The following is a 68271-nucleotide window of genomic DNA, read 5'->3' on the forward strand; positions in this document are numbered from 1 at the left end:
CTGTGAGTGCTGTGGGAGAACTTCCATCGCTACAGCTACTTCTGACCAGTAAGGGCCAAGCATCCAAGAACAGGAGCGACCGGCCTTTGGGGGTGCCTTTCACACGGACAGATTTCCTGAGGAGTCATGTCTGTAGATGAAGCAGCCAAGCATATGTACGGTAGACAGCTGTCCTCAGTCAGAACCGTGACCCTAACATGAAACAAGAGGGCCTCCATGGCCGCCACACCACCTCTGTGGGATTCCTACTTTTAAAAATCACTGCCTTTCAACAATAAAGATTTAAAATAAAATTAAAAAGTCATTTCCTGCCCTAACCGGTTTGGCTCAGTGGGTAGAGTGTCGGCCTGCGGACTGAAAGGTTCCAGGTTCGATTCCGGTCAAGGGCATGTACCTTGGTTGCAGGCACATCCCCAGTAGGAGGTGTGCAGGAGGCAGCTGATCGATGTTTCTCTCTCATCGATGTTTCTAACTCTCTATCCCTCTCCCTTCCTCTCTGTAAAAAATCAATAAAATATATATATATTTTTTAAAGTCATTTCCTGAGAGAGAAACCAAGATGGCAGCATAGGTAAACACCTGAACTTGCTGCCTCGAACAACCACTTCAAAACTACAACTAAAAGACAAAATGGACATCATTCAGAACCACAGGAAGGCTGAGTGGAAATTCTACAACTAAAAGGGAAGAGAAAAGCACACTGAGACTCAGAGGAGCTGCGGAAGTAAAATGCAGAGGTCCAGAGGCGTACACGCGCAGAAAGGGCTGGCAAATGAGTACGTGGCTGGCTTTTTCAATCCACAGGGATACACAAGCTCCCGACTGCTCTGAACTCCAGTTCTGGGCAAGACTCTGGGGACTCAGACTCATACGGGGAGAAACTGGACTGTCTGGCAGTGGGCAGAATGCGAGGACGGCTTTCTCTCAGAGGTGCTTGCAGCAATTACTGAGGGACACTGAGACCCAGGGGCCTCTTAGGGCAGGGCTGAAGGTCAGCCATTGCTGTTTGCTCCGCCCTGTTGATTCCCTGAGACCCTGCCCCACCCAATTTACAACCCCACCCCAGCTGTGCGCAGAGGCTTTTGCATATGAATGGCCTGGCCCTTTGCAATCTAAAATTACCTAACAAACAGCAGCTGGGTCAGAGAGCCCCAGATCTTCCAAAATAAGGCCCAAGGCTCCAAAGCAGCTTGCATTGCTTCACAGATGGGCCTCATCTGGGCACCTCCAAATCCCAAACAAAGAAGAGGAATCTGCAGATCTCTCCATAGTTCCTGCTGGGTGGCCTCAGGCAGAGCTAAATTTGCACCTGCTTGGAGATCCAAGAGCCAGTGTACCCAGTGGTCAGAGTGGGACCATCCAGATTACAACTCCTCAGATCCATAAGGGACACACTCAGGGGCAGACTCAGTGAGCACCAAAGCCCCACTGAAGCAAGTCCTGCCCCATTAGGGTGTCTCCAGCACAGAAGTTCTCCCATCATAGACACAACTGATCCTCACAGCCAATTGGCCTGGAGGTCAATTCCTCCCAGTGATACCAACAACAATCAAGGCTTAACTACAACAAGACAGTGTACACAGCCCACAAAGGGGTGCACCAAGAGTGTCCACCTCAGGTAACTGGGGAGGCTGAGCCACTGGGCCCTATAGGACACCTAGCACACAAAGCCACTCTATCAACACAGGGAAGCAGCCAAAATGCAGAGACAAAAAAACAGGTCACAAATGACAGAAATGGAGGAAAGCAAACTACTGGATATAGAGTTCAAAACCACGGTTATAAGGTTACTCAAGAATCTTCTAGAAATTGCTGATAAATTTAGTGAGTCCCTCGAGGGTATGAAAAAGGAACAACTAGAAATTAAGCATACACTGACTGAAATAAAGAATAATATACAGAGATCCAACAGCAGACTAGGGGATCGTAAGAATCAAGTCAAAGATTTGAAATACAAAGAAGCAAAAAACACCCAACCGGAAAAGCAAAAAGCAAAAAGAATCCAAAAATATGAAGATAGTGTAAGGAGCCTCTGGGACAACTTCAAGCGTACCAACATCCGCATTATGGGGGTGCCAGAAGAAGAGAGAGCGCAAGATATTGAAAACCTATTTGAAGAAATAATGACAGAAAACTTCCCCTACCTGGTGAAAGAAATAGACTTAACAAATCCAGGAAGTGCAGAGAACCCCAAACAAAAGGAATCCAAAGAGGACCACACCAAGACACATCATAATTAAAATGCAAGAGCAAAAGACAAAGAGAGAATATTAAAAGCAGCAAGAGAAAAACAGTTAATTACCTACAAGGGAGCACCCATACGATTATCAGCTGATTTCTCAACAGAAACTATGCAAGCCAGAAGGGAGTGGAAAGAAATATTCAAAGTGATGAATAGCAAGAACCTACAACCAAGATTACTCTACCCAGCAAAGCTATCATTCAGAATTGAAGGTCAGATAAAGAGCTTCACAGATAAGAAAAAGCTAAAGGAGTTCATCACCGCCAAACCAGTATTATATGAAATGCTGAAAGGTATTCTTTAAGAAGAGGAAAAAGAAGAAAAAGGTAAAGATAAAAAATATGAACAACAAATACATATCTATCAACAAGTGAATCTAAAAATCAGGTAAATAAAAAATCTGATGAACAGAATAAACTGGTGAATATAATAGAATCAGGGACATAGAAAGGGAGTGGACTGACAATTATCGGGGGGAAGGGAATGCGGGGGGTGCGAGAAGAGACTGAATAAAAATCGTACACCTATGGATGAGGACAGTGGGGTGGGGGATAAGGGCAGAGGGTGGGGTGGGAACCGAGTGGAGGGGAGCTATGGGGGGAAAAAAGAGGAACAACTGTAATAATCTGAACAATAAAGATTTATTTTTTTAAAAAAAAGTCATTTCCTGCCCTGGCAGAAGTGGCTCAGTTGGTTGAGCATCGTCCTGGGCATGGAAAGGTTGCTGGTTCTATTCCTGGTCAGGGCACATGCCTGGGTTGAGGGCTGGATCCCCAATAGGAGGCGTACAAGAGGTAGCTGATGGATGTTTCACTCTCACATTGATGTTTCTCTCTCCCTTCCCTTTGTTCTCTCTAAAAATAAATAAATAAGTCATTTCTTTTGTGTGTGATTGAATTTTCATTAGAACCAAATTATCCCTAGTAGAGTGGAAAATAATTCTGTATGTAGAGTTTTTTAAAGGTTTTTTTTTAATGTTTTGTAGCTAAAAATTGGTCTGCTTTGTTTTCTACCAAATTTAAGAGCTAGGAAAGAAAACACAAATTGAACTATATAACATTTTATAATTTCTATATCTCTAAAAGAACAGTAAACAGAATTCAGAGCAAGTAACCAAGCTGGGGAAATAAATATGACAGGCAAGTTAACAGTCTTTTAGCTGGAAAGAAATCATACAACTTGATTAAAAGAAAGAAAGAAAAAAAAGACATTTGGACCCCGACAAATAGGTAAAAGATATAATTAGATAAGTCTCAAAAAAGAAAGTCTAAAACAAATAGATTGGAATATTTTCAGCCTCACCAGTAATTAAAAATAAGTAAATAAGTAATGTTAAATAAGATTATTTTTAACCTAAGAAAGTTACAGAGGTTTAAACACTTATATTACTCAATACTTGTAAGAGTATGATGAAGTAAGTTATTCTTATACATTTCTGGAGATGTGTAAATTGGTGATAATTATGGAGCTCTTATTTTCCCTTAAGAATACATGCTAAGGAAATAATTTAAAATAGAAAAAGGCCTTTAGGCACAAAAATGTTATTTCAGTCAGGACTCTTGATTAGGAGAAACTCTGCTCAAGCGGCTTAAGCCAAAAAGGGTAAATTACATGTTCATATAAATAAACCATCAAACCCTGGAAGGCAGGGTTTAGAGCAGGGCTGGGCAGATTAGATGCAAGAACTCACAGCCTCTCTCTCTCTCTCTCTTTCTCTCTCTCTCTCTCTCTCTCACACACACACACACACACACCATACCCCTCAGCATATGATGTGTGTTGGCCTTGTTCTTGTAGCTCTGGGGAAAAAACTAAACAAAAACAATGGTGTATAAATAAATTCTTTTTTAATATATATATATTTTTATTGATTTCAGAGAGAAAAAGGGAAAATGAGAGAGAGAAACATCGATGAGAGGGAATCATGGATCGGCTGCTTCCTGCACGCCCCACACTGGGGATCGAGCCCACAACCCAGGCCTGTGCCCTGACCGGGAATGGAACCGTGACCTCCTGGTTCATAGGTTGATACTCAACCCCTGAGCCACGCCAGCCGAGCTACACATGAATTCTTAAGTATTGAAGGACTGTGTACCCCAACAATAACCAGAGCTCAGGGACCATCTCCAACATGGTGACATGGTGGAGAGCGAGGCAGCAAGTGTCTTTGGGGTCACCTCCTTACAGCTGTGCTCCCAAGGGAATGGACTCTGCTCCCCTCTGCCTGGGTCCTGAGCCCGTCACAGAACCAATCCAGGGCCAGCCTCTCCCTGGCCATCTCTCAGCAAACCGCTACCTGCAGTCTTATTTCAGGTCCTCACGGTCCCTCACCTGGACAGCCTGCATTGGCTCCTAACAGGCCTCACAGATCCCATGATAACCCCCACCCAGCCCCACAGGCCACCCACCCCCATTAGTCCACCCTGCACACTGTCACCAGTGCGGCTAGCATTCTTTTCTAAAACACAAATCTGAGGGGGTCCCTCTTGCACCAGCTTTTCGCATTGCTTGCTTTCGAGATGAAGTCCGCGTCCTTGGGCTCGGCCCACGAGCTGGAGGCTGGCTCACCATGCCCTCTCCCTCTGCTGGAGGCTGGCTCACCATGCCCTCTCCCTCTGCTGGAGGCTGGTTCACCATGCCCTCTCCCTCTGCTGGAGGCTGGCTCACCATGCCCTGTCCCTCTGCTGGAGGCTGGCTCACCATGCCCTCTCCCTCTGCTGGAGGCTGGCTCACCATGCCCTGTCCCTCTGCTGGAGGCTGGCTCACCATGCCCTCTCCCTCTGCTGGAGGCTGGCTCACCATGCCCTGTCCCTCTGCTGGAGGCTGGCTCACCATGCCCTCTCCCTCTGCTGGAGGCTGGTTCACCATGCCCTCTCCCTCTGCTGGAGGCTGGCTCACCATGCCCTGTCCCTCTGCTGGAGGCTGGCTCACCATGCCCTCTCCCTCTGCTGGAGGCTGGCTCACCATGCCCTCTCCCTCTGCTGGAGGCTGGCTCACCATGCCCTCTCCCTCTGCTCCGACGCGCAGTCAGCAGACACGGCCTGTCCGAGACTCTGTCCTCGCACACGCTGCTCTCCACGCCTCGGCTGGGCAACCCGTCCGGGCAAGTCCCGCCAGGCTCCTCGTCGGGGTTCCACCAGGGCCTTTGCTTCTGCCTGGGGCGTCTCTAATCTCCGAAAGCAGATGCCCAGGGAGCCCGCTCTGAGGGGCTCACACAGGACGCCTCTGACAGATGGCTCTAAGGGCACGGGGCCTGCTAAGCAAACCAAAGTCTAAGCCTGTTCGCCCTCAAGGTTTCAAAATCAACACCTAGACCGTCCATCTCAGTCAACGAGGCTCTAGGCCAGGCGTCCTCAAACTACGGCCCGCGGGCCACATGCGGGTGTTTTTGACGTTTTGTTTTTTTACTTCAAAATAAGCTATGTGCAGTGTGCATAGGAATGTGTTCATAGTTTTTTTTAAACTATAGTCCGGCCCTCCAACGGTCTGAGGGCCAGTGAACTGGCTCCCTGTTTAAAAAGTGTGAGGACCCCTGTTCTAAATGATCGCCAATCAAATAATGTCCTTGCTTTGCTCCTGCATCTTCTCTATAAATCTCTCTCCCAGCTCCTGCTGGCAAAGCGCTCCTAACCACTTCCGGTTTGGCACTGCCAGATTCCAATCAGTCTTTGCGCAAATAAACTCACCGTGTTTAATGTGCCTCAGTTTATCTTTTCACACGGCTCAGCTCTCACGCAGGCACCCACCAGCCAAAAGCCTCAGAGGCCGCCCGGACCAGGAGACCGGAGGGAACGAGCTTTCAGGAACATTCCCCGAGGCTCCTAGAAGGTCCCCCAGGATCAGCAGCCACCGCCCACACCAGGGCCACAGCCGGGCTGTGGTTGCCTCGCCCCTGTTTCGCTTCCCCTGGCAGGGCACCCACAAAGAGCCTGCCTGAACGCCAATCCCTGCCTCGGGATCTCCTTGGGGAAAACCCAGGCTAAGACGCCCAGCTGTGTTCAGGCCGACAATTTCCTGCAAGGCCATAATCTGACCAAAGCAGGTCCCAAGACCCAAAGCCTGAGGAAGGATGAGCGGCTGTTCAGGGAGCAAATAGCCTGTTCCAATATCCCCCTCCCCACCCCCAGGTCTTCACTACCCTATTGTCCAATATCTAATTCTGTTAGGGGCAAAAATAGAATATTGGGGACTAGCTATGGGTACGGGAAATATTAATCACGCTCTGTTAACCGTGATTGCCTTGTTCTGGTTAAAGAAAGGACATTCTAACCTGGCAGGGAGTTGTAACCCCACCCGCCCCATCCTGGGACCTGGGAGTCAACCTTGGCCCTGGGAGTCAACTTAGAACTGCCTATTATCATGGAAAGATTAACAAACAATGGAGTCTCACCCCAGCCTGCACAGCCTACTTCCCCGTGTAATCTTTGTCCTACCCCAGTGGTCGGCAAACTGCGGCTCTCGAGCCACATGCGGCTCTTTGGCCCCTTGAGTTTTTAGCAAAGGCCAACTTAGGAGTACCCTAATTAAGTTAATAACAATGTACCTACCTATATAGTTTAAGTTTAAAAAATTTGGCTCTCCAAAGAAATTTCAATCGTTGTACTGTTGATATTTGGCTCTGCTGGCTAATGAGTTTGCCGACCACTGTCCTACCCTATATAAGCAACTGGCTTATGGGGGGCTGCAGAGCAGATTGGATGACCGGCTGCTCTCCCATACTCCCCGCAGGATTGGAATAAACTCCCAAATAATTCAACCCTGTCCCTGCTGAATTGGCTCAAGTAGTGACAGGCAGCCCGGAGCCCTTGGTTGTCTGGTTACATATTCTAACTCAGCTAGAACCGGCTTCTCAGGAAGCTGGACCTCAGCGCAGCGTGGCGGTCAAAGCAACACTCAGTCCAGTGTGGACAAAAAAGGGGCCGCCTGCTGACCTGGCAAGCTCAGGGGAGGCCTGCGTGGCAGCCTCACAAGCTCAGAGACCTAGGTAACCGCATCGGAGGGTCACTTCCTACCTTAAACAGGCCATGGCAGGTGGTCATGTCCTAGGCCGGTCTCTTTCCTGACAAAGGCCGGTCTTTATGTTAACTGTCTACTGTCTTTTTGCATCTAAGATTACATATAGTTGGAATGCCAAGGTAATTTCCTTTTTTATTTTTGACTGTTAAGTACCCTATACCCACCTACGTAAAAGAAGTATGTGGCTTTTCCCTTTCCTTTTTATCCAGTCCCAGGGATTTCCCCGTTTTGCTTTCCCCCACCAATGGATTTCATGTAACCCCCTCCCCCTTCCTCCTTTGACTGTAATGTATAAAATAAGGAGCAAGCCCATAGGTGTGGCTCCCTGGTTGAGGGTCAACCCATAAACCAAGAGGTTGAGGTTCAATTCCTGGTCAGGGCACATGCAGGAGGCAGCCGATCGATGATTCTCTCTCATCACTGATGTTTCTCCCTCTCTCCCTTCCTCTCTGAAATCAATAAAAACATATTTTTAAAAATAAAATAAAATAAAATAAAAATAAGGTGCAAAACTGCCATTCCTGGGAGCATCTTCCCAATCCATTGAGATTTTGCTTCCTGGTAATTGTCAACAGTTTGGCTCAAATTCATAAAAATTCTCTCAGGTTTGGACATTTCTTACGTTTACACCAGCAACCTAACTAATGCAGATGAAATCGTTACTATCATTTCTCTCCATTAGTGTGGGAATACGTTAACATTCAGGGAATCACTGCAGCCACACTGGTGTTGACGAGTTGAATATCAGCCCTGGGACAACTCTTTGTTCTGTCTCCTGTTCTCTGCACAAAGCAGAGACCGTGTAACGTGGAAAGTAAGAGCCAGGCTGTGGGGTCTGCCATCGGCCTGCGTCCCTGCTGGGTGACCTTGAGGAAGCCACTAACTTCTCACAGTCTCAACTCTTTCAAGTATAGAATGGAGAGCACTCGATTCTATAGGTGTCTTTTTTGTTTTAAATATATTTTTATTGATTTCAGAGAGGAAGGGAGAGGGAGAGAGAGATAGAAACATCAATGATGAGAGAACCCATTGATCAGCTGCTTCCAGCACTGCCCTCTCCCCCACCTCCCACCCCCACAAGGGGAGCCCGCAACCTGGGCATGTGCCCAGATGGAGAATCCAACCATGACCTCCTGGATTCATAGGTGGGCACTCAACCACTGAGCCACGCAGACCGGGCAGTTTCTTAGGATTAAGTGATCAGTGAGAGAAGGTGGAGAGAGTGCGTAAGCATGGGGCCCAACGCATAGCACATTCTCTCCAGACCGAAGCGACTAGTGTAGGATAGTGATCTCTTTCTCCTGCACAAAGGCACCAGGTACCGTCCGTTCTCCAGACAGGAGTGGATGCTTCGCTGCAGCCGGGCCCTGCTGAAGACCTGGGCTTTCGGATTTGACTGCCCATAGCCATTAAAATACAACCAACCACATGAGAACATCTGGTTTCCATTGAAATGATCGTCCCTGTGTCCTTCGAATCAGTGTAGGGTTTTTTTTTTTTTCTCCTCTCCAAAACAAGTGAGAGCTTTGTGCTAAATTTGCCATTGCTAAGTGGGTTGAAAACGTTCTTTATTAAAAAGCAAATCGGCCCAGGACGGCCTGGAGGAGAGCGGTCTACCTTGGCAGGTTGCCTTCACGTTAAGTGCATATTTCACAGTCAACTCACCGTGGTAGAGCAGCGGAGACATTTCTCCTGGCCCTTCTGGCCCCCATGATCTAATGCCGAGCCACGCTTCTATGGAAAATATCGCCGTTTACCATTGATGAGTGAGCACTGTCTTTAAAATGAGTCGCCTCTCCCTATCAACGCTCACTGAGTCCTATTTGTCGCTATCAGACGTGCTGTTACAGTAAACACGCTGCAGCTACATCTTTGCACCTTGTCTAATTATTGCCTTAATAATTCTTAGAAATAGGACGCCTAGCCTATATGGTATACATACTTCTTAAGTGAACATATATTGCCCTCCAGAAAATTCTCCCCCACCTATACTTTCAGCAACAGGGTACAGAAGTATCTTTCCTCCTACTCTCATCAACATGTGCATCTTGACCAGTTTGGTAGGTGCAAATGTCATCTTACTGTTTGACTACAGGCCCAGTGCATGGATTCGTGCACCGGTGGGGTCCCTCGGCCTGGCCTGTGCCCTCTCGCAATCTGGGACCCCACCAGTGCACATTCGGGGCCAGGGAAAGACCGAAGGAGGTTGGCCAGCTGGGGAGGGACCTCAGGAGGACTCCAGGGCATGTCTAGCCTGTCTCACCCAGTCCCAATCGGCTGGACCCCAGCAGCAAGCTAACCTACCGGTTGGAGCGTCTGCCCCTTGGTGGTCAGTGCATGTCATAGCTACCGGTCAACGATCAAATGGTCACTTAGGCTTTTATATATATAGATTTGCATTTCTTTAGTTACTCATTAGTTAAGCATCTTTATGTTTGCTTATTAACCACATAGATCCATTAATCTACTTGAATCTTTTGCTCATTTTTCTATAGACTGCTGGCATTGTTATTGACTTATATGCATTCTTTTGTTGTTGTTGTTAATCCTACCCCACTAATGGGATTTATGTTCATTCTAAATCAATGAAGGCCCAAATAATGGGATTCTACTTTATTTCAGAATCGGAGAGTCCTACAATAGGAAGGGAACTTCAGCCCAGCTGGCATGGCTCAGTGGTTGAGCATTGACTTATGAACCAGGAGGTCACGGTTCAATTCCTGGTCAGGGCACTTACCCAGGTTGTGGGCTCCATCCCCAGTGTGGGGTGTGCAGGAGGCAGCCAATCAATGATTCTCTCTCATCATTGATGTTTCTATCTCTCTTTCCCTCTCCCTTCCTCTCTGAAATCAATACAAAAATGTTTTTTAAAAAAAGAACTATTTAATTCAACACATCAATTCAACAGCCAGATCCCCTCCAGCAGCTCCACCACAGAGCTTAGAACTTCACAGTAAACATACAGTGACAAAAAAAGAAAGAAGGAGAGAGAGAGAGAGAGAGAGAGAGAGAGAGAGAGAGAGAGAGAGAGAGAGAGAGAAAGGAAGGAAGGAAGGAAGGAAGGAAGGAAGGAAGGAAGGAAGGAAGGAAGGAAGGAAGGACTATACAGTGACAGGGGAGCCACTCCTGAAGGCAGCTCCGTCCAAAAGGCTTCCTTGTGCTGATATAAAACCCACTGCCCCGCAGCTGCCTCCCAGGCGTCCTAGCACTCCCCTGGGGACGAAGCAGAACGTCTACTCTCCCACTTGGCAGCGCCCTGGTGTTTGGAGACAGCTATGAGGGCCTCTCCCATCCTGCCCGGCCCCACCTTCTCCACACTAAACCTCCAAATTCCTCATCTGGTGGCCATTGTTGCTGTTCCCTTGGGTGGTTTTTGTTTTTGTTTTTTTATGTTCAAGAATGTTTATTCATTGTCTGCAACAGCAAAAAAGTGGAAGCAACACAAATTTCTCTCAATAGAGAACTATTTAAATAAACAGAATATTCATAAATAAAACTCAATTGCTGTGTTGTTTTTTCCTAATATGATCCAGTTTTTTCACACTCCTCAAGGGGTGAGCCCACAGATTCAGATACTTCCCCGGACCAGACCTTAACTAAAGGTAAGCGTGTGGCTATGGCCCAGTGCAAGCGCATAAGGAGTGGCGGAGGCTGGACGTAAGCCCTGAGTTACAGCTTTTATATTAAAAACTTCCAACCTACAGGCAATGGCGAAATAACATTGGGGTGTGTGAGCCAGATTTGCCCTCTGAGCCACCAGTTATCTGACTGAGGGAAAGCTAACTGTCACCTCCCTGATACTAAAGGGGCATTATATTATACTAGTATGTTTGTGTACATAAAATATGCATAATATGTATGTCATATATTATATATGTTCTATATAATACATATTTATAAATAATATATTTATATTATAATACATTTATAATTTATACATATCCACACTAATAAAATAGAAATATGCAAATTGACCTCCACAACGCCCACCAGCCAATCAGGCGTGAGTATGCAAACTAACCCAACAAAGATTGTGGGTTAATTTGCATACGCAGGCACAGAGCAAAGACTGAAAACTGAAGACTGAAGTCTGAAGATGACTGAAGACTGAAAAGGCTTGGCTTCTCCGCTTCGGCCAGAGCAGTGGTCCGCAAACTGCGGCTCACGAGCGCAGTTTGCTGCTCTGTTGACTAATGAGTTTGCCAACCACTGGGCCAGAGCGAAGGCCTGGGTCCCAGGTGCCAGAGGAAAACCGGTGCCGGCAGCCAGGAGAAGGAAAGGCTATTGCATGAATCTTCATGCAACGGGCCTCTAGTGTATTATATAAATGTTGAATTTTACCTATGATCCTAGAAACACAATGAAGGTTAAGAAACATACAAATGGCCAACAGACATATGAAAAGATGTTCAAGGTCACTAATCACCAGATAAATTCAAATTACAATTACAAAGAGATATCACCTCACACATGTCAGGATGACTATCATCAATAATCAATAAACAACAAGTGTTGGAGAGGGAACCCTTGTGCACTGTTGGTGGGAATACAGATTGGTGCAGCCACTATGGAAAACAGTATGGAGTTTCCTCAAAAAATTAAATGTGGAACTGCCTTTTGACCCAGCAATTCCACTTCTGGGAATATATAACCGAAGAAACTCAAAACACTAATTTTAAAGAATATATGCACCCCTATGCTCATCGCAGCATTATTCACAATAGCCAAGGTCTGGCAACAGCCCAAGTGCCCACCAGTAGATGAGTGGACAAAAAAGCTGTGGTACATCCACACAATGGAATACTACTTTGCCGTAAAGAAGAAGGAAATCTTACCTTTCACAATAGCATGGATGAACCTGGAGAATAGTATGCTAAGTGAAATAAGCCAGTCAGAGAAAGACACATATCATATGACCTCACTTATATGTGGAACCTAATGAACAATGTAAGTTAACAAACAAAATAGAAACAGAAGCATAGATACAGAGAACAGACTGACAGTTGTCAGCAGGGAGAGGGGGCTGGGTGAAAAAGGTAAAGGGATTAAGCAAAAATATATATATACACACATATACACACAGACAAGTGTGGTGATAGCCAGAGAGAAAGGGGGGTGAGGGAAGGGGGAGGTGAGCAAAGGGGGAAATGGCGATGGAACGAGACTTGGCTTGGGCCTGTGGGCGCACAATGCAGTGTGTGGATGATGTTTTACTGAGTTGTACACTTGAAACCCGTATGGTTTTGTTAACCCATGTCACCCAGTGAATTCAACTTTTTAAAAAAAGAAAGACAGACACCTTCCCTCTTGGTGTTCTGGAGAAAGTTTACTGCAAAGAACCACCTTTCCCCTGTGACTTCGATGGCTCACAGGGGTCCCCCTGTTTACACGCAGGGCCGGAAAGCCGTTGTAAGGACGTGGGATTCGGTCACAGCATGAGGAGTAGGGCTGGGAACCGGCCCGACACAATCTCCATTTTGTTTGGAAGGATCGCTTTGGCTGTGGTGTGGGGAATCCACTGACTGAGCGGAGAGGGGCCGGGGGAGGCATGGTTTCCTGTGTGTGCCTTTCTTGTCTCTCTTTTACAACTCGGGTAAGAACCTTTTGAGAGTTTTTAAAAATTTCAGCACCGGTGAAATGGACGGGATTAGTCAAGTGTCCAATCAAAGATGCATGAGCTTTAGAATACTTGCTTCAAAAGTTATTGTAAAGTTCACTCACCCGTGAAATGTGAAACGCGTAGGTTGGAAATTACTTCCAGCTGCTCGTGAAGATATATATACACCAGGAGACGGACGAACGGAGTTCTGCGCATGTCGGAGCCCTGGAGGCCAGCAGCTGGGTTCGTCTTCACCGTGCTGCCTTTAAGAAAGTAGGAGTCAGTGACCTTCCCCAAGAAAACCTTATGGAAACTACAAGGCTATCAAGACAGAGGGAAAGAAGCAAGGGTAAATACCGTGGTGAAATGTCTGCCTTTTAGGAATACTTGGTGTGCTCTTAGCAGTAAAAATTACACTTGCACATGTATTACATTGGAACTCCACCGTCTGATACATACTGCTGGCGATTACACAAAATCCACCACTTCCGGCCTCCTTGGTTCAGAGAAGCAATATACCCCGTCTCAGTTGGACCAAACTTGGTCTAAAGTAATCATAACCATCCTTCTCACTTTCCGCCCTCCTACCCAAATGGAGGTGGCATGTGACCCGCTTCTGGCCAGCGAGGCCTCAGTAGGCATCTGCTTGAGAAAGGTTCGGCTTTCCTGAACGACAGGGCTGCACGCAGCTGGGCTCCCCGTCCCCACTGCTTTCTGCTTTGTACTGGGGCGTGCTGGTACTCCATGTACTACAGCTATGTACTCCATGTACTACAGCTATGTACGCCATGTACTACAGCTATGTACTCCATGTACTACAGCTATGTACTCCATGTACTACAGCTATATACTCCATGTACTACAGCTATGTACGCCATGTACTACAGCTATGTACTTCATGTACTACAACTATGTACGCCATGTACTACAGCTATGTACTCCATGTACTACAGCTATGTTCTCCATGTACTACAGCTATGTACTCCATGTACTACAGCTATGTACTCCATGTACTACAGCTATGTTCTCCGTGTACTACAGCTATGTTCTCCATGTACTACAGCTATGTATTCCATGTACTACAGCTATGTACGCCATGTACGCCATGTACTACAACTATGTACTCCATGTACTACAACTATGTACGCCATGTACTCCATGTACTACCGCTATGTACTCCATGTACTACAGCTATGTACTCCATGTACTACAGCTATGTACGCCATGTACTACAGCTATGTACTCCATGTACTACAGCTATGTACTCCATGTACTACAGCTATGTTCTCCGTGTACTACAGCTATGTACTCCATGTACTACAGCTATGTACTCCATGTACTACAGCTATGTTCTCCATGTACTACAGCTATGTACTCCATGTACTACAGCTATGTTCTCCATGTACTACAGCTATGGAAAGCCTGGGCTTACCAGGAGGCTGGTCATCCTCGTGAGCCACCAAACCAACATCATCAGACTCCTACCTCCAGACTTTTTAAGTAAGAAATTGAAACTCATATGTTTAAGTCTCTGCAAACTGAGTTTTCTATTACTTGCAGTCAAACACATTTAAAAAAATTTTTTTTTCTTGATTTCAGAGAGGAAAGGAGAGGGAGAGAGAGACAGAAACATCAATGATGGGAGAGAATCATTGATCCTGCACGCCTCCTACTGGAGATCAAGCCGGCAACCCAGGCATGTGCTCTGACCAGGAATCGAACAGGTGACCTCCTGGTTCGCAGGTCAATGCTCAACCACTGAGCCATACCGGCCAGGTGTCAAATACATTTTTAATTGAGACCCTTCCAATGACCAATATTCTAGGGAAACAAAATACCCATCATTATAACTTACAACCTAAAGTGAGTGAAATGTACCTGCCCGTGTTCAGCAGCAACTGGAAAAGCTCACTCCTCCTAACTAACTCCCTTCCGATTATCATCCAGGAGCGTCCCTCCGGACCCTCCCGGCTTCTCTTGGATTGGCCCTGGCTCTTTGTCTTGGTTTGTGTCTAGTGTCTACTGGGAAAGGTAGCTGACGATGGTGGGAGTTCACGGCCAGGCTGAGTAGGGAGTGAGAACCTGGAGCAACGAGATGGACAAACCCAAGAGTACATGTCTGCTCTCTCCAGGTGGGCAAGTTCAAGGGCGCGTACTCGGCCAGCAGCCAGTCCCGTGCCAGCCCCTCCCTGTGCGTGGATTCCAAGTCTGATTCTGGGTTTGTGAAGAGAGAGCCTGCAGGACGAGAGCGTCCACCTTGATTAGCTCAGCACCAGGGTGAAGAAGCGCAGAAAACTTCTGAATACAAGCACGTGTTACACGTGCCCCGCGGTCTCCGTGCCACGTGACTGACACTGAAGAGGGATTCAGGGACATATTACCTATTAGCCTCCGATTTCTTTTACCTGGCTGGTGTGGAAGGTAAAGAGGTACACCTGGCTTGAGACTCTTTTCCTCTGTGTTTTCTTCTCCTTCCTTCCTTCCCTCCTTCCTTCCTTCCTTCCTTCCCTCTTTCCTTCCTTCCTTCCTTCCTTCCTTCCTTCCTTCCTACCTTCCTTCCTTTCTTCCTTCCTTCCCTCCTTCCCTCTTTCCTTCCTTCCTTCCCTCCTTCCTTCCCTCCTTCCTTCCCTCCTTCCCTCTTTCCTTCCTTCCTTCCCTCCTTCCTTCCTTCCCTCCTTCCTTCCCTCCTTCCTTCCCTCCTTCCCTCTTTCCTTCCTTCCTTCCCTCCTTCCTTCCTTCCTTTTCCTTCCTTCCCTCCTTCCTTCCTTCCTTCCCTCCTTCCTTCCCTCCTTCCCTCCTTCCTTTCTTCCTTCCTTCCTTCCCTTCTTCCCTCCTTCCTTCCTTCCTTCCCTCCTTCCTTCCCTCCTTCCCTCCTTCCTTTCTTCCTTCCTTCCTTCCCTTCTTCCCTCCTTCCCTCCTTCCTTCCTTCCCTCCTTCCCTCCTTCCTTCCTTCCTTCCTTCCTTCCTTCCTTCCCTCCTTCCTTCCTACCTTCCTTCCTTTCTTCCTTCCTTCCCTCCTTCCCTCTTTCCTTCCTTCCTTCCCTCCTTCCTTCCCTCCTTCCTTCCCTCCTTCCCTCTTTCCTTCCTTCCTTCCCTCCTTCCTTCCCTCCTTCCTTCCTTCCCTCCTTCCTTCCTTCCTTCCTTCCTTCCCTCCTTCCTTCCCTCCTTCCTTCCTTCCCTCCTTCCTTCCCTCCTTCCTTCCTTCCCTCCTTCCTTCCCTCCTTCCTTCCTTCCCTCCTTCCTTCCCTCCTTCCTTCCTTCCCTCCTTCCCTCTTTCCTTCCTTCCTTCCCTCCTTCCTTCCTTCCTTCCTTCCTTCCTTCCCTCCTTCCTTCCTTCCTTCCCTCCTTCCTTCCCTCCTTCCTTCCTTCCTTCCCTCCTTCCTTCCTTCCTTCCCTCCTTCCTTCCCTCCTTCCTTCCTTCCCTCCTTCCTTCCCTCCTTCCTTCCTTCCCTCCTTCCTTCCTTCCTTCCTTCCTTCCCTCCTTCCTTCCCTCCTTCCTTCCTTCCCTCCTTCCCTCTTTCCTTCCTTCCTTCCCTCCTTCCTTCCTTCCCTCCTTCCTTCCTTCCTTCCTTCCTTCCCTCCTTCCTTCCCTCCTTCCTTCCTTCCCTCCTTCCTTCCCTCCTTCCTTCCTTCCCTCCTTCCCTCTTTCCTTCCTTCCTTCCCTCCTTCCTTCCTTCCCTCCTTCCTTCCTTCCTTCCTTCCTTCCCTCCTTCCTTCCCTCCTTCCTTCCTTCCCTCCTTCCTTCCCTCCTTCCTTCCTTCCCTCCTTCCTTCCTTCCTTCCTTCCTTCCCTCCTTCCTTCCCTCCTTCCTTCCTTCCCTCCTTCCTTCCCTCCTTCCTTCCTTCCCTCCTTCCCTCTTTCCTTCCTTCCTTCCCTCCTTCCTTCCTTCCCTCCTTCCTTCCTTCCTTCCTTCCTTCCCTCCTTCCTTCCCTCCTTCCTTCCTTCCCTCCTTCCCTCTTTCCTTCCTTCCTTCCCTCCTTCCTTCCTTCCTTCCTTCCTTCCTTCCCTCCTTCCTTCCTTCCTTCCCTCCTTCCTTCCTTCCTACCTTCCTTCCTTCCCTCCTTCCTTCCTTCCCTTCTTCCCTCCTTCCCTCCTTCCTTCCTTCCCTCCTTCCCTCCTTCCCTCCTTCCCCCCTTCCCCTCTCCCCTCCTTCTGGTGGCATCTGTAAAGCATTTCGCTTTCTAATTGTGGATCACACAGGGCTTTCATGGCTCATGTTACTGTCTTTCAACTTCCAGCCCCTCTTTCCACCCCCACTCTTAAGTGAAAAATAAAACAAAGAGAAAAAAGGAGGCCAGTTGGAATTTATTTTCCTCTCTCTGTAGCAGATGTTAAATTGAAACTTTTTAAATGAGGGAATATTAAAAGAGCTTCTCTTTATCACAGAGCAATAACTCCTGCATCTGAAGTACCAGCCTCACGGGGGAGGGGGGGGGAACCTCCTGATTTTTTTACTCCGGGTGTGGACGGAGGACTGTGGAACGGGGGACTGTGGGATGGGGGACTGGGGGACAAGGAACTGTGGGTCAGGGGACTGTGGGATGGGGGACTGGGGGACGGGGGACTGGGGGACGCAGGACTGTGGGATGGGGGACTGGGGGACAAGGGACTGTGGGACGCAGCTAGCTCAGCATTTTCCCTGTCTCGGGCCTCAGGCAACACTGCACCTCTGGGGGTCTTGGCTTACTCACCTGAGGGGGTTCAGAGAAAGAATCCTTGAAGTTGTTCCATCTCCAAGTCACTTTCCCCCTTTTTTTTCAGTTCCTTTTCTCAATAATCAGGGATTAGCTCATTCATCTGGTTTTACGAGGGGTTTATTGCCAATCTCAGTCAGTTGGGTGAAATCTATTAAAGTAGATGATTGAGAAGCTGCCCCTTTAATTCGGATGTGGCTTTAATCTGCTTAGAGAGCTGCACCTGACAATGCTCTCTGCTTCTCTGCGTTCTCCCCCCCTGGCCCACCTTTCTCCCTCTCTCCCTCTTCCCTCCCTTCTCCCTCCCTCCCATGTACACCCACACATTTATGATCCTTTTAACTAATTCAGTTTTCCAAACTGAGGGCAAGAATCCTTAGACTCGCCTCCTGCCCAGCAGCTCCTCCGATTCACAAATGCCCCCACCCCCACCCCACCCCACCCCACACACCCCCACCCCCCACCCCAGTCTCCAGTCACACCCTGACTAACGGCATTGCCCACCCCCTCAGGCTACCGATCCTTGTGGCCGGAACTTGAGTTCCAAGCAGGTGCCTTTCTGGACAACCCAGCTAGACCCTTCCTGCAACCAACAGTGAAGGCTCTGGGAGAGCAAGTGAAGGGTTAAAAGAATTTCTTTGCGCTTTCTCCTCAAAGACTGGCAAGAGCCCTTTGCACCCTGGTCCCCCCCGCCCTCCCCCCCCCCCCACTCCGAGAACAGAGAGAAAAATCGAGATCCAAGGTCACACCTCCTCTGTTTAACTCCAGAAAACGCCTGGGGCCACCTATTGAAGACTTCTTTACATTTTACAGCGTCCTGAGCTGATCCTCCCCAGGCCTGTCATATTTCAACAAGTGACAGGGACCTTGCTGTTGGGCTGTCTAACGAACGGAAACATGTGCCGGGAGAAACCAGGCAGCCAGGCACCCAGCTTGGTTCCTGGTTCTCCCCGTCAGCCCCCAACGTCTAGCACACTTTCCTCTCCTTCCCTGTGGGCAGCTCGAAGCTTTAAGGAGCCACCTGGCTTTCATTTCCGGGCCTCCCCCTCGCCCCCAGACACCCCCACACAGGCCTCTCGGCTGTGCAGACACACGCGGTCCCGGGCACATTCTTTCAGGAAGCCCATGAGGCAGCGCTGCCCAGCATGTGAGCTCACAGCGGCCGCCCGCTGCCCGGCGCCCGGGCCGCACTCGCCTTCCGCTGTGCTCGCCCTGCGCAGCCACAGAGCTGCCAACGGGGACTTTGGAGGCCGCACCCCAGCCAGGACACAGCGTGCGCGGCGGACCCAGGACCCAAACTCAGGTCTCCGACTCGAAGTCCAGTTTATTTTCTCTCCAGAGCTAGAACCGGTGCCAGGCGCTATCTCTCTCTCTCTCTCTCTCTCTCTCTCTCTCTCTCTCTCTCTCTCTCTCTCTTAATATGTCTCTCTCTTAATATGTCTCTCTCTTAATATGTCTTCATTGATTTTTGAGCGAGAGAGAAGGAGAGATAGAAACATGGATGAGAGAGAAATATTAGCATGGATTGGCTGCCTCCTGCACACCCCCCACCAGGCATCAAGCCCACAACCTGGGCACATGGCCTGTCCGGGAATCGAACTGGTGACCCCTTGGTGCATGGTCCACACTCAACCACTGAGCCCCACCGGCCGGGCAAGGCTCTCTTGCGAGATTGGAGACAGGCTTGGATCCGGGCCTGGCTGGGCGATGCCCTTCCAGCGAAGGCTGTCTGGGAAGATGCACTGTGACGGGTGCTGAGAGCCAGGCCGGGGGCCAGGCAGCCTTGTCAGTCTGGGCCCAGCCTCCCAGCAGCCTGTGCTGTGGCATTATCACTGGGGTTGCTCTCCCACGGTGCTTCACGGAGCCACGCCCCGGTGTAAATGTCCTGCAAGGTCTTCAGTGCAGCCGTGCTGGGAATTACTTGACCGCATTGTGACTCAGTAGTGCCATCTGAGAAATGGGCATAATGGCACCCACTTCCAAGGCTGCGGTGGCGCCTGGATAAAACCAAGTCTGTAAAGAGCAGAGAAAGCCTGGCCAAGGCCCCAAACGGCTGTCCCTTTTGAAGCATATCCCCCTCATCCCCATCTCCTTGGCTCTGTCTCCACCCAATCTCCTCCTGTGGAAACGTGTGCCTCTAACGAAAATCTTCCCCTCAAGTCCTCCCCATTATCTGCCACTCTCTGGCCAAGCCCCCGTAACCCGCACCATGGCAGTCTGCCATTAACAGTGCAGGTGACCAGCAGGCCCAGGCCACCCCTCTCTGAGCCTCATCTGACTCATCTGCCAGGAAAGGTTTCCTGTCTGTCCTTTAGGACCGTGGTCGGCAAACCGCGGCTCGCGAGCCACATGTGGCTCGTTGGCCCCTTGAGCGTGGCTCTTCCACAAAATACCACGGCCTGGGCGAGTCTATTTTGAAGAAGTGGCGTTAGAAGAAGGTTAAGTTAAAAAATTTGGCTCTCCAAAGAAATTTCAATCGTTGTCCTGTTGATGTTTGGCTCTGTTGGCTAATGAGTTTGCCGACCACGGCCTTAGGAGACTTGCGATCTCTACCCACAGGTGAATCATATGAAGCGGCCACTATGCAAATGAGTAAAAAAAGGTGAAGTCGATGTAAGAGGCCCAAGTTATTATTAAAAGAAATGGCCAGGCCGAAACCGGTTTGGCTCAGTGGATAGAGCGTCGGCCTGCGGACTCAAGGGTCCCAGGTTCGATTCCGATCAAGGGCATGTACCTTGGTTGCGGGCACATCCCCAGTAGGGGGTGTGCAAGAGGCAGCTGATCGATGTTTCTCTCTCATCGATGTTTCTAACTCTCTATCCCTCTCTCTTCCTCTCTGTAAAAAATCAATAAAATATTAAAAAAAAAAAAAAAAGAAATGGCCAGGCTCTGATTAATGCCAAGAGCCCATGGGGTTTGTTGTTGTTGTTGTTTTTAAATCCTCACCTGAGGATATTTTTCCATTGGTTTTTAGAGAGAGTGGGAGGAGGGAGGAGGGGGAAGAGAGAGACATGGATTGGTTGCCTCCCACATGCACCCTGACTGAGACTGGGGATCGAGCCTGCAACCGAGGTACATGCCCTTGACTGGAATCGAACCCACAACCCTTCGGTCCGAGGGCTGACACTCTAACCACTGAGAAGAACCGGCCAGGGCAAGAACCAGCTTTAAATCTGCCTCTGAGAAGGGCAAACCAAATCTAGCCGACAGGGATGGGGAAGAGACCTACACTCCGACTCATGGAGCCTCCACAAAAGTCCCAGATGCATGGGCTCGGAGCTCCCCAGGTGGTGACGGGGGCAGGGGGCTGGGGCGGGGGGGGGGGGGAATGCTGAGTGGTGCGCCACCCCCCTGCCCGCATTCCTCGCCTCTGCTCCTCTTCCTTGTGGCTGTTCATCTATGTCCTTCATCGCGTCCTTCTATAATAAACTGGGAAGAGTGTGTCCCTGAGTTCTGTGAGCTAGTCTAGCAAGCTGTCAACCCCAACGAGGGGGTTGCGGGAGTCTCAATTTATAGCCAGTTGGTCAAAAGCACAGATGACAACACGGGACTTGAATTATCTGCAGCTGGTGTCACAGAGAACTGCTTGGCGGGGGAACAGCACACACATTTGGTGACCAGAAGTATCACCAGCGAAGAAGAGTAAAGGAGAAACACAGCAGAGGAAAAGGAGTTTTTCCTCCTCAGGAATGAAGTGAGGGAGAGGACTATTTGCATTTAAAAATACTATTGTGGTGCCTTCAAAGAATATTACATTAATAAAAGCCAATAAATAAATAAATAAATAATAAAATTTTAAAAAGAAAAAATTAATTAATTAATTAATTAATTAATTAATTTAAAAAAATAAAAGCCGGCCTTTACCTCTTACAGCCTTTAGTCCACGGTGAGTTTGCCAGACCTCAGGGCTGGTTTCTGCGGAAAGGTCAGTCTGGGTCCGAAGGCTGGCCAGCCACCAGCCCCGGCCCGGCCGCTGTTCTCCTGGGCTCTGCTGCCCCCTGCCAGAAGCTAAGCCTGTTACAGAAACAGAATTTTTTTTTTTTAACAAAGCCGCGGTTTGTATGATTTCCTCAATCACAGGATGAAATAGGATGTCCTTCCGCCTTGTGAAAAAGAGCAAAGAATTACTGGCTGTAAAATGTGCCTGCTTGCTTTGCTGCCTGGAGGTTCCTGCACCACAGTCGTCCGAGTCGCAGCGGCAATAATCTGTCTGCAGTCATTCAGGGCGGCGACCCCTCCCGAGTCCCTCCAGCTGAGCGGCAGGCGGGGCTGGGCCCTGGGCCGCCGCCGTCCACAGCCCTCCGGGCCAACGGCGACTCCACCTGGAGCAGGGGGGCACGTGGGGCAGGTGCTGGCAGCACACCCATGCAGCACCTCAGCCAGGTGGTTCCAAATGGCGTAAAAGGAGCTCATTCTTTTTTTAAAAAAATATGTTTTTATTGATTTCAAAGAGGAAGGGAGAGGGAGAGAGAAACATCAACAATGAGAATCACTGATCGGCTGCCTCCTGCACACCCCCAACTGGGGATGGAGCCCACAACCCAGGCATGTGCCCTTGACCAGAATCAAACCTGGGACCCCCCAGTCCGAAGGCCAACGCTCTATCCACTGAGCCAGATCAGCCAGGGCAGGAGCTCATTCTTGAAGAAAGAGCAGGCGCCAGCCAAGTGAAGAAGGAAGCAAAAGGCTTTTTTATTTTTTTTAACCAATCTTCATTCCCTCTAATTTCAGCAGTGACGGCAGAGGGCGTCTCCCTCATAATAATAAAAACAACAACAAGCCGAAACCGGTTTGGCTCAGCGGACTGAAAGGTCCCAGGTTCGATTCTGGTCAAGGGCATGTACCTTGGTTGCGGGCACATCCCCAGTGGGGTGTGTGCAGGAAGCAGCTGGTTGATGTTTCTCTTTCATCGATGTTTCTAGCTCTCTATCCCTCTCCCTTCCTCTCTTTAAAAAATCAATAAAATATATTTTTTAAAAAAACAACAACAGCAAGCTATATCAATAGCAACAGCTATTACATTTACTGGGCACTATGCCTGGACCTTTTACGTTATAAGCATTATCTCAGCTCATCTTTGCAAGGACCACCACTTACGAAAGGAGATACAATTGTTATCCAAATTCTGTAAGTGAGGAAACACGCATAGAGAGGTCAGGTAACTTGCTCAAGGTCACAAAGCCTCTAAGTGGCACATCCAGGTTATAATCCAGAACTTGAACTTACAACCAACCTGGTTTTGACAAACTCCAGAGCCAACCGGTAAGCCCATACTATATTGACCCCTGTGCTCTCCCCTCGGCACAGGAAAAGCAGGGAGAGGATTCTCAGCAGGCGTCTGGCTCCAGCTCCCATCCGTAGCACACTGGCCTCAGAAGAGTGAGTCTCCCTCCCTTAGTCCAAGGCTCTACAACCAACGTCAGGTAAGTAGAAGGAGACGCAATATGGATATATGCCTTCGAGGTTTATGAACCGCATTGACCTAACCAGCCTGTTCAGTTCAGGCTGCCAGAACAGAGTACCAGACTGGGTGGCCTCAACAACAAAATTATTCCTCAGTCTGGAGGCTGGGAAGTCCAAGATCAAGGTGCCAGCAAGGTCCATTGTCTGGTGAGGGCCTGCTGCTTCCTGGTTTACAGATGACCATCTTCTCATTGAATCCTGACAAGGCAGAGAGCAGAAAGAGACGACCAGCTCTCACATCTCTTCTTCAGAAGGGCACTAATCCCATTCGTAAGGGCTCCACCCTCATGACCTCATGACCTCCCAAAGGCCTCATCTCCTCATAGCCATCACATAAGGGATTGGTTACAACATATGAATTTTGGAGGACACAAACATTCAGTCTCTTCCATAGCCTTATTGGAAAAATCAATTGATTTTCTGCAATAAACTTCATCCTTCTCTTGTTCCTTCATTCTTCATCCTCCCTTTTGGTCTCACCCAGGTTTCAGCGAAGTACCATCCTAGCGGTACTGACCACCTCTTGGCTATCTGTATTTATGCTTAAATAGGTACCTCCATGTGAAGGTATGTTATTATTGATTTGAGTAAAAGAGGGAAGGGAGAAGGGAGGGAGGTAGGGAAGGAGGGAAGAAGGCAGGGAGGGAGGAAAACATCAATTGGTTGCCTCCTATACATGCCTCGATTGGGGATCGAACCCATAACCTTTTTGGTGTAGAGGACGACACTCCAACAGAGCCACCCAGCTGGAGTGGTACTCCTGTACCTTTTATTATTATTTTCAATATGTTTTTATTGATTTTAGAGAGAAAGGGAGAGGGAAGAAACATCAATATGAGAAACATTAATCGGTTGCCACCACATGTGCCTCAACTGGGGATCGAACCTGCAGCCTAGGTATGTGCCCTGACTGGGAATTGAACTGTGACCTTCCTGTGCGTGGGACAACACTCAACCAGGCACACCAGCCAGGGCTCCATGCCTTTTATGCCTGTGTCACTGCACACTGCAATGGATGGAGTTGCACCCTAGACTATCACTTCTCAGACTTCCATGTACTTCCGAACCTGAGCATTTACTGAAAGGCAGATCCTTCTTCGGTAGGCCTGGAACACTACCCAAGAGTCTATTTCTAAAAAGCTCCAAGGACTTTGCTGCTGCCGATGGCCAGACCACCTTTGAGTAGCAATGACCTAGACAGACACTGGCACGTGAGCAGTTCTTCCTTGATCATGCTGTGCTGAGAGATTATCTTCCCAAATGGGCCAAGTATATTCTGCGCTTTGTGACAAAACTGTGCAAAGCATCCAGCCGCACAGTACACATTACACACATTACATCCTGTAGACACCAGCTGTCACACTCTACCAGATTTTCACTGTTCGAATTTTCTGAACATGTCTGATTCATTTAGGTCTACTTGTTTCTAAAGTAGCAGTAAAACTATATTTTTATATTCTTTGACATATTCATAGGCAAAATTTTCATGCCTACATTCCACATTATCTTCTTTACGGACTCGGGAAAAGGTATTTCTCTGTCAAAAATAAAATAAAAAATCCCTCCATATTCGTCCTGACTCCCACACCTCTACCTCATCAAAAACTCACTCAAGCTACTATCTACTTTTGCTCATCAGCCTCCTTCTGTCAAATCCCAAATTCCTAGTCTACAGTAATAGTGATAAATTGTTTTATGAAATTACACTATTTAAAAACAGCAAATTTAGCCAAATTGGAGGGGGAGTTAGACATAGAAATAATTAACAACTTAACCTATTTATATATTCCTAGCACAAATTTCAGGATAACATTTCAGACCAAATTGCAAAGCCTCACTCACTAACATGTTAAAAATCTCCTAAAAAATTGTAATAGGCCAGTGGTCGGCAAACTCTGGCTCGCGAGCCACATGCGGCTCGCAAGCCGCAGTTTGCCGCTCTGTTGACTGAGTTTGCCGACCACTGTACTAGGCCATTAAAAAGTCTATTTGTCCATATGACATGAAAACATGTCCTTTATAATCTTTTTAGATTGTAAAATAACTACTAAAAATAAATTTTTAGCCCTAGCTGGTTTGGCTCAGTGGATAGAACGTTGGCCTGCAGATTGAAGGGTCCCGGGTTCAATTCCGGTCAAGGGCACATGCCTGGGTTGCGGGATCGATCCCCAGTAGGGAGCATGCAGGAGGCAGCCGATCAATGATTGTCTCTCATCATTTATGTTTCTATCTTTCCCTTCCTCTCTCAAATCAATAAACTTAAAAATAATTTTTAAAACTTAGTTTTTCCAGCATGAACACTAGAAATGTCGCTGGCCTATGCTGGAAGCTAATTCCAGCATGTCGTAAATGCAAGAAGTTTCATCAAAAGGTTGATGGAACCTTGAGAATTGCCTGCTGGAAATGGCTAAGGGCATTTCCCCACACCTAAAAATTTGTATAGATGATTGCTTGCTGCCAGAGAGCTGAGGGCATTTTAATCTACATGTTATTGCCTCCTACTGGCCAAACACCTGAACAGCCATAGGCAGTTCCCCCAATCTGACAATGGATTCTGTATACTAAACCTTGGCCTTCAATCTGTATATCTACTTTGCCTTAGGACAATTTGTGTTAACAAAAAGCAAGGGGTCCAGAGAGACAGGAGGACTTGGTTTCTTTAGCTATGTCTTCTCTGGCTCCCCAAAATGCCTTCCAAAATTATGTTTCGTCTCTGGACTCTAAGAATTTACAGCAGCCTTCTCCAGATTCCTGAGCCCTTTCTAGATGCTGGAACAAGACCCCCGTCAGGCCTACACTTGTTACTTACTCCCTCCTGCCTATAAATCCCCTTGACTGCCCTGCTAATCATTCCATTTTGTGGCTTCCTAACCACACTCTTTTAAGGAGAAAGGGTCTCTGCCCTGCCTGTCCTCCTCCTCCAGCCATACCACACCCCCTCCCAGAGGAGAACCCAGCCACCCACTGCTGCTGCTGCCGCCCCCACACTGGCTTCTGCAGAGGACCAACAGCGATGAACACATTTTCAGCTTGCTTTCCCTGGGACTGATGCAGAGCTTTACCCGAGGTGTGTCTTAAGTATTTGTGAAATAGTACTTCTAGTTACTTCCTAGGCAAATGATATGCTCCCATTTTACCCATCCTATGAGTCCTGCTTAAACAATCATCTCAATTAAGGCTGTTAGAGATTTTGCCCTCCAGACAGGATCTGGAGCCATGTTTGGTAGTCACAGCTGGTGTGGGGATGCTACTGGCATCTAGTATGTAAAGATCAGTGATGCTGCTCAACACCCTGCAAAGCCCAAGATAGCACCACCCCCAATGAGGATTTATCTGGCCCAAATGACGATAATGCCAAGGTTGAAAAGCCCTGTAATAATTGTAGTTTCTGTTCCTTTTAACCTTTTGGGATTTAAAAGGCATTAGAAACCTATATGGCTGCAATTTTTTCAGTTTCTTATTTGGTTTTTCAACATTAAGTTCCCTTGTTTGGAAAAACAACCCAGAGGTATTATTATTAAAATGGCACAACCACAACAGAGTGTAATACGACAGTAACAGAGTCAACTACAATAAAAAACTGGTCTAAAGACTTTAGATATAATAAGTTTATTCATTTGGTGGTACGTGATGCTCACATGGCACCATACAACAAATTTTAAAAATACAATATGAAAAAAATTGAACAGCCAAAGAGACCAATTCCATTAGAGGGCCTACAGAAAAACCAACAAAAGCCCACAGAAAGACCCACCCACGGTTCCCTTAAGAACATTAATTTCTTCCTGTTTAAGTTTGGCTTTAAGAAACACCAAAAGAAAGTGCAAAAGGAAGTTTCTGAAAGATAGTTAAACTTCACATAGCGTCTTTCACGTATCACAAAATGCTTTCGTTATTCAACAAGCATATAAAATAATGCAAATATCTGTGAGCCTCTATTTGGTCCCAACTATGAAGGTCGTAGCCTTCAGTATTTCCTTCATCTCTGTCCTCAAACTATTTGCATCAGTAAAAAGTCACTTAAGGTGGCTAGTAGTCTCTCTTGCTCCACAGTGCCTCTGTCTGCAAAGCATTGATGTTTTCCATAAAAACATGGGCCCAAGCAAACTGAAGTTATAGAAGTACTTGACGTGAAAATATAACTAAATTCCCCCAAGACTGATTTAAAATCAAAGTTTGGCTTGGAAATCTAATTGTGTTCTTTCATTTTCATGATTACTAATTCCTGAAGGCCATCTGTCAGAAACTATAGAGAATAGCAAGATTTCAAGTTGCAAAAACTTCTTAGAAAAATGATTTTGGAAATTGTGGTTTAGTACATATTTTCTACAAGGAACATAAGAAGTTACAAATTCTTCATGGAGAGTCAACTAACGCTCAATGTTGATTTGGTAAGTCAGCCAATTACCAACTGTTTCTCATGGAAGCCTTCAAAGCGGGGGTCCTGGGCGTTAGCAGGTCAAGGAACAAACCTCCTAGTCCCGGTGCGATTCTACTTACAGTGGCAGTCTCCTACGCATGTGCTGAGCAGAACCTGAGTTCCCCTTCAGAGTTCACAGAAGGGCTATCATAGGGAGACAAAACAGAACAGCCATGGGTAGAAAAGGACTAAAGCCAGGAAATTAGGAAAAACTAAAAATATACTTAAAATACTTGCCAAAAAAACACTAATTATTGCCTAAATGTTTGGTTCCTCTAGACCTTCATGGCATTTCAGTTTATGCTTGACCTCTATACATCAATTTATCTGAATTACTAAATGCAAAACTAAGCAGACATTTCAGCGGCTGCAATTGTGTATCACAGCACGGAATACGTAACATGTACCTAGATATCTCTCCCCTTCCCCATTAGACTGCATCCAGGGCCAGGGGCAGGTCAAAGGCACCTTTGCATCCCCTACACTAAGCACAGTGGCTGGTACACAGTAGGTGCTCAGCAGGTATTAACTGAACACATTGTTGAGCAGTGGCTTATGACATGGAAAAGAGCCCAAAGACTGGCTTATTCCAGTAGCATTCCTTAGGTAGCCTCACTCCAAATAGGTAGAAAGCAGTTTTAAAAGATACCTTCTCCACTTCCTAAACACAGACTCCTCAACAGCTGGACATGACTTGAATCACTTTCCTTAAACGTGTTCATAAAGCATTTTGAGAATTCAAGAGATGAAAGGCGCTATGTAAGTGCAAAATAATAATATTCAAGACAGTTCAGCAAAGGTGATATATTTTCTATGGTGATGGAACAGTTGTGCTAATTTGAGATGAACACCCCAATAGCTACTCTTCTCATTGTCATTACCAACAGAACAATAACATTTGACAAAGACACCATATCACTTTATATAGTTTATATTCTGCTACTTTCTATAAACCAGGTGACAGAAAATGAAATTAAGCCATTTATGCTACACAAACCAATACTTTATCAAAGTTCCCGCATTTTACAAGTCATGTTCAAAAAACACACACAAGTTAGCATTTTGTACACAAATGTTTTATTTCTCAATTAAACATTCCCTTTAAACACAAGGAATGAATTCTAAATCTTCATAAAGATGAATTAAAAATGAAATCCCTCCAGAATAGTGTGTGTAGTCCCTGTGTTCTTGGTCACTACTGGCATTTACTGTTTAACATCAACAACAAAGACAGGTTATTTAAAAATCATGCTACTGGATGTCTAGCTCTTCCTCTATGACCAGTTTTATGCTCATCTGCAATGTTTACAAGTGTACATCACCAAGTCAAAGCAAGTATAAGGTGTGAAATAGCTGTGCATTAAACACAAAATAAACAACAAAATTATAAGATATAGTCAAGTTCATAACGAATATAGGTGTTCTTATCATCATTGTAGATTCTTGGGTAATGTGCTATGAGAGCATCCTGTGAGCCAATGTAGATGGAGTTGTAAATTTTCCAATACACATCTCTGACCTTCCGAGCTGGGTGAAACAAACCCTAAATAATTAAAAGATTCATTATTTCAATTTTCAAAGAACATACACAACCTCAACACAACAAACCATAAATACATGATTCCAAACATTTCCCTTTAAGACAGAACAACTGCACAAAACTGCAGTGAGCAAAAACAAAAATCTAATCCCCCCTTCCCCACAACTGTCGTCCCATTTGGCACAATGTACCCTATTAAAAATTAGGAACAGAGACTTAATTCAAATAAATTACTTTTCTCATTGAGTAATCTTTTCAAAATCTTGAACCTACCTGTAAACAATACTGCAACATTCTACATGGTCCAATAGCAACTCTCAAGCCCTCCAGGGCTCCCATAACTGCCTGAATCACATGGGGAGATGTCTCAAACACATTGGGCCATACATAGTTCAACAAGTGATTCAGCGAATCTTCACAGCCAAATCCATAAACCCCCAGGGACATGTGTTGCACCACCGCACTAGCCGTCTGTCTGTGTACAAGATCTCTGCGATGGAAAAAAGCTCTTTGTTAGATACAGTCTTCGTTTTACTGGAAGTATTCACCAGCCCATTAGAAACTAACTGAAGTCCAGTGCATGGAGGAGAGTCCTCTTCACACCTGACATCTGATATGGAAAGCTTTTAGAGTGACTAATGGTTCTACTTGAGAACTTTTAATAAATCAAATCTCACCAAAGCTAAAAATAAAAAATAAGCCATTATTTTCTAACAGACCGCTGGAAAGAGTAAGACTGTGAGAGCCTTGTGCAGCGTACATTTTAGTGGGCTACTGAATGAATAACAGTAATATCTCATCTTAAACTCTATAAAAGGAAAATCTTTAAAAGTAATTCAATACTGGGATAAAATAGGTAACAAAATTAAAATAATATCCCTGACCTCATATGTTTTAAGTTTCATTCAAGAACGCAATTTGGTGCCCTAGCTGTTTGGCCCAGTGAATCAAGTGTGGGCCTGCAGACTGAAGGGTCCCTGGTTCGATTCCAGTCAAGGGCACATATCTCAGTTGCAGACTCCTCCCCAGACTGGGCCCTGGTCAGGGTGCGTGCAGGAGGCAACCAATTGATGTTTCTCTCACATCAATATTTCTGTCTTTCCCTCTCTCTCAAAAATCAATGGAAAAAGTATCTTCAGGTAAAGATTTAAAATCCTATATAAAAGCCTAATATGCAAATCTACTGAACGGCAGAATGACTGGGACATAAAAATGAGTTCATGCTCTTTGCCCTCAAAGGTAGTAAGAGTATCTTAAAGATAGGAAAGAAAAAAAAAATACTTGAACTTTGCTAGTATCCTTATTTCTTTTATCTTCTATAATAATAAAAGCATAATATGCTAATTAGACCGGACATCCTTCTGGACAACCTTCAAAACGAAGATAGGGCTGTGAGGGCTGAGGCAAGCCTCTGTGGCTGGAACCGACTGGCAGGCTGTGGCAGGTGAGCGGGGCCTCCCTCTGGGAGGGAAGCCCGGGTCCGGGTGCCAGAGGAAGCTTGTGCTGGCAGCCGGGGAAAGGAAGGCCTACTCTTGCACAAATTTTGTGCAATCGGGCCTCTAGTCTACTATAATAATCTTACTAAAAAGCCTAGGCCCTAACCTGTTTGGCTCAGTGGATAGAACGTCGGCCTGCGGACTGAAGGGTCCCAGGTTCGATTCCGGTCAAGGCCATGTACCTTGGTTGCAGGCACATCCCCAGTAGGGGGAATGCAGGAGGCAGCTGATTAATGTTTCTCTCATCGATGTTTCTAACTCTCTATCCCTCTCACTTCCTCTCTGTAAAAAAAAAAAAAAAAATCAATAAAATATATATGTATATATTTTTAAAAAGCCTAGGTGGGCCCTAACTGGTTTGGCTCAGTGGATGGAGCGACGGCCTGCGGACACAAAGGTCCCAGGTTTGATTCTGGTCAAGGGCATGTACATTGGTTGTGGGCACATACCCAGTAGGGAGTGTGCAGGAGGCAGCTGATCGATGGTTCTCTCTCATCGATGTTTCTAACTCTCTGTCCCTCTCCCTTTCTCTCTGTAAAAAATCAATAAAATAAAAATAAAAATAAAAAAAGCCTAGGTGGTCCTCATGCCATAATACCCTCACACCATCACAAGATGGCTGCACACACAGTGGAGGCAGGGCATGGCAGCCACTCCAGTGCACAGCCTCCGCCAGGGTTCCCGTTCCAGGGTTCCCGGCTGCGGCCTACCTCTTTGGGGCAATCCATCGAGGAGCTCCGGATGGGTCAGCGGGGCCTACCTCTTTGGGCGATCGATTGCGGGGCTCCCACACTGTGAGAGGGCACCAGCCAGGCTGGAGACCCCCCTCCCCCAGTGTATGAATCTCATGCACCGGGCCTTTAGTGTTTAATATAGTAAGCTTCATACATAGCAAGGCAGTATTCCTCATTAATAGATTTCCCAACTAAAATATTTTTCCTCTTCACTTAATTTTCTACACCTTTATCACCCCTCCACATGATTTTTAACCTCAGTCACACATCAGTGACTGCACTCTGATGCGCAGACACTTCTTACTGAAGAATATGGAGTATGATTTACTCCTACTTTACTAGCTCCAGCTGGGCAGGCTTATAAAGAACATGATTCTTATTCTGTCCCCAGGCCTTACAAGTTACTTGTGGTAACTTATTGAGTCTGTTAAGTCTCCCTTTTGTAAGATCATTAATGAGTAACTTGAATTTGTAAACAAGTAACTAAATGAATGCGCTCTAATTTGAGTAACTTATTTTTCCTGAAAAATACTGGCAATGAAACAGTCCCTTACTACTTAAGACCTTAAACTTTCCCTTACATGTCATTTTTGAGTTTAAAAACTATGTTAGTCCTCGATAGTTAAAGGTATCAGGAATCTACTGTCAAATACCTCAAGCAGTAGTATATCAGTGGTCAGCATCTGAATAATTTGGGGCATACAATGGGAACGGTGTGGCTCTGGCCAGCTATGTTCAGTAGTTCAAAAGCCTGACAGAAATCTTTGCTTCATCTGCAGTAACAAAAGCTAAAAAGATCAGGTCTCTGCCACAGCAATAAGATCATGCTCCTCCTTCTCTAATTATTATGACTAGTTAATTTTTAGAATGAAAGTTGATCAATTGCTGATTTTCAAAATGTATTTAGTCTAACATATGAAAGGGAAGGGGGCCCTTGTAGCATTTATATTATTTGAAGATAACAATAGTCATATTTATAGTTTCATTCAGGGGAGCATTCCCCTTTAACTACATCATAACAAACAGGTCACATAATAATTATTTCCATAAATTCTAAAATAAAGCCAAGAATTATAACTATTTTCTTGCACTTCATTCAAGTCACTTACCTATCCATTAAAGCATCTTCAAGTAATGGTGTTACAGCATAAATGTAGTCCTTCCCCATTTCACCGATATATTCGAACAAGAAGGAGAGTGACTTTAACACTCCGTTTTGAACATTGAGTTCAGGAACTCTGTATTCATTCATTAAGGCAGGGAGCACTGTGAAGGGTGAACACGTTTCAGCGACAATAGCTATTGCTACAGTGGTACAAACTCTGTTCTGCCTTTCCTGAACTTTGAGGTTGTTTAAAAGTGTAGCCAACACATCATGAGGGCTGAAAAAAATAAATGTCAGCAAATGTTAGATCACAGGTCAAAACTTTTTTTTTAGAGGGAGAAGAAAAATGCAAAGAAATGAAACTACGGTAAGTAATCACTGGGAACTTAGTAATTTTATGATAAAATACAATACTTTAAAGTCACTGGCATTGTTTCTACTTAAGAACTTCATTTAAATTAAAATGTCCCGTTTTAAAGAAAAATTCAAATGTATTCACTTTCGAATGTAATTTTGAGTCTTTAGTAAATTTCTTAAAATATAAAAAAATTTAATTAAATGTTCAGATTGATTGAGTGTTCAAACCATGGCCACTAGAGCAAGGCAACCTTACAGTAATACCCAAACTGAGGTCTCCTATGCCACAACACACACAAAATCTTTTCCTTTTCTATCTTCCCTCCCAAATACATTTACTATAAATATTCTCCTTCTTTAAGCATTATTTTACCACAAACTTAACATGTAAAGCACCCAGCCTGTTTTATCTTCCGGATGAAAAGTATAGTGTGTTAAAGAGACACAGGGGCTAAACATTAGCACAACAGGTATTCATTGCGAATTTCTTGACTACATTAACGCTAAATAAATATACTGATGCCAAAAGGGGGGTGGTGTAAGACTTCATCTAATTAATATGACTTTAGCTATGTTTTATTGCTTGAAAATATTTTCTGTTACTAACAAGCCACATGGTACATGTAGTACCTCATTTTTTCCCAATGACTGTAGTTTGGTTCTGACAAAAATGGAAGCAAATAACCTTAGATTTATTAATAAAATAGCTATAATTCAGTTGTCTGTGGATTAATTTTTTAAAAATATTTTAAAAACACCAACATGAGCCCTGAATTATGCTGATTTTTACATTAAGAACGGGCCTTAATATTTCAAGCATTATCCAAAAAAGCATCAACAAAAATTTGAAATTATTTTGCGAGTTGTAGTTTCCCTCTCTGAAAATAACTGATTAAATTAAATTCAAAAACCTCCCATCTGTTTTAACTCAATTGAAAATTTCAATAACTGAAGGTTAGTGGTTAAATGAGGTACTTTCACAACTGCATTACTCACATTATGCCTTAAAAGAAATTTCTGCAGAAACAGAAGCATTTTTTCAACATCACAAGAGGTTTACCACAAAATACATACGTACATACATACATACATACATGGATGCCCTGGCTGGTTTTGCTCAATGGTTAGAGCGTTGGCCCACAAACCGAAGGGTCAAGGGTTCGATTCCGGGCCCTGAGTCAGGGGTGTGCGGGAGGCAACCAATTGATGTGTCCCTCTCACATTGATGTTTCTCTTTCTCTATCTCCCCACTCCTCCTTCCCTTTAACTCTCTCTAAAAACAAATAGAAAAATATCCTTGGGTAAGGATTAAAAAAATATATATATATATACATATATGGAAATAAATAGTACTCACCCGATGGCCTTCGCAATATAACCAAATGTGTTGACTGTGGCTCTACGAATAGCTTTTTTGTGAGCTTTTAAGAGCTCCAAAAGCTCAAAGCAAATCCTCATCCACTCCCTTGCTGACACATATTCAGCTCCCCTAAAAAAATATATATATATTAAATTTTTGTGACAGTAAGCCTTAAAAGGTAATTTACAAATCCAGTTCTCAAAACACAATTACCAACTCACTTTAAGCATTAAATAAAAAAATTATTACTCTTCAGAGAGTATAATTTAGTCTTAAAACTATATTGCTAACCGCCCAGTACCATCTAAATTGAAATTTCACTGAAAATATTAATACTGATAACCTAACCATATATACTTACATTAGCAATGTTATGCAAAGTGCATAAAGTGTTTAAATATGAAAACCAATAATGCCTATAAAAATGTTTAATCTCTTACCTGTCAGCAATACGCCCAACAAGATCAATACAATTCTCTTGTACTTTTTCATGCCTGTTCTTTAAGATGGGAGTGAGTCTAGGCAGCAGATCTTTAATTGGTGGAGTCATCTTATGCATACCTATTTAATAGAGCCAACGCACTGTCAATTAACATTTGAACCGCAATCTCTGTTCATTTTACCTTTTATTTAGCAATATAATATATGTGACCAGGCATAAATATAAACTTACAGCTGCCTATGAAAAGAGAAAGGCCCAGATTCTGACCAGACTTAGAATTGTCATTAACTCTTTATTAACAATTTCTGATTATGCATAGAAATGAAAGAAATTAGTGAAGTGATTTAATGAATGATGGATATTCAACAACAAAAAAAGTCTTATTTGGTTCTGAAATGTATTTTGTGCACTGACATTTAAATACGGGGACAGCTTATGTTCCGGCCATACACAATGTAAGCCAGAGGTAGACATATAAATTAAAGCAAAGTTTTCCAGAAAGGGCCCCCTTACCCTTTAACTGCAAAACAAACAGATCTCCAGTCTCCCTGCAATGCAGGGCATACTTGGATGGCATTTACACCTACGAAGAGAGAAAAAGGAGGCAGCTGGCAGGGGCTCCTGCTCTAACTAAAACTGCTTGCTCTGATTCTCTCTCCATTGCCTTCCCCATATTTCCCTTTCCCACAATATGGTTTACAACCCCCCTGCAAACTAGAGCCCCACAAGTGGCCAAGTGACTGATTTTTGGCCAAGTAGCTACCTTAAGTATAGAGGACAGGACTGAATTGGGGATTGTACATAAGTGCTATAGTTGAAAGATGTCCTATACTGCATAAAAACCCCTTCCTAAGAGCAAACAGTGGCTGTCACAGCCAGCACTTTTAACTTCCTGCTAGGTTATTTATGCCCTACAGAAGTTACTTTTGCAACAGTCATATTCAATTACAGTGAAGGATTAAACACAAAAGACCATTTATTTCATCATACTAAACTTAAAAAATAAAAAAAAGTAGCCGAAACCGGTTTGGCTCAGTGGATAGAGCGTCGGTCTGTGGACTGAAAGGTCCCAGGTTCGATTCCGGTCAAGGGCATGTACATTGGTTGCGGGCACATCCCCGGTGGGGGGTGTGCAGGAGGCAGCTGGTCGATGTTTCTCTCTCATCGATGTTTCTAGCTCTCTATCCCTCTCCCTTCCTCTCTGTGGAAAATCAATAAAATATATTTTAAAAAAAAAAAAGTAAATGTAATATACTTGTTTTTAGTTTGGATTAGAAAACTGAATAGTTTTAAAGAATTTGGATATAAATAAAAATAAGATAAACAACTTGAACGATTCACTTTTCTCCCTGGTTATATTCCTAACACTTGAAAGAAAGCAGAAAAACCTGCCATCAGCACTTATTAATTTAAGGTTGAATAGATGTATACTTCATCCAAAAATTAAATTAAAACTTCAGCGTTGTCCTCCTGTTCCCAAATATATTTCAGGCAAGACACTTTTTGAGCTGTGACTACTCCCACCTCTCCTGCAGGTCCTAACTTGCCCTCTTTTCTCTTTTAAAGTAAAATATAAATGGGTTTGGGAGATAAGACTATTATGACATCACCCCCTGACGTAACTATAATTTTGAAGTACTTTAAAAAAAAAGGTACCGGAAATCATTACTCAACCCCCAAGTATGATTCTATAATTTACTTAAAAAATAAATAAAAGAAAGTTAAAAACCAAAACAAGAAAATTCTTACATGATCAGCAAATTCCATACCTATTACATTTACAATGGCCTTCAGTGCTCCAAGAATGCTGCCCAATACTTCAGGGTACTCTTCACCCAAATACTCATACAAAACAACACCCAAGTGCCCCATCAATTTTTCCTGTAATAAAGAAAATAATGTTAAAAGGTTACTATTCACATTAAAATATATGGTGAAGAAATAAGAATCTGACATAAAAGTTTACCTCTTGGCAAGTCTTCATAACAACAGCAGTTCGAGAGATCAAGTCAGCTGCCTGTTGCCTAACTTTTGCGGATTTGTTATTCAAACGCCACAAAACTGTACCACAGATCTGAGGCAAGTAAGGTTTCACCCGTTTGCCAAGAGCATTGACCACTGTGCCAAACCCGTTCAACATTACTGAGTCCTAAAAAAAAACACGAGAACAAAAAAATAAACAAAGTGAAATCTAAAACTTTGAGGTAGAATGTTTCCACATAGCTAACTGAAAGAGAACATGAACATTTAAAAATTATTTCAAATTCAATTGCTCTTTAGTTATGTGCTGGTAAATAACATGATTTTTTATAGTATGAAAGTCAGTGGCAACTTATCCTAATTAGTATCATTACCTCTGTAGTCTGTTCTTGAAAAGCATAAAGAATGCCATCAATCAGCTGTTCTTCAAGTTTGTGATCAATATCTGCTGCTCCCAAGTTGCCCATAATCTTCTCAATTGTTTCCATTACCATTTTTCTGTACTGTTCAGCTTCATCTTTCAGATCATCCACGATCCTGGATATAATTTCTGCTGCTCCTACTTTGTTAGCCAACTCCACAGTAGTATCAACTAACTAAAAGGGGGTTGGGGGGGAAACATTGAATTTATCGTTCTTCAAAGGAAATAGACAACATGAAAAGCAAAAATTCTAAAAATACTATTCAGCTAGTGAGCATGCTGAGAACGATCAACTTCTATTTCTAAAACTTTAAGAGAAAGATAACCAAAGTAATTTACACTTGAATCTAAGTCAAGACGATTTAAGGTAAGATTACATTAATGTTTCCCTAGCCAGACCAATCATTTCGTTAACTAGACAAAGACATCAATTCATAGTTGGGTTATATACACTAGAACACAAAATCAATATGGAAGTTAACCTGACTAAAACCCATCTCCTTTCACAATCAAGCACATACAAACTATGAGGTAATCAGGGCAAAAAATAGTATGTAACATGCATTCAAACTAAAACATTTAGTTGAAAGGATTTTAATAATCAAAGCTTACCTGTCGATAATTTCTTCTATCTAAAGCCATTCTGTGTTGCCAGAAGTGTTTAAAAAAGGGAGGAAGAATCTCTGTTTTAATGTAGTTTGCTTCTACACCATCTGTTCCACAGCACTGCTTTACCACCTAAAAGGTTAAAAAACAATAATTGTAAACACAGTCCTGGTTTAATATTAAGTTTTTTTAAAAATGCTTTAAAACTCTCTTTGAACCATAAAACACACCCAACTTAGATAAACAAATCTGGAACAACAACAATTTGGGACAATTACCTTCAGCACAATTTTCTTCATTTCTTCATCAGGAGACTGGAATTCTCGAATAAGGATTAACATCACTTCTCTAGTATAGTAGTTGGCATATTCTGCATCCATGAGAGGAATAAGGTACCCAATAGCCTTTAAGAAGGCAGCCAGACCCTATTTTAAAATAAACATGTACGTACTTAGTAAATTGGATTTAAGCTGCCTTAGCTTCAATGAGAAGGAAAAAGAAATCTAATTGGTGGATCTACCTTTCCTCTGTGCTGGCGGATACCCTTCCATAGAGGCTTTAACACAGAATCAAAAGATTCGATACCGTAAGGAGTTGCTGCTTCAGCCAAGGCAGCAATGGCCAAAGCACTAATGGTCCGAACTTTCTGCTGCTCATCCACAAGACCTATGAAATCAAATACACGTTTTAACTAAGCAACAATATTAATTTCCATATAATCTAACTGCAGAATCTGTTCACATTAGATAAAATTAGGCAAAAGCCATAATAAACTGCAGCCTATTAGCAGATAATATTATAAATCCCATTATAAACTTTATGGTGCTGATGCAGTTAAAGCCCTTCCATTTATCACTCCAAATCAGGAATCCAAATTTAGGACACCTGTCTTATAGACAAATTTATATAACCACTTACCATGTTCAATGATTTCAACCAAACTTCTCAGATGTGGTAAGATGGCACAGCCCATAAGAATAGCTATCTGCTGTACAATCTTAATACCAGTGTGTCTCGCTTGCCAGGACTTCTTGCTTTTGCACACAGCTTTTAAGAAGGGCAACAGTGAAGGAATGCCCAGGGCAGAAGCTACAACAGCAAAAGCTCTAGCTGTTGTGTTACGAACATATTCATCCATATTATCTATATCGGGTCTCATGGTAGAGATCATAGTAGCCAGACCAGCAGCCTAAAAGGTATAAAAAAAAAAAAAAAAGGATAGTCATCAGTTGATAACATTAACCCTCAACCATTTCTTTGCAAATCAAATAATCCCATCAACAGATACAAAACTTTCTTCTCTAGAAATATAATGCAAATACCTTTGCCAAATTAGAAATAATCTCTCGGCCTTCCACTCTAGCATAGTAATCTTCATCAATCAGCAATGGTTCAATGACCACAAGGATCTGAAAAAGAGAAGCAGCTAAATTACCACACCAATTACCGATGCCACCCTTGTAATAGAATTAAATACATTTAGGAAAATTTATTAAAGCACGTCATTTATGTAATCTAAAAACACAAGTATATAAAACTCATTTTACTAGAAAATTTATTTTGTTTTTTAAAAAAACCATACATCTGCACTTTTTAATTCTACTGGTTTCAGAGAGAGGAAGGGAGAAGGAGAGATAGAAACATCAATGATGAGAGAATCGTGGATCGGCTGCATGCCCCCTACAGGGAGAGATGATCGTGACCTCCTGGTTCATGGGTCAATGCTCAATCACTGAGCACATGGGCAATTTAGAATTCTAATCCATAACTGCCACAAGCAAAAACAAATGGTTAACACTAAAAGCCATGCTATAGAAACAAATTTCCTCATCCTAGTCTAATATCAATCAAGCAAATGAAAAAAATGAGTAGTAATATGAACCCATTTTAGTAAAGAGGGCAAAATGTTACATCTATCTATACACATATTTTTATGTGTGTAATGCATGCTTATGAAAAGAAAAATGTCTGGGAAGACATGTAAATTGAACATTGATAACTCTCTCTTACAAGCCAGTAATATTTCCCTTTTTATTGTGAATGTACAGCATTAGCTATTGCTTTCTAAAGAAATTTTAAATTGCACAAATACATGTAAGTTGGTAAAAAAAAAATTCATTAATTCCTTTCATATTAAAAAAATCAAACCACTAGAAACACTACTTGAGAATAACAAACCTTATGCACATATGGTCGAACTAAGTCATCAAGTTTGTATAATATTCTATCAATAACTTTGACAAGTAAATGACGTTCTTGATCCTCAAGTGTAGGAGACATCAGTAGAGGAAGAATCTGATTAAACAAAGGACCAGCTCCAAACTCACGAGCTTTATCAGTAATCTGACGCAATGCAGCCTGGGGGAGAAAAAGAATAAAAGGTGTTTCTTTGTAATTAAACATTTTGAACAAACCAATTAATCCATAATTGTCTGTAACTTAATCTTTACAGGCATTTTACACAGAGTTGCTTAAGTTCATTCCCATCAAAATTACTCTGAAGTGTGAATTCATATGACAGAAGTTCAATGTTTCAGTTAATAAAGGGTAACAGAACAATGGAGCCACTGGAGTTATAAAATTCCTTAATCTCCCTGTAAAAGATTGCCCATCTTCAAGCCATATAGGATACTATTACAATTCCTCACATAATCTCACTAATTTCCTTGAGTCTTCAGCATGTTTTAAATGCCTTGAGGATAAAAAAAAGAGAATCTCCTTTTTCAATATCTCTATTAGCATAAAATTTCTTGATTAAAAAGCTAGGTCCTTCTTATTACATACCTTTATTTCACTCATACTATGCCCTTTGTAAAGCTGAAGAGGTTAATACATTTCTAAACATAAACTTATAATTAAGATGATGACTTAATGAATTGGCACTTACCTTTCTCATTGGAGGTGTACCATTCTTAATTTTTAAAAGCAGTTTCATTATTTTTCTCTCTTTTTGCTCTTCTGGACTAAGTGTTGATTCATCAACATCAACCTAATACAGTAAAAAGAAAATAATTTAAAGGTGGACTGAGACATTATGATATGAAATCCCTAAATAAAGGTATTATTTTATTTCTACTATTATCACTTACCAAAAGTTTATCAAAGTACTGAATATCATCAGGTTTTAAAAAGGGAAGATTTCCAGATGGTTGGTCGTTGACACTTTTCATAGTTCTATCTTCAGTTTGCATGTGGAAACCAGTCATGCCACCCAAAGGTGTTGGAGTGGCTGTGAGCTTTCGAGCTGGAGTTCGAATAGGAACATAACCAGCTGGAGGAGGAAGTACCTAAGATAGTTAAAAAGACAGTTTAAGATTTTCTTGACAAACTAAAGATGAATGTAATAAGCTTTTTGCTTGGAGAAAGGAATTACTACTATCGACCCCATTTTTCTATCTTGATTATAAGTTTAAAATATATATGACAAATATTCATATTTCTCATCTGTTAACAAAACTTAAGTATATTAGGACTGTGGGAAATTTAGGAAAATGAAGCATATTATAAAATTCTGATCACTTTCAAACATTAACATATATAAACATGTTGGTTTTAATAATAAAATAAAAATCATCACACCAAAAATCAAGTCTTAAATATTTAACTCGCTTTAGAGAAATCAATGCATGCAAACTAAAAACATTTACCAAAGCCTTGTAAAATACACACCATTTGAATAAGTCAAAGAAATTTCACTGAAGATTCACTAAAGAGAATTTTTTTCCCCTCCTGTTTCTATAAAGGAAATCAATGACTGCAATTGACAACACAGGCAGTCAACACAGGTGCAGAATATGTTTACACCCACTTTATGTGGAGACTATAAAACGTTATAAAGCAGAAATTCATAATACTTAAACACCTTAAAATAAACCTAATAAGGGGAAAAATACATACAAACTGTTAAAAAGCAATGAACATTGGCAGAAAAGGCTCTGAAAAGGCCATAAATGATGTAGGTTTCAGCCCTGGTTATGACACCATCTACATGCCCAGACTGCCTTCAGACTAGCAAATGGTGATCTTTGAGCCCCAGGGACCTAGAACTTCAAATTCTATGGTAAAGAGAGAATATTCTGTGTTCACTGGCAATCCATGAACTTGTTAAGTTAAATACACAAAATCTTGTGAGGCACCAAGTTAAATAATCCTAACCCAATGTGAGCTTAATCCTGGGATCACTAATAAACTGAAGCAGCAAGCTATTCCATACCCCCAAAGCAGCACTTCTCAAAGTATATGGTCCTAGAAGTCCATGAGATTTCTCACCTTCCAAAAGTAATAAAAAGTTCCATGTAATTTATTTTCACTCCTATTACTTTTTGGAACTGTAATATACTTGGAAACAGCTATAAGAATGTAATGGTACTAATAAGTTTAGACAAGGCCAGTGCAAACTTGACTTGTCAATTTCTTGAAAGAATACTTAAAATAAAATTCCTATTTTATATCCTAAAAACCATCACATTCATATTCCATGTTATTTACCTTATATCCTTCTGGAAACATAGCATCTAATTCTTCATCAGAAAGTGGGCGATTTCTCTCGTCAATTTCTCTCTCCCAACGCCAAGCCTGAAGCTGTTCAGGAGTCATACTCATTATGTGACCTACCGGAAAAGCAAACTTCTGTAACAATGCATAGTACAAATATTTATCACTCCATGGGTCCCTGGGATACGAGACAGCTAAGAGTTTTTACCTGGAGTAGGGGTAGCCATGTTCATGGCTGGTGTGCCAATTGGTGTTTTCCCAGGGGTCAGAACAGGAGTGCTTCCACCCATCTGACTAGCTGGTGTTTCATCCCAACGTGACTTTCTTTTACTGGCTCCAGGAGTGGGTGTTTCACCAATTGAATCTCCACCTCGATCTGTTCGAGGCGTCTCAGCCCATCCACTTCCATGCCCAGGAGTATCTTTAAAAAAAAAAAAAGTGTTTATGTCTTAAGTTTTAACCACTGTCAAAAATTTACTTTTTATTCTCAAACAGCTAACATACTCAAACTGATCAATTTCAAAAGCTGGATATTCCTAAACTGCAGGCCCATTTTAGGTTTAAATGTTTCATATTTATCCTCCCCCTTCACTACTTTTTGTTCCTTTTCCACTGACTACAGAAACAATACCTAGCAAACATTAAGGAATGGGAAAACAAAGGATTTTTTTAACCACCCTTAATATCACAACCAGAGACAGCCACTCTGTCTCAAGTCACTTTTCATTTCCCCATAAAGCTGAGATATACAGCTGAGCTTGTTCTGTATGTACAATTTTATACTGCTTCTTTCATCCATTACATGGCAAGTTCTCTCCCGTATCATTAAATATTCTACAAATAAATTTTTTAAAAATATTTTTATTGATTTCAGAGAGGAAAAGAGAGGGAGAGTGATAGAAACATCAATGATGAGAATCATTATTTGCTGCCTCCTGCACGCCCCCAACTGGGGATCAAGTCTGCAACCTGGGCATGTGCTCTTGACCGGAATCTAACCCAGGACCCTTCAGTCCGCAGGCCAACGCTCTATCCATTGAGCCAAACTGGCCAGGGCTGTAAATAAATTTTAATACAGCAGATATACTACAAAATCTTAACTTGCCACAGCTCTCATAAACAGCTTTAAATGGTTAATATAAAAAAATAAGATTTAGGCAAATTTATAAAGACAGAAAGTAGAATAGAGTTTAAGGAGACAAAAATGGGGAGTTATTATTTCATGGATAGAGAATTTCTGTTTGGGATGATGAAAAAGTTCTAGAAATGAATACTGGTGATGGTTGCACAACACTGTGAATGTACTTAATGCCACTTAATTGTACACTTAAAATGATAAGTTTCATGTTATATATACTTTACCACAAAAAAAAAAGGTTATGATCTACAAACTTTACTTCTTCCTAATGTTTTTCTTAAATTTTAATATCCTCAAGAAAGGAAAACAATTAGGCATGTGATCTGCTCAGTTTTTTTTTTAAATATTTATTGTTGAAAGTATTACGTATGTCCCTTTATCCCTCCATTGACCCCTTCTAGCCTACCCCTGCCACCCGCCCACTGCTCAGTCATTCATCTATCTCTAAAGCAGCAGGTTATTTGCTTGTCTAACCAGAATTAGAAAGAACAGATTTGGAGCTATAAATATACCATCATCAAGTCAACATTTCACCCAAATAATGCCCAGACTCCAGAAGAAGTACCTCTTTCTGTCTTGGGGGTCTCATCCCATCTGTTTTTACGAGCACTGGAAGTTGCGCCTCCATGGCCTGGTGTCGCATGGCCTGGTGTATCACCTCGTCCAGGAGTAGCAGCTCCCGCTGGTGTGTGACTTGGTGTAGGATCCCATATTTTTGAGCCTGGGGTTGCTCCAGGAGTCTCACTTCCCTTTGCACGACCTGGTGTCTCATCCCATCTTAAGGAAGGGGTATGTCCAGGGGTCTGAACAGAGCAAAAACATTTTATTTCACACACCTACACACCCTCATAAAACTAAAAAATTCCTAAATTTTAAATGTGATCTCACTTATATGTGGAATCTAATGAACAAAATAAACAAACAAAATAGAAACAGACTCATAGATACTGAGAACAGACTGACAGCTGTCAGGGGAGGGAAGTGGGGGGGGGGGGGGCTGGGTCAACGGTATGATGATTACCAGAGGGAAAGGGGGCTAAGGAAGGTAAGAAGAGGGTAAAGAGACAAATGATGATAATGAAAGGAGACTTGATTTGCGGTGGTAAACACAATACAATATATAAGATGTTGTATTACAGAATTGTACACTTGAAACCTATATAACTTTATTAACCAATGTAACCCCAATACACACTAAAAAAAATTTTAACAAATGTTTTAATTCCATTCTCTATAATTTTTTAAGTTTGTTTATTTTTATTTGTTTTTTGTTAATCCTCACCAGAGGATATTTTTCCACTGATCTTTTATTTATGTATTATTTTTGTTAAGCCTCACCTGAGGACACTTTTCCATTGATTTTTAGGGAGAGTGGAAGACAGAGGGAAAGACAGAGAGAAACATCTATGTGAAACTCATCGATTGGCCGCCTCTGACCAGGGCCAGGGCCTGAGGAGCCTGCAACCAAAGTACATGCCGCCGGGATCGAACCCGGGACACTTGGGGCCAAACCGGCCAGGGACTCACCATCTTTTAGAGAGTGAAGGAGAGAGGAACATCGATGTGAGAGAAACACATCCATTGGTTGCTTCCGGCACGGCCCAGAATAAGACCCGGGGCCAGGGAGAAGCCTGCAACGAGGTGTGCGCCCCTGACCGGAACTGAACCCGGACCTTTGGTCTGCCGGCCGTCGCTCTATCCCAAGTATGACAAACATGTGGACCACAACGAATATTTCTGTGGCTCAGCCAATATAACGGTATGTAAGAAACGTTTTAATAAATATTTCGTAACTTAATTTTTTACAATATCCTGTTAGGCATAATTATCACAATGTTCGCTAATGACTGATTACTATAATCATGTTGCATTCATTTCCCTTATGCACAGGCGCACCGTCTCTCTCCAATAATACTAGCAGCAAATATTTTAGCAGCCACGTCATTAGTCTTGGCCTGACTTGTTTGGTGTGCACAACAGAAAATATTTCACTTTCGGAAAACAAGAAAAATAGGTTTTTATTTGTGTTATGCTTATTAATTTGTGCGGTTATTCAGTGCCTGATAATTTAATGTTCAAGAAAAAATATTAATTTTTATTAAAATGTTCTATTACTTTGTTAACGATGACTAATTTATTTCAGCCCCTTGTATTCAGCATGTCTTTATCAAAATAAACCTACGTTCCTATGAAAATTGAAGCTTTTGAGTTTTTTTTTTTTGCAGCCCACATAAACTTAAACCTTGTTTATTTGGCCCATGTTAGCCTTTGAGCTTGACATGCTTGCTCTATCCACTGAACCAAACTAGCTAGGGCTATTCTCTATAATTAAAAGTTCAAGTAGATTATCGTTCTGTTTAAAAGATACGTACTTTCAAAAAAGAAAAATAAATAATACGTACTTTCTAGCAAATATGTTTACGACTAAACATAATTTAAAGTTTTAATTTGGAGCAGTGAATAAAGCCCTAGTTTTAAAAACATTGCATTCTAAGTATGAATCTTAGTTTTGTCATTACTAGCTCTGTGACTTTGGGAAAGGCACAAAGGTTTCTCTGTCTAGATCTGCAACCAAAGAATTTCAGTATTCTATAAATAGTCCTCAAAGCCATTGAATTCTCACTAAGAAATACTACTTTTGTGTTTTCCTTCATTCTGTGTTTATATATTTAATTAATATAAGGCATTTTGGATCATGTGGGTAATTATAACTAAATATTGCAACACGATTTCAATCCTTAATTTATAGCCCTAGCTGGTTTGGTCACTGGAGAGAGCATTGGCCTGCAGACTGAAGGGTCCCGGGTTCAATTCCAGTCAAGGGCACATGTCTGGGATGCAGGCTCAATCCTCAGTAGGGGGCATGCAGAAGGCAGCCAATCAATGATTCTCTCTCATCATTGATGTTTCTCTCTCTCCCTCTCCCTTCCTCTCTGAAATCAATAAAAATATATATATAAATAGATTAATTTATATTTACAATCACATTTGCATTGCTCCTCTGATGCTGGCAAGATCATTGAAAAAAAAATTAGAAGTGGATTTAAGTAATCAAAGGTTCCATGGCAACTTACATAGAGACTAAGTAGTAGGTAAGGGAGGATAGAAGATAAGCAAGTGATAGCAAAAGAGCCTGCACAGTACAGATAATACCCTATGGAGCAACACATTAGGTGATTCAGTGTGATTTGTATTTAAATAATGACATTAATATTCTATAGGTTTTGTACTATACTTTTATGTAGTTGTTTTAAAATTAGATGCTCTATCCAACATTAAGAGTTCTAGCTAGCTTTGTTTGCAAACTTGCATAAATACCATAATAAATTTAAAACTCATTATTTTTCCCTTTAAAAAGATTCTATATCTTACTTAGAGTTGGGAAATTTTCCATTAGGTGAGTAAAGCACATAATTTGTTCAAAATCTCAGTTGGCACCTTGATCTTCCAGAACTATAAGAAAATATATGTCTGTTTTTTAAGCCACCCAGTCTGTTAGGGCATGAGAGCAGACAATACATTTCATGTGAGAAAAAAAAATTACAATAGTATTAAAAAATACAATGTAACCACCTCTGCTTGATCCCAACTTGACAGCTTTTTGGGAGTGGCACCAGGAGTCTGATCAGCTGTTTGATCCCAACGCCGTTTTCGTTTTGAGGGAGGCTGGGACGCTGCTGCTCCATTGACGACTTTCAGTTCTCCAGCTTTAGCTTTTTCTGCTAGTTGTTGCCTAATTTCTCTCTGAAAATATTTGAATAATCACTGAGTATCTTTAAAATGTTTTCAACATATTTTTATATCATCAGTACAAACATTTCCTATTTAAGGTCATGTTATTCTTCACTCACTCTCCTTCCTAGGCTAGTGGTAGTCCTGCTCCTTATTTCCCCTCTCTTCTCTGTATTTCCAGTTGCATACAATATCTTTCTGCACAACAGATGAGCACGTACAGAATTTGTAACAGAGCACCCTACTCTATATAGTGAAATAAATCTTCAGCCAATGGTAGAGAACTAAAATGCTTCCACTGAAAAATAGTTTTATTTAAAACTCATAAACAGCAATTCAGAATATGTAACAAAATAGAAAAGTGGTAAAAAGTGAAAATTTTTAAATTATGATAATTATGTAAATATTATCTATAACATCCCAACAAATGCATTTAATTTATCCTATGATTTTCAAGTGAAGTTCCATCACCCCCACTTAATTTAGACAATTTATTATATATTCATAATAAAGTTATGAAGGCTAACTACTGAAACAAAATGAAGCGATTTCTGTAAGCTAGCAGGAATTCTTCAGAATTCTCCAACCATATCCAAACTAAATTTTATAGAATTAGAGGTTTTTCAATGAATGATTTAACTACTTGGCTTTTTCCTTATATGCTGGCTTCAGGTACACACTATCAATCCTCCCCACGGACATATTCACTAGAGTCTAGACGAAACATATGTATGTATATGGCCAAGAGGCCAGGGACTAGGAAAAAAAGGTAAGGTTCTTTCTCAACTTTACCTTTATTAATACTACTGAATTACTTGTTCAGCACATAAGTCTCTCAATCTCAGATTTATTTCTAGTCTTTCACAACCATTAAAATAAAGAGCAGGTTCATACCTCTTCTTTAGTCAAATGCTGCTCTCGCATTACATCCATGTAAGTTCTAGCATTCATTTTAGGATCAGGGGTCTTCCCTCCTGCAGAAAAGAACAGCAACAGGACAAGAGTACAATAAATAAACGATAATTAGGTTCAACTGATTTATCTGCCCTGCTCTAATATTATGTTATTCCATATCATTTAATTTATTTTTTGATGGAAAACTTTAATAATTATACATCTTACTTTTTATTGAGTTTGCTGATCAATTTAACCTGTTTGAACACAAACATCTACAGCAGTTTAAAACAAATATTTTAATGCATATAAAAGCAAAATGACAGCACAGTTTAGTCTTCAGAAGTGATGGGTTCCTGGGTTGCTAATCCGGAATACGTACACTTTCGTGCCTTTGTCTCCATCAGCAGTTCTGACTTCAAGCAGCAGAATAGAAGCCTAGAAAATTATCTCTTTACCATTAGTAACACTTTGGAAAGATATTTATATTCAAAACATTACCTGTTGCAAGCTGTTAAAATCCTATCTACAAATAACTATAACTAGATAAGTTCTCCATACAATGTTCTAAAACAGTCATAGTTTAGAAAATCTGATTTTTAAAAATATACCCATAATCTTATTCTCATGTCAGGTTACTAAAAAGGGCTTCATGCTTTTTTTAAAGTTTTGTTGACCCAGAAACATTTTTGTCGTCTTAGAAAGTATAGATTACAAATGAAAATATATTACTTGTATATATATTACTTTCTACCAGTTATTACGATGCACATAGAAGAGAAGTGGCATACAAAGAGATGTGTTAGTCTCTTGGTTCAAGTTTCAATATTTGCTTTTCAAACTTCGAAATATCTTAAAGAAGCCCAAACAGTATATAACAAGATTCACAGAGGAACACTATGTTTTAGAAATGTGATAATTAGCTATACAGTAGTATAGCATCACAATTTAAGAAAAATAAAATAATAAAATTCTAAGACATTTCCTATGCTGAAGATCATGCCCAATTGGTAGTGTCATTCTTTCTGACACTAGCTCTGATAAGACTTCCTTTGGAATACTTTTTCACCATAATCTAGAGAGGATGTGTTGAACTGCACCCTTAAGAATGCAGACAGGACTGGCATATAGCAGTACTGCTGTAGGAAAGAAATTAAGGACAGTTAGTATGGGCCTGTGAATTCTGACATACATGTTTAAATCAATTACAATTATGCAAGTAAAAAAAGAATATCCCTACTAATTCATGCAGGCTGAAAGTCTAATTTGTAAACCTGCAGCAGAATCTCATTTTAAGAAACAGGCACCTAATGTTGATTTTGAACTCACCTGAGGAAAGATTCCATCAGGCTCACTATGCCCCTTGTGCTGACCTGCACACTAAAATTAGCAAAACAGACTCCAACTATTAAAAATATCAAAGCCTTTGTATACGTACTTTTGTTTTCATTTTAAGTATGCTTAAAGCAAAGTAGGTGCACTTACTAAACTATAGTTAGAGAAATATGAGGGGAGCTCTAATGTGAGCAAGTTTCTCAAAAGTAACAATCCTAAAATCTAGGATTTGGAATGAAAACTTTCAAGAATTTGAAAGTATTTTGACCAGAAAAACACATTTGTTCCAAGTATAGAAAGCGTACCCAAAACAAAAGTAAAAGAAAAACCTTTAACCCTTTGCGTTTCTATGGCATTGGCTCATTATTTTCTTGTCCTTCTACCTGGAAAGAAAACTTGTATTATAAAGATGAAGAATATGGCATCTTTGACTTCAACCAAATCTATACACATCTATAATAAGGGGGATTTTAAAAAAGAAAAGCAAATTCATAAGCATGCCAAAAAAAATCAAAGGGCTAAAGACAGCTTAATACAAGCAAATTCGTGAATACTAAAGAAAAGTGGGAAAGAATTACCATCTGCAAAAGGATCAAGACGCTCTGGGGAAATTATCATGGTCCGCCTGTGCTTTTTGTATTCATCTTCCCGGTCAGCAATCTTTGGAGGTCGGTGCTCAGCAAATGGATCATACTGAAAAGAGGGATGTCCAATTTAATACCCACTTTATTAAATAACCAAACAGAATATCTTAAAACAAAAATCAGAACATTATAAAGCATGTAAAATGTTTAATAAATGCCTATTAATAAAAGAAATATTGTTTACTTTTAGGAATAAATGTTAACATGAAAAAATAATTTAGAAATGAAAAAAATACCCATCCATAGTTCAAGTCTTCATAAAACGATTACCTTTATAAAATTTACTAAGTATTGCCCTAGCTGGTTTGGCTCAATGGATAAAGCATTGGCCTGCAGACTAAATGGTCCCAGGTTCGATTCCGGTCAAGGGCACATGCCTCAGTTGCAAGCTTGATTCCTAGCCCTGGTCAGGACACAGGCAGGAGGCAACCAATCGATGTGTCTCTCTGTCTCTCGTCCTCCCTTCCACTCTCTCTAAAATCAATGGAAAAATATCCTTGGGTCAGGATTTAAAAGGAAATTAATAAGTATTATTTCTAATTTTCCCAAAATCAACTCTCCTCAAAACATTCTAATAACTTGACTCTTAAAATATAAGGGCTTCCATGGGAATTGAGAGTTTTCTTTAGCTGAGTAAACTCTGGTTTTAACAAAAACGAAAAAAAAGTCACCTGTTCTGTTGACTGTGGTATATCATTAAGCAATGCCACAGGGGCATGATATCCTGGCTTCTTCTGACCGAGCAAACTTGTAGATGATGAGTAGTCATCGTCATCCTGCAATAAAATACCACCAAAAAGCCATAAACAAAACATCAGAATTTAAAAATTATACTAAGATTCAACATGAAATCAAAAGACTTACTGACAGTGTGAGGTCTAAACCCTTGTTCACAAAACTTACAAACATGTGAGCTTTCAACTCAAAAAAAGTTATTAAAGAAGTTAACCTTAGTTTTCACTCATTTAAAAATATTAAATAAGGAATATTTCCTGTGGAAGCCAATTAAAATAAAGTAAGTATGAACTAGAAAAACCTGAGCATTTTGTTTTCTCAGAGAAGACATGATGAAATTTGTTTTTCAAATTTGGAAACTACAGTTTAAAAATCTCCACTTTCCTTGTTTGTTTTTTAACATGATTTAGCCACAGAAACAAGTAAAAGATGTTTTAAATGTACTTGTTTCCCTTATAATAATATTTAAGCAGAAAAGTGTTGTATTATTTTACTAGTGTAATAAGTACAACAGTGGGTAACTCAAGATCTTACCACTGATTTAAAAATGAAACAACAATTTCTCCTTCAGTTTCTGGAACATATGCACCACTATCTCTTACCAGAAGGTATGATAGGCTTCTAGAAATTTTACCTTTGCGACTTTCTAATTTACTTTTTAAAAAGTGCTAACTACAAAAAATGTGGCTTGTGTGTCATAAAAATAACAAGTTTGATTACCTATATCCATAAAATGTCTGTTACTGAATCATACAAAAAGGGATAGCTATTTCACCAAATTTGGATGTTTGAGATGATCTGACAAAATGTAAGCTATGGGAATATATATAAACACTCAGATGTATTTCAAAATGAATTCTGGTCATCCTCCAGAATAACTGAAACAGGCACGAAGAATCCATTAATAATATCAGTAACAAAACAGCACTGAGCACGCGTCAGATTCAGGTCACAAGGACAGATGGCTGCTCACTATGAAGTCACTTCCCATGTGAGTTACTCTAAATAGATCTCAGTAGTAAGGATTTACTTTATAACAATTAATGATTTGTAGGTGCTTTGCTAAATAAATAAACATAATGGTTCAGAACTAAGAGGAAGGATTCTTTCAACAGTTTTATCCTCCAAAACGAAGATCTCCCAATTTCAAAAATGTCTGCATTATTAAAGATGACTCAAACAGAAAATGCCTTTATATTTCTTGCTCTCCACCAAAAAAATAAAAATAAAAATGCTTGACTCTTGTATAGTTTGTACTTACATCTTCAAGTTCAGTTGCAGCAATTGATGTCACGTACCCAGCAAATCTGCTGTCACTTCCACCATATATTTCCTGGTCATAATAACCTGTAGAATCAAGGCCCACTCCTTGAGCTTCATCAAGAGCTGCCTTCTTGCCTTGAATTTCTCGAATCTGTGCTTCGATATCTGTAAGAAAGTTAACACAGACTTTAATTTCATTTTCCAAAGAGCATGCAACACAATGCATTTACCTACTAGGTATTATTTAGGATACTCTTCTAAATATAGAAACTAAAATAATTATACCACATAAGGTATAACTATATAAAGCACTGATCTTTAATACATTTAATGTATCTCCAAATCAATAGACAATACTCCTATACAGAACAACAAATTACTCTTACATTAAGAATGGATTACCAAAGTTTATTAAATTACTGTTGAATTCTAAACCTTTCCCCAACTTAAAAAATAATACAGTCAGTATTGACTAGGGACCAAGAATTAGCACTCAAGGTTATTTTAAACTCAACACTATCAGAAATATAAAAACAGCACTATGGAAAGTGCTCCTCAAACTTGAACGTAAAACAAATTGTCTACAGATTTTGTTAAAATGCAGCAGGCCAGGATCACACTCACGTTTCTGCATTCCTAACGCACTCCCAAATCATGTCTTAAACAGCTAGACTCACACTGTGAACAGTAAAACAATAAAGGGCAGTCTAAATTCTTAAGCATTGGAATTCAGAACTCTGCATAATTCAGCTGCAACCATCATTACACTTATTAGTTCATGATGATTAGAGTCTGAGATCTGGCCCTGGCCGGGTAGAACTCGGTTGATTAGAGCACCGTCCTGATGCAATCAAGTTGCCTGATACGCTAAAGTTGCGGGGTTCAATCCGAAGTCAGGGCACAAAGAAGAATCAACAAACAAATGCAGAAATAAGTGAAGCAACAAATCAGTGTTTCTCTTTCTCTTCCTCTCTCTAAAATCAATACACAAGAAATAAACCTGGGGGAAAAGTGTGTATAACTATGGTTTTTAAAAAAAGTCTGTAATCAAAACATCTGCCTTCAAAGAAAGGTTCTTTCTCTACTAATTAATACTTCATTTAAACATGTGTGCCTCGCCCTAACTGGTTTGGCTCAGTGGATAGAGCGTTGGCCTGCGGACTCAAGGGTCCCAGGTTCGATTCCGGTCAAGGGCATGTACCTTGGTTGCGGGCACATCCCCAGTAGGAGGTGTGCAGGAGGCAGCTGCTCAATGCTTCTCTCTCATCGATGTTTCTAGCTCTCTATCCCTCTCCCTTCCTCTCTGTGAAGAATCAATAAAATATATTTTTTAAATAAAAAATAAATAAACATGTGTGCCTCAGTTTCCTACAACATAAAGGCTTTTTTTAAGGATTAAATCACCACCACCCCCAAGCACCATGTTTTCTAGCCAAAGGTCTAATATTTAGAAGACTGACATTTGTAACATTATCATCTATTATCTAGCTTCCTATCTCGCCAATTGTCCTAGTAACATCCTTTTCCACAATTCAAGCAAGAACCAGGCATTGCACTTAGTTGTCATGTCTTTAGTGTCCTTCAAATACAGACTACTAGTCCTCCCAATTTTTTTTAGTCTTTCCTGACACCAGGTAACTTTAAGTTATAAATTTAAATGTTTAAATGTTTCATTTTAATTATCTGGATAACACAGGGGTGTGGAAAAAAACAAAGTTTCTACTGCCAGTGATTTATGCAGCCTAACAAATGCTTTCATTTTTGCCAGATCATTACCTTCAACTGAATTACACCTTAATACCAGGCACTTTAAAAAGCTAATTTATTAGTTTGCAATGATCCAAAAGGGAAAAGATTCAAATGCTCATCCCGACCCCAAGCTAAGGGAGAAAACCCTCTGTAGTTCCAAAGATGGGTGCGGAAAAAATGGAGTAACAGTACCTAGTCTAAGGCACAGCTGGGGCACATTTCCCTACAAGAGCGAGAGCAAGTCTCAGAAACTCAAATAGAACAGGTTTACTAATGAACTAGCAGCCCCAGTTTGTACCCAAATCTCAAAATTCTTAGATCTTTCATGAAATATCTTTAACCTACAAAGTTCCAACTCCTCTGAATCTTTGTCTTTTTTTTCTTTTCTGGCTTTACTGATCTTGCTAATTGATAGGTAATGTAAAATCTTCTACATGTTAAGATATAGACATGCTTTTTAAAAACTAAACTTGCTCCAATTATCTACAGAAATGTCATTATTCAACTGAAACCCCCCCCCCTTTTTTTTGGAGAATTCTGATCTTAGAAACATTTTCAACTACAAGAGAACAAGAAGGTTGATATTAAGTGTGAATTAATTAATAAATTTGTGAGCTAGCCCATTGAAATCTCAACTCATTCAAAAAAATTATTTCCAGCCCTGACCGGTTTGGATCAGTGGATATGGCATCGGCCTGCGGACTGAAGGATCCCAGGTTCGATTCCAGTCAAGGGCATGTACCTTGGTTTCGGGCACAACCCCAGTAGGGGGTGTGCAGGAGGCAGCTGATCGATGTTTCTCTCTCACAGATTTCTCTCTCCTTCTCCTTTCTAGAATCAATGAAAAGCATATCCTCAGTGAGGATAATAGTGTTTCCTTTAAAAAAATTACATTACTTTAAAAAATATTTTTTAACCCTCACCCAATACAAGGCTATTTTTCCTTTGAGTTTTAGAGAGAGGGAAAGACAGAGAGAAACATCGGTGTGAGAGAAACACACCAACTGGTTGCCTCCTGCATATGCCCCGACAGGGTTCAGGCCTGGGAGGAGCCTACAACGAAGGTACATGCCCTTGACCAGAATCAAACCTGGGACCCTTTGTTCCACAGGCTGACACTCTAGTCACTGAGAGAACCGGCGAGGGCTACTATTATTACTTTTAAGTCAGAAAAGTATAATGCTAAAATTACAATTTTCTAACAAATACATCAAATGTTTTATCTGGCAGTTTAGTCTGACATAAAAAAATAGTACCTCGGAACTGGGGGTGTTTAAAAAGATCAGTAACATCTTATCTATTACTAGAGGCCCAGTGCACCAATTCGTGCACCAGTGGGGTCCCTTGGCCTGGCCTGCGGGATCCGGCTAAAACCAGCTCTCCGACATCCCCTGAGGGATCCTGGGTTGCAAGAGGGTGCAGGCCAGGCTGAGGGACCCCACTGGTGCACGATCGGGGCCGGGGAGAGACTGCAGGAGGACTCCAAGGCGTGTCCAGCCCGTCTCACTCAGTCCTGATCTGCTGGACCCCAGGAGCAAGCTAACCTACTAGTTGGAGCATCTGCCCACTGGTGGTCAGTGCATGTCATACTGAATGGTTGAGCAGCCTTAGCATACCATTAGCATATTATGCTTTGATTGGTTGAACAGATGACTGGAAGACCGGACACTTAGCATATTAGGCTTTTATTAAATAGGATTTGCATTTTAAACTAAGACCTAAATAAACTGAGATTAACCACCACTGGTCACACCTCATACAATCAAATTCTATCCCTCTACTCATTTATCCTTCTGTGCCTTTTATTTCTTTGCCTCAGATACTGCTAACTCCAGCTTGTAGCATTTCCTCCTCCTTAATGTGTTTTTATTCTTAATTTTAAATGTATATTGTTTGCAATCTTTTAATCACTGTTCGTTACATATTGCAAAGCATAGCCTTTGGATGTTAACCATTCACTGACACTTTTTAGTCAGGTCCATAAGTGTCATCTATTCTGCACAGCCAGAAGCAAGCGATGAGCGACGATTTTTCAAATGAGACTTCTACAAGACATCCAGAAAAGTATCTCAACTCTCAGTCCTGTCCTTAAAATTCCAACAAGACAGCTAACTACAATGGTAAATTGTTTTACTAAACATTACAGATATCAATTCCTAAACGATGAACTCCTGACTAACATTAATTCAATAAATTCCTAAATAATTCTAAAGAAAAAATCCTTTTCAAAATCCTCAAGCAACTTTTCCCCTTTTTATTATACTAGCAACATTCATACCCAAGTCCATAAAAGTATACAAAGCAATAACTATCTGAACATAGGAAAATAAAAATCTCAGAATATGCAGAAAAAATAACTATCCCAAACATTCTGCAAGCAAAAAATTAGAGAAAAAAACTTTTCAGCTTTGTGATGCCAAAAAATATCTACTCAAGGGATAGCGGCAAAACAAGCCACGGGAATTTTTGGATAATCCATTTTACCTTTTCAAAACATGAAAGTGTTCACTCACTTGCCAAAGTCAGCAATATCTGAAGAACTACTGGATAGCAAGATCATGCACACTAATAATTGTCTACATTTGACACATGCAAAAAGGTCCAAAAATTTTTATTTCATTTTAATATTTCAATACTGGAAAGCATAAGCCACACTGATCAAGGTAAGAAATAATCAAGTTGGTTAAAGAGGATGTTAAAGGCCCTGGCCAGTTTGGCTCAGAGAATAGAAGAGAGAGCTAGAAACATCAATGATGAGAGAGAATCATTGATCGGCTGCCTCCTGCACATCCCCTATTGGGGATGGAGCCCACAACCCTGGGCATGTGCCCTGACCGGGAATCGAACCATAACCTCCTCCTGGTTCATAGCTCGACACTCAACCACTGAGCCACGCTAGCCTGGCAATAAAAGTATTTTTAAAAAAAATTTTTAAGTGACAAGATACAACAAAGAAATGTCTTTACCAGCAGCATTATTTAGGATAAAAAGATTATATGGACTTCTTAAACAACAAGATGATGAACAACTCTAAATCAAAAATTGCCGGTTTGGCTCAGTGGATAGAGCTTCGGCTTGTGGACTGAAGGGTACCAGTTTCGATTTCGGTCAAGGGCACGTACCTTGGTTGCAGGCTCCTCCCTGGCCCCAGGCCCTGGTCGGGGGCTAGGGCAGGAGGCAGCCAACCAATCTACACGTTTCTCTCACATTGATATTTCTCTATCTTTCCCTCTCTCTTCCACTCTGAAAATCAATGGAAAAACATCCTCAGGTGAGGATTAACAAAAACCAAAAACATCTCTTCAACAAATGGTGTTGGGAAAATTGGACAGATACATGCAAAAAAATGAAACTAGACCACCAATTTACACCATACACAAAAATGAACTCAAAATGAATAAAGGACTTAAACATAAGACAGGAAACCATAAAAAAACTAGAGGAATCCAGAGGCAGCGAAATCTCAGACATACGCTGAAGCAACTTCTTCACTAATACTGCTCCTGGGGCAATGGAAACTAAAGAGAAAATAAACAAATGGGACTACATCAAAATAAAAAGCTTTTGCACAGCAAAAGAAACCATCAACAAAACAAGAAAGCCCACTGCATGGGACAACATATTTGCCAATGTCATCACCTATAAGGGTTTAATCTCCAACATTTACAGGGAACTTACACAACTTAACAAAAGGAAGATAAACAAACCAATCAAAAAATGGGCAACAGACCTAAACATACTTTTCAAAAGAAGACAGAAGGAAGGCCAAGAGACAATATGAAAACATGCTCAAAGTCACTGATCATCCAAGTGATGCAAATCAAAACGACAATGCGGTATCATCTCACACCTGTCAGAATGGCTATCATCAACAAATCAACAAACGACAAGTACTGGGGAGGATGCGGAGAAAAAGGAACCCTCGTGCACTGCTGGTGGGAATGCAGACTGGAGCAGCCTCTGTGGAGAACAGTATGGTGTTTCCTCAAAAAACTAAAAATGGAACTTCCATTTGACCCAGTGATCCCACTTCTAGGGATATACCCCAAGAAGCTAGAAACACCAATCAGAAAGGATATATGCACCCCTATGTTCATAGCAGCACAATTCACCACAGCTAAGATTTGGAAACAGCCTAAGTGCCCACCAGCAGATGAGTGGATTAGAAAACTGTGGTACATCTACACAATGGAATACTACGCTGCGGTAAAAAAGAAGGAACTCTTACCATTTGCAGCAGCATGGATGGAACTGGAGAGCATTATGCTAAGCGAAATAAGCCAGTCAGAGAAAGATAAATATCACATGATCTCACTCATTTATGGAATATAATGAACAACATAAACTGATGAACAGGGACAGATCCAGAGACAGAGAAGCATCCAGACTGTCAAACCTCAGAGGGAAGGTAGGGGAGGGTGGGGGTAAGGAGGAGAGGTCAACCAAAGGACTTGTATGCATGCATATAAGCCTAACCAATGGACACAGACACCAGGGGGGTGAGGGCATGATGGGGGGGTAGGGGTTGGGAGGTTAATGGAGGGATGAGGACACATATGTAATACCTTAATCAATAAAGAAATTTAAAAACACACACACACACACACCAATAACAAAAAAAAATTCAAGTCCTCCTATGAACTACCTCAATTGCATTCCCGTTATATCCTGGACTTAACACAATCATGACTTTCCTAAAATAGAGTAATCTGTTACCTGGGAGAAGGAGGAAGGCATTTTATTCCGTATTCAGTGGAAAGCCAAATCAAACCTAGTTCAGCATGCAAAGCCTTCCCTAATTTGATGTTAATCTTAAATTTCTTCTCAGCTCAGGAGGTATCTAATATATGAAAAAGTCCCACTTCCCACTTATCTCAGCCAAATAGATGTATACAAACCTACCCAATTGTTCAAAGGTCATTTCTGTAAAACTATTTTAATACTTCCAGTACAAATTAATCTCCTAGTGAATGCTGATAAAATATTCAGCACCCACATTTACCAGGTATTGGGGATACCAAGGTACAGTTCCTGCACTCAACAATCTCAAAGTGGAAGAGAAAACCTTGACACGATAGAATATTCTAGGTAATATAATAAAGACTTATAGAAGTCTGTAACAGCCAGCATTTTAAAAAACAAACAAAACTAATTCCGTTCCAGGTTACCAAAGATGACTTAAAAAGTGAAAACAGAAATGGGCCATGAAGGTCTAGAAGTTCTGGCAAGAAACTATGTAACTACTATGTGTATTTCTACTAAACATTTACCGCCCGTTTAAACTCCATAGTGATGAACAGCGTCTTTACACAGTGCTCAGGTGTTCAACTGAATGTTCCAACACTTCCTTTATGGCATCAGTTCATTCACATTGACAAAGCCTAATCCCAAATATATCCATTTTGGCCAATCAATGTCAATCTTCCATAGCCCAAAGCTTTTAACTAGGTTTCTAAAATGCAGGAAAACTGATCAGAACTTTGACTCCCTGTCCAAAAGTACCTTCTGATGAAGACACCAATAAACAAGTACTCAAAGCCACAAAACACCCCAAATGAATACTCTACTCCTGGGTAAACAAAAATAGCAACGTCTTTACATTTTCTAATTATTCTGCAAAAGGCACGACTGAGGTAGTCTTAAAGATAGAAAAATAAATGCCCAATACACACGTCTCGATTAAGGCCCTGTTTAAATCTTAAATACCCAACAACAACAATAGCCAAGTCTCTGCCACTCAGGGGCATGTTTCACAAACTGCAGAGAGCTGGACTTCCGTTCCCAACTATTCAAGGCCGTACACATTGTGGTCCTCATCAACCTCTCCAGATTCATTCACCCTATTTTTTTCTGACCACAGCCCACTCCTCCAACACCTTCCAGGACTCCCTGCCGAGCCTCCGGACGCCATCTCCGGCTCCAACCGGCACCCCTCATCTCACACCCATGACCCTGTTAGGCCAGGGACAAGCCATCTCCTCGGGGACACAGCCCCAAGCATAAGTTAGCCACTCCGCTACCCGGGTTCCCAGAACTTCTGCTTTCTAGGGAAGCCTGCATTTGTCTCGGAAAAGAATGACAAGGCCTCCCCATCGGCCTGGAAAACTCTGGGCGCCCTTCGTCTTCACGGCCGCTCACGACTACCCAGCCAGGCACCCAGAAACGACGTGTGAAACCCAAGTGCCTCTCTTGGAAAGCTGGTGTTTTGATGAAGATTTCAGATCGATTACAAGTCAGAACACCAGGAATTGCAGCTCCATTTCCCACGCCTCGTCTTTTCTAAAAGGTGACCCTATCTCCTGTCATTTCTGGATGCTCCCTGCTGAACTCCGGCCTCCTCCCAACATTTCCCTAAGTTTGTGTGCTCCGCATTCCACAAAACGATCCACCACCTCAAAAGCTTTGTCCATCATTAATAAACGGTGTCTTTCCCTCTCCCAACAGTGAGTCTCGAAAGAAAAAAAAAATGTTTACCAAAAGCAATCAAGAGAGAGGGGGAAAAAAAACATTTTATTCCCAACTCATTTCATACCAAAAATAAAAAATGAAGACACAGATGAGCCAAGGTTCGGAGTCACGGGCCCCGGCCTGACTATAAACTCGGCTCGGGGCTGCGGAGAGCGGCCGCCGGGCTCGGTGTCTTCCTGCCTCCCGGGGCGCACACGGGGCCGACAGCGGCCGCAGACCAGCCAGCCCCGCTCCCACGCCCGCCCCCGACCCCGCGCCCCGAAACCCTCCTCGGCGAGCCGGGGGAACAAGGCCCTCCGGCCCGCGAGGAGAAGCCAGCCCGAAGCCGCAGCCCCCGGACACGGAACAAAGAGCCTGTCGGGTGCAGAGGCAGGACGCCATTACGTGGGCCGTGGCCTGCGCCGACGAGACGAGCTGGGCGGCGAGCGCGGGCTCGGCCTCCGCCCTGGGAACCCCAGGGGGAGGCGGAAACCCCGGGAGGCACCACTCCAGCAGGCTCGGCGGCGGGGAAGGCGTGGGGCTGGCGGGAGGCCGCTTACCTTCGTGAGTCTTGGCAATCTTCGCCATTTTGTCCACTCGAACACACAGGCGGAACTGGCGCTCCCAAGCCCTTCCGCTCGCCGCCGCTGCCACAGAGGAAAATAGCTGGGGGGGGGGGGGGGGGGGGCTGGCCTCTGCGCATGCGCCCCGCGGGAGCGCGCGCCGCCGAGTGCCACGTGACAGAGCGGCTACCGGGATGGAATGGAGCGGTGCATTGTGGGCGGGGGAGGAGCCAGGGTTGGGCCGCGCGGCAGTGTTCCTGGGGGATGCGGGACCGGACTGCCCGGAGGGCCCATCGTGCCTCCGAGGAACTGCCGTGGAGGATCCACGAGGACAGTTAGGAACGGCCACGGGGAAAAAAGAAGGCTTCCGGGGCTAGAGGGGAGCGCAGGCCTCCTCCCCGCCCCCCATGGGGATCAGACCAAGGCTCTCCCTAGCATCTGTCTCAGCTGTTGCGGGGCTTCGCTGTGGAAACATTCCTTCTTGGCGCTGTCATTCAAGGTCTTTTTGGTTTTAAATAAGTGCTCACCATTTGGGTAGGGGTTTTGTTTACAGCATGTTCCCAAACACTATTAACCCTTTGCACTCGCTTGCTTTTTTTCTCGATTCCTTTATTCTACTCGGGATTTAATTTTTTAAATACCCCAGATTTTACAAAGCGCGGCAGTAGAACAAAAAACTGGAGTTTCTTTTCATACAAACTTATTTATTTGGATTTTTTTATATTTCAAATTATTGATACATTCAAAGAGTAATTTTAATCTCGACATCCGAGTGCAAAAGGTTTTATTTAAAGTGGGCAACTGTTGCTAAGCCCATTTAAAATGAGAGGATAACTAGGGCGGGGGAGGGGGGGAGGGGTATATATAAAATGTGCAAGGTCACACAGTTGCTAAATGGCACAGCTGGAACTTTGCCACCCTTTTAAATTGTAAAGCCTTTTAACTATATGGGTTCTTAGAAAACCACCGGTCGTCGGCATTCACGCGGGTGAAATGCCTCTCAATCCGACCGAAGAAAAATAAATCAGGAGCTTCTGGGTTGGGGAAGACGGGACACTGGGGAGATGGGACTCTCGGAGAACACGGAAGCTCCAAGCCCTTTCCACACACCTTGCCCCTACACACTTGTGTCAGGCTGTTCCTGAGTTGTATCCTTTTATAATAAACTGGATCCGAAACCCACCTTACATACAAGCCCTACAGGAAGAGGACAATGTAGGCAACGAACACCACAGTGTCTGTAGCAAGCCATTCAAACTCGAGGCCGGAGGGCCGCATGCCTCATTTAGAGTTAGACATCCTTGAGGAAAAGCAGTTCTGTGTGGCAGGGAGTAGCAAAAGGGGATTTAATAAGAGGCTGGTCATATAACCAGGAAGAATCCATTTTTAAAAAATAAACTGAGTGCTCTAAACTAATAATTTCTGGATCAGGAAAGCTGAAAGAGCCCTGTATGATGTAAAACTTTGTAGCCCTCCCTGGATAGCCAATTACCCTCTTTTCTCTTGTTCAAATTTCCGGTTTTCATCACTTGCTCCAATTTCTAGGTTGACTCACTCTAATTGAGCTGTTTTTAAAATCAGCTCATATTTTAGCATAAGCAAGATTGCTGCTACTCCTTCAAGAAGTCATATAGTGCTCTGGCCGGTGTGGCTCAGTTGGTTGAGGGTCATCCCATGCACCACGAAGTCGCTGGTTGGATTCCCAGCCCAGATTGTGAGCTCAATCCCCAGTAGGGGATGTGCAGGAGGCAGCTGATTGATGTTTCTCTCTCTTCCTCTCTCTCCCCCCACACATACAGGAGTGTCTGTATGTCTTTAAAAAATCACAAAAACATCTTTTTAAAAGACTGAATCAAAAAGGTCTCATTGAACGACTGCAGAGGCTAAAACCAATAGTAGTTAGCATATTAATGCAAAAAGACCCGTTGGAAGGCTAATGGACTTTAATATTCAGCAGGGATGAAAATCAGCAAAATATTGCCCTGCTGTGGGCTCAATGGCTCAAGGCAATTCCCTAACCTGATAATCCTTTTACTGTTTACCAAACTTTACCTTTGATATGCCTGTATGTATTGCTAAAGGGAAAATGCGTATTCAAGTGAATAAAAGCAGACAGGACCCAGTTTCAGTATGCTCTTCACGAAAGAGACATCCTGGCCCCCAATGCCTTCTAAATTCATATTTCTTGTATAGCATTTTCATTTGTGGGTCAGCCCCTCCTTCAGATCCTGAACCCTCACCACAAAAGGTTGCAGCAAACCACCTCAGATGAACCAATACCAATCACTGCTGCTTCTTCCGGTATCTTGAGCCCTAGCTCCATGGGGTTTGGGAGTAGTGTCTCCTCCACACTTCTCAGGCACTAGTACCAGCCAAGCAGCGCCCTCCTCCCTTCAGAGACCTAGGTTCCAGCATTTCGGGACCCATCCACCAAGTCTGTTAGTTCTAATAATTCCAACTTCTTGTTACCCCAGTGCTAGGGGAGTGTGCCGAAGAGTCAGGCCTACCTGCTCTCTTTTTTAAAAAAATATATTTTATTGATTTTTTACAGAGAAGAAGGGAGAGGGATAGAGAGTTAGAAACACCGATGAGAGAGAAACATCGATCAGCTGCCTCCTGCACACCCCACACTGGGGATGTGCCCACAACCAAGGTACATGCCCTTGACTGGAATCGAACTTGGGACCTTTCAGTTCGCAGGCCGACGCTCTATCCACTGAGCCAAACCAGTTAGGGCTACCTGCTCTCTTTTGAAAGACTTGCTTACAAGGTTGGCTGTTGGCTAGCATTTGGGAACTTGGGTTTCAGGAGGGTCCCCCCCATCCCCAGAACCAATAAGACTGTCTCACTAGGCCTAAACTGTGCAAGCAATACGGTTTATGCTGACCATCAGCTTTCCTTGTGGAGCCTGAAATTTGGATACATGCCAGGTAGAGGGTGCCTATGTGATCAGCTCCAAACAAAAACCCTGGGCAGAGCGTCTCGAATGTTGGCAACAGTCTCTGGTTGGCAACATGTCAGAACTTGTCAGGAGAATTAAGCATGTCCTTGTGATTCCAGGACTTCACTGGGAAAGGACCTGTGAAGCTTGCACCTGGCTCCCCGGACACCCCACATGCTCCTTTTCCCTGGACTGATTTTCCTTTGCAGCCTCTCACAGGGAAAGGTCATAGCTGAGTACATCCAGAGGTTGGGTCCTGTGAACCCCCTTAGCAACAACCGAACCTACCAGTGGGCCTGGGAGCCTGAGGTGGTACCTACTTCTTGCAGTTACTATTTCTTATCTCAGTATCCTAGTTTTGTCACTGTAGTTCTCCAATCCCTGTTTAACAACGTCCTCATATTAAATTTTCTTTTAAAATAACCTGTGTAATTTTCCTGACTGGTCCCTGACTGACAAAGCCAGCCAGTAAGGGCAAGCTATCTAGTTAATCTCCTTTGATAGTCCGATTTTTATCAGAAATCAACATCTGTAACAGCAGTAATCTATGTAACTCAGTTTCAGATTCAGTCAAGGAAGGTTTGTTTTTTAAAAAATATAATTTATTGGTTTTTTACAGAGAGGAAGAGAGAGGGATAGAGTGTTAAAAACATCAATGAGAAACATCAATCAGCTGCCTCCTGCACACCCCCTACTGGGAATGTGCCCTTGACCCGGATCGAACCTGGGACCCTTCAGTCCGAAGGCTGACGCTCTATCCACTGAGCCAAACCGGTTAGGGTTAGGAAGGTGTTTTTTCTTTTTTCAACCAAACATTTCACAAAGATAGTCCCTGTGTAAAATCATTGAGCATGCTAGGAAGGTTATTCTATTGATCTAAACAGTGAAAGATAGAAAAAAATACATATGGTTTTTATTACAAAAGATTTCAAGCATCCATAAAAATTAGATATAATACTATCATAAACTCTTCATGTACCCATCATCCAGTTCAATTATTATCAACAAATGGATTTTATTTCATTTACTTTATTCCTCCACCCCCACTGGATTACTTTAAAGCAAATTGCAGATATATTTCACCTCTAAGAACCTCAGTATGACTTTCTACTGAAGTAGAAATTTCAGTCGAATTTCCCAGTCTTGTATACTTCTTTTTATAGTCTGTTCAAAATAAAATCCAAATAATGCCCCTTAAATCTTTTAAATCTACAACAGTGTGCTCTTCCTCCTCCTTCACTTGGCATTTATTTGAGGAAATTGGATCATTGGTCTTACAGAACTTCCCATGTTTTGTATTTGGCAGATTATAATCCCATTGATGTCATTTAACCTGTTCTTCTATTCCCTATGTAAACTAGCACATCTAAAAGCTTGACCAGATTCAGATTCAATTATTTTGGCAAGAATATTTAATATGTAATATTGTGTCAAATACATTTGACAGCATATAGTTGGTTTGGACTCTAAGATACTGTTTCTCATAGGTCTGGGTTGTTTTTAATTTACTACCAATCTTTTCAGATTGTATAGAGACCTTTTAACCCCAATTCATGGAAGCACTGAAGCTGAACCAGAGTTTACTAACACCTTGAAGCTTATGAAATATTATTCTTTCCTTTGCTGAGAAGTCAAATGAGTACCACACACTGCCATCTATTATAAAGATTCCTTTGTTTGCCTTTTACTTTTTTTTTTTTTTAATTGGCAAACTATTCAATTGGGTGGCCTAATTCAGTAGGTATTTTCATATGTCTGGGTAGAGGTGAATGAGAAAATGTTTGGTTAATTTAATAAAAGGAGGCCTTATATTAAGCACATAAGCACATCACGTACTAAAAAATGTTTAACAGGCCTTCTAGTTAACAATCGTTTGAAATAGAACTTAGTAGGAGGTAGCAGTGTAATGCCTATATTTTGTAGGCACTGGTAACCACTGTGGTTTTTGAGCAGGGAAGTTATCTGATGAAAATGTGTTTTAATGCAAGACATTACTGGGAATATTTAGGATTTAAGGCAAGAAGAGCAGGAATTGTGACTTTGAAGGTAATCTGATCTAGAATTGTTTGGATACAGCTACAGAACCACCTGAATCGACAAGTACATCTGTTTTGTATTGAAAGATGTTTGACAAACTTTGTAGCTGGGGATTTCAACTCCACAAAGCATCTAGTGACTGCAATGAACAAAGCAAGAATAGAAAATAACAACCATACATACACACAGCAGCTAATATTTCTGTAAACATAAATAAAACCAAACCACCATTCTACCCTCAAACTCAAATGCCTTACCTTTACACGTGGGCTAAAACCCAGAGCTGGTCCCATGACCTCCCAGGCACTCTGAGAAAGCCCTCACTGCCTGACCTCATTGGCTACCACTCTCCTCACTCGCTGTGATCCAAAGCCCCTGCTCTTCAACAAGCAGGGCGAGGTTGTTCCTGCCTGGGCCCTTTGCACTTGCTCTTGCCTCCACCTGAAGTAACTTTCCCCCAAATGTTCACATAATTCACTTCCTCGCTTCATTTAGGCCTTTGTTCTCTATGGCCTCCTCAGAGGCCCACCTGCCCACCCTACAGAAAATAGCACCCTGCCTGACCCCGTTCCATCTCCTTGCCCTGCTTTTTCCTACAGCGCATGGCTATCTGACATTGTGTTACATACTAGTTCATAGATTTCCCCCTCTAAAATTCACTTCTATGATAGTCCGGCTGGCTTGGCTTAGTGGTTGATCGTCAACCTATGAACCAGGAGGTCACAGTTAGATTCCTGGTCGGGGCACGTGCTGGGTTGCGGGGGCGTGTAAGCAGCAGCTGATCAATGATTCTCATCATTGATGGTTCTCTCTACCTCTCCCTTCCTCTCTGAAATCAATAAAAATATGTATTAAAAACATAAAAGGGCCCTGACCAGTTTGGCTCAGTGGATAGAGCGTCAGCCTGTGGACTGAAGGGTCCCGGGTTCGATTCCAGTCAGGGGCATGTACCTTGGTTGCAGGCATATCCCAGTAGGGGGTGTGCAGGAGGCAGCTGATCTGTGTTTCTCTCTCACCGATGTTTCTAACTTTCTAGCCCTCTCCCTCTCTGTAAAAAGTCAGTAAAATACGTATTTTTAAAAAACATAAAAGGGACAGAAATTCCCTGTGGATACACACACGTTTAAAAACAATAGACTTCTGTTCATTTATCCAGCACCTAAAGTGCCAAAGAGTAAGCGCCCACCCCAACTATTTGTTGATACATTAATCAACTATTTCATTTACCAGGTGTACCGGTTAATAAAGCGGATTTTGTAATCAAAGAAAACAGGATAATTTCAAGAGAAACATCAAAAGTGCTTTATTCGCCCTAGCTGGTTTGGCTCAGTGGATGGAGCGTCAGCCTGCGGACTGAAGGGTCTTGGGTTCGATTCCGGTCAAGGGCACATGCCCAGGTGCCGGGCTCGATCCCCAGTGCAGGGCGTGCAGGAGGCAGCCAATCAATGATTCTCATTATTGATGTTTCTATCTCTCCCTTCCTCTCTGAAATCAATAAAAATAATTAATTTAAAAAAAGTGCTTTATTCAAAGTAATGTCCATCCCTAGCTACACATTTCCCCATCTTTCAGGTAATTTGTGGATACCGTCCCAATAGAACTTTTATTTTCAGGCAAACCATTCAGAGACCCAATTTTCCACTTCTTTGTATGTTTTGAAGTGCTGCTCAGAAAGTGCGCGTGCCATCGATTGGAAAAAGTGGGAATCTGAAGGAGCAAGATCTGGTGAATACGGCGGGTGGGTTAATACTTCCCAGGCAAGATCTTTTAACGGGTCTTTAACTGGTTTTGAAATGTGTGATGGTGCATCATCATGAAGCAAAATTACTTTGCCGTGTCTTCTGGCCCCTTCTGGTCGTTTTACGATCAAAACGTGGTTCAAATTGATTATTTGTTGTCGGCGATCAGTATTAACGGTTTCACCTGGTTTTAGAAGCTCATAATACACCACACCTTCCTGATCCCACCAAAGGCAGAGCATTGTCTTCTTTCCGAAGTGATGTGGCCTTGCAGTCGATGTTGATGGTTGACCTGGATCAACCCATGATTTTGTGCATTTGGGATTCTCAAAATAAATCCACTTTTCATCTCGTCACAATTCGATGCAAAAAAGACTTTCTTTCGTGCCGTTGAAGCAACATTTTACTGATGACTTTTTGGTTTTCCATTTGTCTTTCGTTCAGTTGATATGGCACCCATTTTCCTTCCTTTAAAATCTTTCCCATTGCTGGTAAATGATCGGAAATAGTTTGCTGAGCAATGTTTAATCTTTCTGCAAGTTGTTTTTGAGTTTGACATGCATCTTCATCCAATAATGCTTCTAATTGTTGGTCTTCAAACTTCCTGGGTTGACTTGGACGTTCTTTGTCTTTCACATATAAATCATCCCTTTTAAAGCGTTTAAACCAGCGTTCACCAGTATCTTGAGATGGAGCATGTTCACCATAAGCTTCCCGAAGTATACGGTAACTTTCAGCAGCACGTTTCTTCAAAATAAAGTAATGAATTAAAACTTCCCGCAAATGCTCTTTTTTTTGGCACGAAATTCGACATTTTCAAGAGTAAAAATATCTATGTTAACACCTTCAGCAAATTTGACATATGAAGTTTTGAAGCTTGTTGTCAATACGACAAAATAGCATACACATCAAATCACATATATATCAACATATGTGTCACTCCATCTAGTGAAAAAAATCCGCATTATTAGGCAGGAGGTAGTGGTGCTATCCTCCGTTTACAGGAAACTATGGTGTACGAAGGTTCAAGAAGGACCTGGGAACAAAAGGAGGGGGAAACGTCAGGACTTGGTAACCGATTCCCC

At 42.4% G+C, this 68271-nt stretch overlaps 1 protein-coding gene across 6 annotated transcripts; it reads right to left on the minus strand.

Moving 5' to 3' along the window:
- Positions 1–26607: 26607 nt before the first annotated feature.
- Positions 26608–60580, minus strand: SF3B1 (splicing factor 3b subunit 1). 6 transcript variants are annotated; one of them, XM_079782789.1, is made up of 25 exons: positions 60467–60580; positions 51709–51875; positions 50384–50488; positions 49647–49761; positions 47734–47813; positions 46681–46851; positions 43673–43910; positions 42178–42390; positions 41964–42085; positions 40565–40762; positions 40363–40464; positions 39654–39833; positions 38798–38884; positions 38394–38664; positions 37996–38141; positions 37754–37900; positions 37482–37607; positions 36823–37044; positions 36435–36617; positions 36238–36349; positions 34467–34587; positions 34024–34155; positions 32314–32586; positions 29248–29464; positions 26608–28977 (listed from the first exon to the last, which is right to left on the minus strand). In XM_079782789.1, exons 1-25 carry the CDS (start codon positions 60492–60494, stop codon positions 28819–28821), a joined length of 3915 nt encoding a protein of 1304 aa, XP_079638915.1. In that variant the 5' UTR covers positions 60495–60580; the 3' UTR covers positions 26608–28818. The 6 variants fall into 6 exon arrangements, 3 of the variants coding, with proteins under 3 accessions (XP_079638915.1, XP_079638916.1, XP_079638917.1); XM_079782791.1 differs by lacking the exons at positions 26608–28977; positions 29248–29464 and having other exon boundaries at positions 32317–32470; XM_079782790.1 differs by lacking the exons at positions 49647–49761; positions 50384–50488; positions 51709–51875; positions 60467–60580 and adding an exon at positions 48116–49578.
- Positions 60581–68271: the final 7691 nt, after the last annotated feature.

Source organism: Cnephaeus nilssonii (assembly GCF_951640355.1).
Source record: "Cnephaeus nilssonii genome assembly, chromosome: 10".
Taxonomy (NCBI): Eukaryota; Metazoa; Chordata; class Mammalia; order Chiroptera; family Vespertilionidae; genus Cnephaeus; species Cnephaeus nilssonii.

Coding starts and splice junctions, on each gene's coding strand:
- SF3B1 (XM_079782789.1), bottom strand. CDS start 60,494: ATGGCGAAGATTGCCAAGACTCACGAAG. Junction 47,814..49,646: donor TCTTGATCCTTTTGCAGATG/GTAATTCTTTCC, acceptor TCTTTTCTGCAG/GAGGGAAGACCCCTGATCCT. Junction 42,086..42,177: donor CATGGCTACCCCTACTCCAG/GTAAAAACTCTT, acceptor CTTTTCCGGTAG/GTCACATAATGAGTATGACT.